We start from the raw sequence: 72,089 nt of genomic DNA on the forward strand, positions 1-72,089 counted from the left end.
CAGGGTCATGATCCCATTTACCAAAATCTCCAGCCACCACATATTATCAACACGGATCATTTAGGAGGTTCATTTGCCAAATCAAAGGGCCCTCCACTTTTCAAAAGCATTTCCGGTGCCCTGTGTCTGCTGACCCTCCTTGTCCACCTGGTCCATTCACACAGAGGGTGTTTGACATGACAGCAGGGGCCCCTGAAGGACAGTCAGCACACCAGATGATGGAGAGTGGGGAGAAAGCATCCCAACTGTCTTCCGTGTTTATGTTTTTCTATCAACTTTTAAAATAAGTCAATTTCGGGGAGGGCTGTTTTATAACAGGGTATATTAGTACAGTAAGTTGTATGTGCATATCACATATAATAAACATGTCATTTCTAAATGAATAAATGTGCATGCTCCAGGGCACACCCCCACAAAGCTTGGAGGCAAGGGGTAGACAAGAGTTCTGCTATGGCTGAAAACGGGCCTGGGCTGTGCTCCTAGCATGAGTCAGGCCTTGGCAGGCTTTCAGCCCTGCGTGGGCTGGCAAAGCACACTATGTGGGCACGAGTTAAGTTATTCCTCGCAGGCACAGCTGGGTGGTGCAAAGAGAAAGTGAGTGATTGGGACACATTTGTGCCCGTGAATGCCAGCCACACAAAGTGTCAGGGCACCTGGCTGAGCATTTCAGGAGAGAAAGGGGGTAGTGTTCAGAGAAGGCCAGGTAAAGACTTGCACAGAATCAATGACAATCACAGCAAAATTTGCTATCATGCATTCAACACCTGCTATTTGCCAGCTTCTATGCTGAGTATTACAGACAAATGATTACATTTAAACTTGGTGAGGTAGGCACTGTTAGTGGGGGTTTCCCTGGTGGCTCAGATGGTCAAGATTATCTGCCTGCAGTGCAGGAGACCTGGGTTCAATCACTGGGTCAGGAAGATCCCCTGGAGAAGAAAATGGCAACCTACTCCAGTATGTTTGCCTGGAGAATCCCATGGACAGAGGAGCCTGGGGGCTACAGTCCATAGTGTGGCAAAGAGTTGGACACGACTGAGCAACAAACACTTTAAGGTAGTTATTATCCCCTATTTTATAAAGGAGGAAAGAGAGGCTCAGAGAGGCAGAGTGACTTGCCTGTGGATACAGGAAGACTCTGATTTTTAGAGGTATCAATTTTTAAATGCAACAAGATTCCAATAAAACACCATCATTTAAGTTTGAACACACTAGAACCATACACTAACAATAACATTTGCTTCTCTTTGTTGAACACTTCCTCTACATCAAGAACCTTCTACCAGTGCCTTCTTTAACCTCTGAAAGACCGGGTAGGAGTTGCCACACCTGGCCTTCCTCCTCGCTGCAGGGAATCCAGGGCTCAGCAGCAGATGAGGTGGGGACCGGCTGAGCCCAAGTGCTGAGGCCCTGCCTGAAGGGGGCGCCCTCTCTCAGTTCAGTTCAGTTCAGTCTCTCAGTCGTGTCCCACTGTTTGCGACCCCATGGACTGCAGCACGCCAGGCCTCCCTGTCCAGCATCAACTCCCGGAGTTTACTCAAACTCACGTCCATTGCAGGGAAGGCAATGGCAACCCACTCCAGTACTCTTGCCTGGAAAATCCCATGGACGGAGGGGCCTGGTGGGCTGCAGTCCATGGGGTTGCTAAGAGTCGGACACGACTGAGCTTATATTTTCACTTTGTCTGAGGGCACCGAGATGCTTTGTCTCCTGTGCCAGGCTGGGACGTGCATGTTGCTATTGTCCCATCTTACAGTCCCAAGGGATGCAAACCCAGGCCCAAGGTCACTCGTGGCTTGGAAGCAGGACAGTGCTTCCTCTTAGTTCTCCGAAGCGGGCCGGCCAGGGGCAGCCTTCCGGCTGTCACTCTGAGCTGACCTCGGTGTGCGGGAAGGAGGGAGGTGGGAGAAGGAGGGGAGGGGAGAGGGCGGAGACTGGGGTCTCTCTACCCAGTCCTCCTGAGTTCTGGGCAGGAGAGCCATCGGACCCGGCAGGGCCTCTTTCCCCTGCTCAAGCCGGGAGGCAGCTTTCTCGGGGCCCAGGATGCAGAAGTGGGGCCTATGGACTGTGGCCGTCTTGACCCTTCTCTCTGTGCAGGCCTTTCCGCAGACGGACATCAACATCAGCCCAGGTGAGTACTGGGGCCAGGGCAGGGAGCAGGTGGAGAGGAGGACATCTGCAAATACTTGAGTTGTCACTGAGGCCTCACTGACTAGGCTGCAGGCCTGCCTGACCCAAGGAATATTGGGGGGCCAAGCCGAGCTTCCTGACAGCCCCCCTCGAGCTCCTCTCCCTCCAGCCGATGGACATTGTCCTAGGGCCAGACCCAAAGAGACCTGGTGAAAAAGCCCAGCATTGCATCTTGAAAACTGTGTGACCTGGCACAAGTTTCTTGACCTCTCTGAGCCTCGGTTGCCTTTAGAAAACAGTGGTCACAATGGCCCCTTCTGGGGCTACTGTGCAAGGAAGATGAGATAATGTGAGGAAAATGCCTGACACTATAAGAAGATCTAAAAATGATGTTTTTGTTAGGGATTTGGCATCTGAGCTGCCCACCCTCACCTTGGCTGTGATAGCTGTTCCCAGGGAGCTTTCAGACTTGCTGCTGTGCCATAGCGTTGGTAACACAGGAGGACACAGGGGTCCCTCTAGTGACCTCCCTGGCGCCTGGCCTAGTGACACTCAGCTCTGCAAATTTTCTGGATCCCCTGGAATTGGGACCCATCAGACACAGGCATGTGGCCTCCCAGTGTCCCACTTGAAGGACACTGGGCTTCAACTCAATAGGGAGGTCAGGGTGCTGACTCTGGGGTAGGAAGAGTCCTGAGTCCTTTAATCCCTTCAAGGCAGAGGATCTTGCCTGTCACCTCTACCAGGAGGGTGCTTTCCAAACATTGTTTTAAAACTATTAATAATACCAATAACAACAACTGATACTTGTGTAGCCCTCCCTATATGCCAGGCACTGTTTTAAGCACTTTTTATATATGGAATTATTTAATCCTCACAATAACTCTATGGCATAGATACTATTTCTGTCCTATTAAAATAGAACTAATACTGTAATAAAACATCCGTAAGATCCCCATAAGACCATATTACTGAGCTGTTACAGTGTTGGGGTGAAACTAAATAGAAGGGTGATGGGATTACCAGATAGATACCTGATGTCCAGGTAAACTTGAATTTTAGGTAAACAATAAATCACTTTTTAATATGTCTCAAATATTGCATGGGACATATCTTATGCTAAAAATTACTTGTTTATCTGAAATTCAAATTCTACTGGGCATTTTTTAATCTAGCAACCCTAGTGATGAAGGATGTAAAGCGTGGTCAGTTCATTTGGGCAAGCATCAGGGGCTCTGGTCTGCCATAAACTCTCTGAGTGTTTGTATTAGTCAGCTCAGGCTGCCATAACGAAATACCACAGACTGGGTGGCTTCAACTACAAGAAGCATTCTGGAAGCTTCGTGTCTGAGATCAAGATGCCACCTGATCTGTTACCTCGAGAGGGCCTTCTTCCTGGCTTGCAAGTGGCCACATGGTAGAGAGACAGAGAGTGCTCTAGTCTCTCTTCCTCTTCTTATAAGGCCACTAATCCCATCATGGGGACCCCAGGACTCTATCTAACCTTCATCATCTTCCAAAGGCTCCACCTGCAAACACCATCACACTGCGGGTTGGGGCTTTGACATGGGAATTTGGGAGGGCATGCAGACATTCAGTCCATAATGGTGTCTTTGCATCCTTGTTCTTGTGCCTCAACTTTCTCATCTGAGCAATGGGTGAACAGGAGGGAAATTGGACAGAATATCTTCAAAGGATATTTGTGTGTTCCAAGATCTTGCCTTTCTGCCCAGCAGTAAATGCAAAGGCCTGAGGCTGAGTCTGAGAGTGGGAGCAACTAGGGAAGTCCTCTCTCACTAGTTTGCCCGTGGGACCTTTCTCAGAGCTTCAAGTTTCCTCCTCTGGAAAGTGGAGATAATAATGGTTTTAGAGAATCTTCAAGGAGATCATGCAAGTGAAGAACTTAGCACATAGTAAGCACTTGAAAAATGGCTTTTACCTTATTACTTCTGCCACTGTGGTTGTTGATGTTATGATAGAATTGGCCAAAAGACACAGTTTTCTGCTGTGACAGAAATGCCTTCAAAAAGGCACTTCCAGACATCTAGCCCCATGCCTCAGTCCCATTGTACTGATAGGGAGACTGAGATCCCTGCCAACCCAGCAACTTTGGAGACCTCAGAGTTAGAGTTGGAAGGATGGGTCCCAGAAGTCCACTCAGCCTGATCCTTCCACATTACAGTTGTACATACTGAGGCCTATGGAAGCCAAATAATCTGGCCAAGGTCATCATCCATCCAGCCCAGCGGAAAGCCCAATTCAAGCCTGAGTGGACAAATCCACTAGAGCAAAGTGATTTTGGAAGAGAATGTGTGAGCTAAGTGTTTGGGTGTGTAAGTGTGAGTGTGTGTGTGTGTTGATGTGGGACTAGAGAGCACTTAGCTGGGGTCTTGGTGAACCCATGCAGACCATGAAGGTGGGCACACAGCCAAAACCCGTCCTTAATGAGAGTGGGCCTGGTTCGTCTTCTTCTCCTGCACCCCTAACCTTTAGGTGTAAAATTCCCCCTTAATCCCACTGCTCTGGATCTTTCATGAACATGCAAATATATGCAAATTGTACAACTCAGCCATACCCCTAGATCTGCTTTGGAAACAAACCTTTAGACCAGTGGTCCCCAATCTTTTTGGCACCAGGGACCAGTTTCCTGGAAGACAGTTTTCCCATGGACTAGTGGTGAGGCAGCGTTGGGGAGGGGTAGGATGGTTCCCATAAGGGGCGCGCAAACTTAGATCCTTCACAGACAGAGTTGGGTTTGTGCTTATATAAGGATCTAATGTCGCCGCTGATCTGACCGGAGGTGGAGCTCAAGTGGTGTGAGTGATGGGGAGCGGCTGTAAATAGATGAAGCTTTGCTCACTCACCCACCGCTCACCTACTGCTGTGCAGCCTGGTTCTTAACAAGCCACAGGCTGGTTCTGGTCCATAGTCTAGGGGTTGGGGACCCCTGCTCCCTGCTTTAGACAATTCTGAGAGACTTGGGAGGATTTAGCCAGACTAGATCCTTTTCCTAAAACCTTTCTCAGAACCTGGCTTTGATCACCTTATGTGGATTCACAAATAATAAGTGCTTAAAAGAGGGCCTGCTGCTGCTGCTAAGTCACTTCAGTTGTGTCCGACTCTGTGCGACCCCATAGACGGGAGCCCACCAGGCTCCCCCGTCCCTGGGATTCTCCAGGCAAGAACACTGGAGTGGCTTGCCATTTCCTTCTCCAATGCATGAAAGTGAAAAGTGAAAGTGAAGTCACTCAGTTGTGTCCGACTCTGAGCAACCCCATGAACTGCAGCCTACCAGGCTCCTCTGTCCATGGGATTTTCCAGGTAATTTTACTGGAGTGGGGTTCCATTGCCTTCTCCAAAAAGAGGGCCTGGCACCTGGTAAAGTCTACCAAAACATTTGCTATTATGATTCTTCAACCATAACCATCAAAATCTTCCTTTCCTTGGCTCATGAGCCAAGAACTTTTCCCAGCAAAGGAAATTCTAACAAAGTGTTTTGATGCTCAGAGCCTGCTCCTACAGGGCTGCAGGGTTGGGGAGGGAGAATCAGTTATGTTCTGTAGCCTCTTCCTCTCCCCACCAAAAAGCTGGCACTGTGGAATAGTGTTTGGGTGTGTAAGTGTGAGTGTGTGTGCTGATGTGGAACTAGAGAGCGCTTAGCTGGGGTCTTGGTGAGCCTGTGCAGACCATGAAGGTGGGCACACAGCCAAAACACAGTCCTTATTGACAGTGGGCCTGGTTCGTCTTCTTTTCCTGCACCAGGAATATTCCCAGCTCCAGGAATATTCCAGGGCTGAGGCTGTTTCTGCTGTAATAATATCTCATGTTTACTAGAATGCCTACGATGAGTCAGACACTGGCTTACCTGTGAAGTAGACACTATCATCATGCCCATTTTACAGAGAAGAAAACTGAGGCACAAAGAGTTGAGTTTCTAAGTAGAGTAATCTAACTCCAGAGTCTAAGCTCTGAGGCTGGCACACAGAGGCTTGGGCAACAGAGAGTCCCTGCTTCCCAGAGTACATCCCTCTGCACCCTCTAGCCTGGACCATAGAGTTGGATCCTAGAGTGCCCCCCGACCTGGACATGCTAGCCTATTCCCTGTCCCCCGTCTATGGTCACAGAGCCCTCTACACACTTCTAGAATGTCCCTTAGCATGTAAGGACTCATGGCGAGGTGTGCCATGTGTTCCTGCCTCGAGACTGTGACTTGAGGGCACAGACCTCAAGCCAAATAAGCACCCAGGAAATGAATTATTTGCTTGATTATGATGCTCTTAGTCAGCTCAGGCTGCTATCACAAAATATTGGGCTGGCCAAAAAGTTCATTCATGTTTTTCCATAAGACATTTTGGAAAAACCCAAAGGAACTTTTTGGCAACCTAGTACCATAGACTGGGAGGCTTAACACTCCAGAATTTATTTCTCACAGTTCTAAAGTCTGGGAACTCTGAAACTGAGGTGCTGACCAATTCAGTTCCTGGTGAGAGCTCTTCTCCTATCTTGCAAATGGCCACAGAGAGGAGAGCTCTGTCTCTTCTCTTCTCATAAGGGCACTAACCCCATCACAGGGGTCCACCCTTATGACATCTTATGACCCTAATTTCTTCCTGGAGGCCTCCATCTCCAAATACCATCACATTAGGGGGTAGGATTTCAACATATGAACCTGAGGGTCGGGTGCAAACATTCAATCCATTACACTGTTAAATTTGGTGTTTAATATGTTTGTCTTACAAATGAGAAAACAAGACCAAAAAAAGATATTTCCTGTAGGCACTGGAGTGCTTCAGACCTGAGTTTCATCCTGACACTGCTACTTTTTAGCAGTGGGGGCTTAACCTCTTTGAGCCTCAGTTTCTGCATCTGTAAAGGGAGGATGATACAGATACCCACCCCCAGTTTGGTCTCAACAGGTATACTTAGCATGCAATGAATGGCCACCCTTATGAGCAAAATAAAAAACCACCCAGTGCTGTCTCCTCTGTATCATATGGCCACAAGAGCAGCCCTGGAGAAAGGAAAGCAATGCTCAGGCATGAGAGGCCTGGGGCCAGTAGTTCTGCACACCACAGCCAGGACTCAGTGGGAAGGCCCCCTAGGGGTGGGGTGTATGGACCAGGGAGGTGCTGAAGGTGACTGAGCTCTCCCAAGGGCCAGCTTCCCAGACACTGGGAGACACTTCTGACCCCCTGGGACATCTGGGGCCCAGTAGTGATGTGGAGGGGGGCAAATGTAGCCCCCAGAGCCCCCTTCTCTCCCGGCTGGCTCCCAAGGCTGATCTGGGTAGCAGGCAGCAGGGTAGTGTGTTTGTGGGAGGCTGGATTGGGGCCAGGGGAGCGAACAGCCAGATAGTGTGGGAAGGTGACAATTTATTCTTTTAAAAAAGAGAGCTTAAAAAAATGAGCCCCAAACTCTGCTGGCGTGTCCTCTTTCCTTAACAAGCTCAAAGCTTCCAAAAGCTTTGACTCCCACCCCAGCTGGGAGACCTTGGGGGCCTTCGGTGCTGCTAATTGAGGTAAAATACCATGTAGTTTGGCCTCTTGGTTTCCAGAGCAACAAGCCTCTTTGTGCATCCCGCCCCCACATCCAACCCCCTCCCCCCCACCCCATCACCTCCAGCTTCATCCCTCTCTCAAATTCCCAGCCAGGCTGAATCATTTGCAATTCTCCAAATGCCCCCTTCTCTCTCATACCTCTGGGCCTTTGCACATACTATGCCCTCCACTTGGAACTCTTCTGACTCTTCCTCATCCTTCAGGTCTCAGTAGGGGTCTCACATCACCCCCTCCAGGAAGCTCTCTGGGTTTCTAAATCTGGGTTATGTACCACTTTCAGGTGATCCTGTATCCTGTATAATGGGTGTTATACACCCTGCATTTTCCCCATCCAGGAAGGGGACTCACTCTGGTGTCATTGTAATCACCAGTGGGCACCATGCAGGCAGGGTGGGGATGACACCCAGTTCAACTCGGGAGAGAAAAGGGGCAAACAATTGACAAATTTCTGAAATTATTTGGAGCTGCTCCCTCAAGTTTTTGCCTGTACAACACAAAGCCATATTGCTGCTGCTGCTGCTGCTAAGTCGCTTCAGTTGTGTCCAACTCTGTGATCCCATAGATGGCAGCCCACCAGGCTCCCCCATCCCTGGGATTCTCCAGGCAAGAACACTGGAGTGGCTTACCATTTCCTTCTCCAATGCATGAAAGTGAAAAGTGAAAGTGAAGTCGCTCAGTCGTGTCCGACTCTTAGCGACCTCATGGACTGCAGCCCACCAGGCTCCTCCATCCATGGGATTTTCCAGGCAAGAGTACTGGAGTGGGGTGCCATTGCCTTCTCTGAAAGCCATATTAACTATGTATTAATGACATTTTATTTCTGTGTTTATTTTTCTTAAGGTCAGTCTCCATAGAGTGTAAGATCCATGAGGCCAGAGGTTACCTCTATATAATATGCCACAGTATATCCAGTACATACCAACTACTGAGACCAAATAGGTGCTCAAATAAGACTTTCTGAACAAATAAGGGAATGAATGAATGACCAGACCATCAGGCTTGAGACAGGGCAATAGGCTTCAATATAGCAGGAATCTCTAAATTAGGTCTGGAGCCATGCAGGTCTTCCACTTGGGTGCTGTGTGATCTCAGGCAAGTCATTCAAACTCTGTGCTTTGGTTTCTTCATCTATAAAGGTGGGAGGTGGGGGGGGGGTGGGAATCATGATACCTACCTTATAAGATGTGGGAAGATGAAATGAATTGTTATGCACAAAATACCTGACACATCGCGTGGCTCAGGTGGAAGCTCAGTAGGGTGGGCCCTGGTCATTATGTTGCCATCACTCCCTGTCAAGCTGTAAAGCTATAGACATCTCTTTACAAAGGAGACACAGCTTAGCCAAGGCTACTTTGAGCTGCAGGTTGATGAAAGTCCTCTGAAACCCTTCTAATGATTGTTTCTAAAATCCCAGAGGTAAAGGAAGTGGGGGGGTGGGCAGAGCGGTGGGATGCCAGGCAGGGTGGAGTTCATTACCATTCCAGTGCAGGCAAGCGGCTCATTTGTGTCTCCCAGGTCCTCCCAATTAAAGGCCTGTGCCTGCCCAGGTGGAAAGGGGATTAATTGAGCAGTGACCTGTCACAGCCCCATTTTCTGGTAGGTTTCACCCCAGGCATCCATAACCACCACTTGCTCAGTGGAGAAAATCAAAGGGACCAGGAGTGGGGAGGAGGGCGGGAAGGTGGGGGCTGAGGCTCTCCATTGCTAACAGCTCCCTGGTGAGGCGGATACCCCTTGTCCAGCAGCCACTGTGCTAAACAATATGGAAAACTGGGGTCAGTCAGTGCCCTCAGTGCTCAGCTGGAAAAGTCCAGGCACACCATCCTAGAGTCAAGATAGACCAGTTTGGAGGCATCAGGACACATGGGTGGTGCCCATACCCTTCTCACCACTGCCCGCCCCCCCAAAGGGACAGTTGACCCAAAGGAGCAGTGTTTGATTCCCTGGCATGCGTTTAGTCATCCAAAACTAGTTACCTCCTATGTGCCAAGCACCAGGGAGAGGGATGACCACAGAAGACCTTGAGCAGGGAGAGGCCAGACTGAACAAGAATTGATGGGGACATGTGAACGGTGGGTGCAGGGGCTCTAGGGGCTCTCAGAGAAACTCCTACCTCGTCTTCCCTAAAGAAGCCACCGCACAGCCAAGACTCAAGGAAGAAACTCAGATCGGCTGAAGACAGGCCAAGGCAAGTATCTGCAGAGCTGAACACACAAGAGCTGAAGCAAATCTGGAACATGTTGTGAGGGATGGGATAAGCTGCAGGGGTAGGAGGGAGCGCTGTTCCCAAAGGCGACGGGCACTCCTGGAGGGTGTCTATGAGGACCAGCTCAGGGTGTTGGAAGGATCTCTCTGGATCTACAAGGTGAGATGAGGCAGAAAGAACAGCCAAGAGACAATTGAGGAAGTTTCTGTGAGAGACTATGGGGAAGGAAGAATGTGGAAGGGAGAGACACAGACAGAGAGAAGGAGGGAAGGAGAAGGAGGAGGGAGGAAGACAGGAAAGAAGGAAGGAAGGAAGAAAAAGGAGAGAGAGAAAGGAATTGGAGAGGTACTGGGAGGTGGAATAAACAAGACTTAAAAACTGATTGGATACGAGGAAAGGGAAAGAGAAGAGGTAAAGATGATTTGGGGAAGATATCCAACAATGCCAGACAGTTCTGGCCAGTTCCAGCCAATTGTTGTCAGTTTGTCTAATCAAAAGTGTGTGTGTATAGGACTTGCCTGGGAGTCCAGTGGTTAAGACTCCTTGCTTCCGCTGAGGAGGCAAGGGTTCAATGCCTGGTCAGGAACTAAGATCCTACATGCCACGCAGTGAGGCCAAAAATAATAGGGGGAGACTCTGTGTGTGTGTGTGTGTGTGTGTGTGTGTGTGTGTATGTGTATACACATCACCATGCATTTTTCTAGAGAAAGAAAGGAACAATTGCTTTAATCAAGATAGTGATAGTATTTGATATCAAAGATAGTTGATATCAAATAAAACACAAGGGTAGAGTGAATATATAGGGTTTCCTAGGCTGGATCTGGGAACAGGTAAAGAAAAAACTGGTGAAATCTGAATAAAACCTGTAGTTTAGTGAAGAGTGCATGCGTGTTAAGTTGCTTCAGTCGCATCTGACTCTGTCACCCCAGGGACTGTAGTCCGCCAGGTTCCTCTGTCCCTGGAATTCTCCAGGCAAGAGTACTGGAGCCGGTGGCCAGTGCCCTCCTCCAAGGGCTCCGCTCCACCCAGGGGTCGAACCCTAGTCTCTTATGTCTCCTGCATTGGCAGCCAGGTTCTTTACCACTAGCACCACCTGGGAAGAGTACGTATCTATACTAATTTCTTAGTTGTGACAAATGTACCTTGGAAATGTTAAGATGGTAACATTAGGAGAAACTGAATGAAGTATATTCAAGGGCTCTGTATACCATTTTTGCAACTTATCTGTAAAGCTAAATTTATTCCAAAATTAAAAGTTGTGGGTTTTTTTTTTAATGAAGGAAAAGAAAAGAGAGGACAATGAGGGTGGAAACTTCCAGATCAGACCTTATGGTAAATTGGACAGCAGAAAATGGCTCCACTATAGACATCTAGATATGCGGATAAACTTTACAAACATCCACTGAAAAGTAAGCTGGGCTTCCAGGAAAGTGTTTGGGGTGCCCAGGGGCAGGAAACGAAAGAAAGAAACCAAAGCACTGGGCACATGCGCAGCAGCACTCCGGGTGCGGAGTCAGCCTTCCTAATACCTAGGCTAGGGTTTTACATCCACCCAGGGCGGAGGGATGACGGCTGAGCCATTTAAAGCAGAACATTGAGAGAGGCATCCCCTCATAGGGCAGACAGAAGGTAAAAAGTTCCACCTTCTGGGGAAGATTACACCGGATGCTGCTGCTGCTGCTGCTAAGTCGCTTCAGTCGTGTCCGACTCTGTGCGACCCCATAGACGGCAGCCCACCAGGCTCCCCCGTTCCTGGGATTCTCCAGGCAAGAACACTGGAGTGGGTTGCCATTTCCTTCTCCAATGCATGAAAGTGAAAAGTGAGAGGGAAGTCTCTCAGTCATGTCCAACTCTTAGCGACCCCATGGACTGCAGCCTACCAGGCTCCTCTGTCCGTGGGATTCGCCAAGCAAGAGTACTGGAGTGGGTCCCATAGCGGGCAATCCTGCCGTGGGAGAGATGACAAAGAAGTTTGTCTGCTTTATCTCAGACTCGGGATGAAAAGCAAGGCTTGCCCTCTGCACCATCCTTCCATGAAGTCTGTACTGTTAAATTTAACCACAGTATTCTGGCCGCGGGGCTTTTAAGCCACGGGTTTGTGACAGTTTTACATTTTAACTCTAAAATTAGAGAACGAACCCGAACTCTACTTCTAATTGAACTCTACTTCTAACCAGTTTTCTGGTGCATTTCTGTTGAAGAAACTACAGATGGGCTGAGGAGTGTGAACATTTGCTGTGATGTTTTGTGTTGTGGCTCCGTGGGGTTATTTTACATTTTGGAATTCGGCTTTCCATCTAGGGCAGGAATTCTGTTGACGTTTTGTTGTTGGTTTTGGGTTTTTTTTAATGTTTGTTTATTTATTTGACTGCCCCAGCTCTTAGTTGCAGCACGAAAGGTCTTTGCTCTTGTTTGCGTCATGCAGGATATTTAGTTGCGGCAAGTAGGGATTGAACCCAGGCTTCCTGTATTGGGAGTGTGGACCACCCCTGGACCACCAGGAAGTCCCCCTATTGACATTTCGGGTGAGAAAATGCTTTGTTTTGGGGGCTGTCCTGGGCATTGTAGGATGTTTAGCAGCATTTCTGGCCTCTACCCATTGGATACCAATAGGCCCACCACCAAGAATGTCTCTGGGCATTGCTTCCTGTCCCCTGGGAATTGAAATCACCCTGGTTGAGAACCACTGCTCCAGGAGATCAAATAAGGGGTGGGGGTTGGGGGCTGGGATGTGCCGCTTTCAGATTTAGAACTGGGACAGTCCTGGGCAAACTGGGATGGTTATATCCTTTACTTCCATCTCTAGTATGAATACTTAGGATGTAAAATAATTGTAGGGTGGGTGAGAGTGGGGAAAGTCATTTAGCATCAGCAAATATCGTCTTGGGCCAGTTGTTCCAGCCAGCTCCTGCACAGACATGGCCAAGTGCTCACCAGTGTGTGTCCTTGGTTATAAGTGATGGGTGAATAGCAGATGGAAATGACTTGCTGCTTCTCATTCATGCAACAGGGCTGCTGCCGCTGCTGCTAAAGGGGGAAGTGCTCCAAAAGGTAGCCCCTGAGAGAGGCTGATTCAGCTGCCTCTCTCTGTGAGGAAGGCACTGGCAAAGTCCCCACAGGGAGCTCAGCAACATCCAGCCTCACAAGGGGTCCTTCAGCCCTCTCAGCATCGAGGCAATGTCCTTCTAGACCAGTGCTCTCAACTGAGAAGGGAGGAGACCGAGGTCCAGAGAGGAGCAGGGAAGAGCCAGGGGTACTGAGCCCACTAAGTCCATAACTCCCTTTGCATATAAGGGAGGGTTAAGAGAGCAGATTTTGGATCAGCTGACCCCAGTTTGGATACTGGCACTCTTTGAAAGACGATTGGCCAGGACTGGCGGGGGAGGGGTGGGACAAGCCAGGATTGACCAGTACAGCAGCCTGGGATGAGGGGAGGGCTGGTTCTGGTCAAACAGAAAAGCCCAGTGGTTTTCATCAGGGACAGATAGCCCCCAGCTGAAAGCTGCCGCTCAGTCATGTCCACCTCTTTGCGACCCCATGGACTATAGCCCATCAGGCTCCTCCATCCATGGGATTTTCCAGGCAAGAATACTGGAGTGGGTTGCCATTTCCTTCTCCAGGGGATCTTCCTGACCCAGGGATTGAACTTGGGTCTCCTGAATTGCGGGCATACTCTTTACTGTCTGAGCCACCAGGGAAACTCAGCTCTGTTGATTAAAGCAACTGTCCGTTTCCTTCCCCGAAAAATTCATAGAGTTGTACGTGTACATATACTGCTTGTGCTCACGAGCCTCAGTCGTGTCCAACTCTCTGTGACCCCACGGACTGTAGCCCACCAGGCTCCTCTGTCCTTGGGATTTCCCAGGCAAGACTACTGGATTGGCTTGCCATTTCCTTCTCGGGGGGATCTTCCCCACCCAGGGATCAAACCTGCATCTCCTGCATTGGCAGGCGAGTTCTTTACCACTGAGCCACCAGGGAAGCCCCAGCAAATCTTTGGCACATCATAAATGCTCAGTAAACGAAGTCCATTACTTCCTTATTCATGAGCCCAGCCCACTAACAGAGTGGTTTTGAAGGCAAAGATCCACACCCTGGGCACCTCAAGAGGTGCCAGCCTGACCGCTGAGAAGGAAAGGAAGGTGCCAGCATTATATGGCATTGAGACGCAGAGCTGGGGCTGGGACCCAGGCTTCTGGGCCCCAGTCTAACAATTTCACCACTGCCTAGTACCTGCTCTCACAGATGAGCCACACATCCAAGTTCCAGGCAGATTCTCAGCATGCCTTTCTCCCCGGCTTGGTCTTCTTCAATCGTGGCTCCCCAGAGGGGCTGAGACTTTGGAGAACTTTACTGTCCCCTTTCAGAATTAAGAACACATCCTGAACCCCAGTAGTCATAGGCTAAATATATAAATAGTCTTGGCTGCTGTTTGTCATTAAACATGTAGGGAAATATCCACTTTCGCCAAAGAGCCCAGAATTGCAGATTGAAATAAGATACCATTTTTTTGCCTATAAAATTTGCAAAGAGTGCCATTAAAGTGGGAACAGTGCCGGCAAGGGCGCAATGAGGTGGGCATTCTCAGACATCACCGTGGGAGTAGAAATTGCTTTCAGGAGGCAATTTAGCAAATTGTATCAAAGCCTTAAAAATCTCTCCCCAGAAAATCAGAAATGTTGCAAAAGCTTTGTAGACAAGGCTGTTCATCTCAGCACTTTGTCTAATTGTTTCTTTTAAAAAGAGGAAACAATCTAATTAGACCAAAATAGGGGAATGATTAAATAAACTTGGGGGGGGGGGGGTTGGACACTCAGGGGAGTATTCAAGAGCTGTTTGAAACAATGTTTACAGAAATTTATAATGATATGAGGGAAAATGTTTATACTCTAATTTTTAGAAATCAGAATACAGATAGGGGTTTATGGACAATATAATCACAATTGCATTTTAAAAAATCACTGCCTTCAACATGACAAGAAGAAAAACACTCTAAGGCAGTAACGTTTTCCAAGGATTCTATCAGATCAGATCAGTCGCTCAGTCGTGTCCGACTCTTTGCGACCCCAAGAATCACAGCACGCCAGGCCTCCCTGTCCATCACCAACTCCCGGAGTTCACCCAGACTCACATCCATCGAGTCAGTGATGCCATCCAGCCATCTCATCCTCTGTTGTCCCCTTCTCCTCCTGCCCCCAATCCCTCCCAGCATCAGAGTCTTTTCCAATGAGTCAACTCTTTGCATGAGGTGGCCAAAGTACTGGAGTTTCAGCTTTAGCATCATTCCTTCCAAAAAAATCCCAGGGCTGATTTCCTGCAGAATGGACTGGTTGGATGTCCTTGCAGTCCAAGGGACTCTCAAGAGTCTTCTCCAACACCACAGTTCAAAACCATCAATTCTTCAGCACTCAGCCTTCTTCACAGTCCAACTCTCACATCCATACATGACCACAGGAAAAACCATAGCCTTGACTAGACGAACCTTTGTTGGCAAAGTAATGTCTCTGCTTTTGAATATGCTATCTAGGTTGGTCATAACTTTCCTTCCAAGGAGTAAGTGTCTTTTAATTTCATGGCTGCAGTCACCATCTGCAGTGATTTTGGAGCCCATAAAAATAAAGTCTGACACTGTTTCCACTGTTTCCCCATCTATTTCCCATAAAGTGATGGGACCGGATGCCATGATCTTTGTTTTCTGAATGTTAAGCTTTAAGCCAACTTTTTCACTCTCCACTTTCACTTTCATCAAGGGGCTTTTTAGTTCTTCTTCACTTTCTGCCATAAGGGTGGTGTCATCTGCATATCTGAGGTTATTGATATTTCTCCCGGCAATCTTGATTCTATAATGAGTACATATTGCCTTTATTATTTTGTAAATTTTATGCCTGTGTTAATCATACTGGGATCACTTTTTACTTTTATACTTTAAAAGATGTCATAAGCCATAGCATCAATGTTTGCATGGCCAGCCTTCTTCCCAGTCCGTTTTCTCTCTGTCCCCAGCCATGCCAGAGCTGCCCCAGGCTTCCCTGTGCCCACTGTTCTGGATGGAGTTCAAAGGCCACTGCTACAGATTTTTCCCTCTCAATAAGACCTGGGCTGAGGCTGACTTCTACTGCTCGGAGTTCTCCATCGGCAGGAAGTCTGCCAAACTGGCCTCCATCCACAGGTGAGTGGACTCCTCTGTCCTTTGTAGCCCAGTCAAGCACCCCCTTGGAAAGGTATGTAGAGAATGGTGTCTTCCACTGGTATTTCTCTTTGGTAATTTCAGCTGTTACTGTCATTGAAACTGGCCTTGGCAGTAGAGGACAAAGCATTTAGCAAGGGTTGCAAACAGCAGGCTGGAAAGTCCGTTTTTATAAGTGCCAAACTTATGCCATGCCTTTTTCAGTATCACAGCGGGGTTGAACCAATGAAACAATCCATATAACATACATGTAAATAGCATAACATAAAGCATAATAACTGATGTTTATTTCCTAAGATTTGGGCTTTCCAGGAGGCACTAGTGGTAAAGAACCTGCCTGCCAAAGCAGGAGACACAAGAGATCCAGGTTTGATCCCTGGGTTGAGAAGATCCCCTGGCACCCCACTCCAGCATTCTTGCCTGGAGAATCCCATGGACAGAGGAGCCTGGCAGGCTACAGTCCATGGGGTTGCAAAGAGTCAGACGCAACTGAAGTGACTTAGCATGCATGCTAAGCATCAAGTGCCTGTAAACCATATTAGGTTGGTACCCTCATGTCACAGATAGGAACCTAAGGCTCCAAGAAGGTATCTTGCTATGAAATCGTGGAGCCAGGATTTGAACCTGAGCAGCTGGGTTCCATAGCCCACCCACCAAGCCTCCTTCAACATTCCTCCATGCCTCCCAAGCCCCAGCCACACTGACCATCTTGACATTCTCCAGTGTGGTCTAGCCCATTTACTCCTGCATATTTGCACATTCTGTTACCCCCACTGGGAACTCCCATCCCTGTCTTCTCCAGGTAGACTCTTCCTTAACCTTCCAGACTCAGCTCTGCCATCTCTGCACTGAAGTCACCCCAGACTTGGTAGCAACTGACTACGCACATCCACCTGCCCAGGAGCCCTTTCTTCATCACTTTCATGACTTCTTTTCACATATGACTTCCTTGCTGATTTGTGGGTTCTTTGAAGACAGATGTGATGCGTTCCATTGCCACAGCTACAAATTTACAATCTTGCCTGATTTTCCAAGAATCTCCAAGCCTTGAAATTAGAACCCTGGTTGATTCTTTAGGCTTGCCGAATTTTGTTACAAACAGGGAAGGGGTCCTCAATCTTAGTTTAAAAAAAAAAAAAAAAACACCTCTTGAATACTCACATTGATTCATCTAGCAGTGTATCCACTATATCCTTGGTGGTGCTGAAGAATATAGTGAGGCAATCAACATCTGACCAGGAAAACAGAAACCTCTATGAACATTTAACATGGAGTTTCATATATTCGCAAGTGATAGACTCTGAGAACTTAAAGACAAAGTAGTTTTTCTAAAGATTCACACCAGCAGGAAGCTAGCTCTACCCCTAACTGGAGGGCAGTTCAGTCCTATGCGAGCTGGAGCTGCAGAAACCAGGCAGCCCCTGACAGCACCTTCCCAGGCAGAGAGGGAACGAATCACCCTGGCTTCTCTCTCCCTCCCAGCTTCCATCAGTGCCTCCCCTTGCATGGAGGGCAGCTGATGTGGAAGCCTGAGCAAGGCAGTGTTCAGAGTCAAATCTCCTGTGATACAGAGTCCAGCGCAGTGTATGACTGGCATGTATAAAGATGGATAAAATCAATTCCCAAAAACTCAGTCCATGGGGTCGCGAAGAGTCGGACATGACTGAGCGACTTCACTTTCACTTTTCACTTTCATGCATTGGAGAAGGAAATGGCAACCCACTCCAGTGTTCTTGCCTGGAGAATCCCAGGGACGGGGGAGCCTGGTGGGCTGCTGTCTATGGAGTCGCACAGAGTCGGACACGACTGAAGCGACTTAGCAGCAGTAGCAGCAGAGGAAAATTAAATATATGTAATAAAGAGGAAATTTAAAGGTGATTCCACATGATTTCCCTCTGGTCCACAGGAAGGACAGCCCAGCCTGCCCCATGGAGCCCTTGGTTTAATAGGCACTAGGATTCCAGGTAGATTTGGGGTTTTCCAACAGCCCCTGACTCAAATTCTGTTCTTTTCTGCCTCAACTTGCCTCCTTTCTCTCTTCTCAACGCCTGACATCCTTCTTTTTTTTCTCTTGTATAAATGTTCCCCAAATGTTATGCTAGCATGTCCTCTCTTATACAGGTAGTTTTCCACTCTGGCATATGATACTTTGTTGAAAACATGTAGAAAAGTTGAATTTGCACAACACATTCATCTGTTATAAACCAAGTTCAGTTCCCATAAAGCTAGACAATATTATAAAATCTCTAATTACATCTTGTCTCTGAGACACAATCCAATTCTCTAATTCTGGCATTTTTTTTCATGCTTTGTAATTTTGTTCTTTTCCTTCACAATTAAACACACAATCAATTTATGTTCATGGAGCATCTAATTAAAGTTTAAGTTTCTCATCCTTTCAGCTTACCTAATAATTTCCATTTTTGCTTCAAGTGACAGTTGAATTGAATTAAGTTCATTTGATTTTCGCTCCTTATTACTTAACAGTAGCACCTCGGGCATTTCTATCTCCCAGTTATTTTGACCACATATGAGGAAAATACAATCAAATATTGAAATTGTTTTCCAAGCAGGTGCCATTGAACAAAAGTGGCTGTCATTTCAGTCACTCAGTTGTGTCTGACTCTTTGTGACCCCATGAACCACAGCACGCCAGGCCTCCTGTCCATCACCAACTCCTGGAGTTTACCCAAACTCATGTCCATTGAGTCGGTGATGCCATCCAACCATCTCATCCTCTGTCATCCCCTTCTCCTCCTGCCTTCAATCTTTCCCAACATCAGGGTCTTTTCAAATGAATTAGCTCTTCACATCAGGTGGCCAAAATGTTGGAGTTTCAGCTTCAACATCAGTCCTTGCAATGAACACCCAGGACAGATTTCCTTTAGGATGGACTGGTTGAATCTCTTTGCAGTCCAAGGGACTCTCAAGAATCTTCTCCAACACCACAGTTCAAAAGCATCAATTTTTTGGCGCTCAGCTTTCCTTATAGTCCAACTCTCACATCCATACATGACTACTGGAAAAACCACAGCCTTGACTAGACGGACCTTTGTTGACAAAGTAATGTCTCTGCTTTTGAATATTCTGTCTAGGTTGGTCATAACTTTGCTTCCAAGGAGTAAGCGTCTTTTAATTTCATGGCTGCAATCACCATCTACAGTGATTTTGGAGCCCCCCAAAATAGTCTGACACTGTTTCCACTGTTTCCCCATCTATTTCCCATGAAGTGATGGGACCGGACACCATGATCTTCGTTTTCTGAATGTTGAGCTCTAAGCCAACTTTTTCACTCTCCTCTTTCACTTTCATCAAGAGGCTCTTTAGTTCTTCTTCACCTTCTGCTGTAAGGGTGGTGTCATCTGCATATCTGAGGTTATTGATATTTCTCCTGGCAATCTTGATTCCAGCTTGTGCTTTGTCCAGCCCAGTGTTGGATCCGTCCAGCCAGCCCAGGTGGATCTAGTGCCATTTTAATGGCAGGGCAGCCATTCCCCTAGATGGCCGCTTACCGTGCATGTTCAGCAGTTAATCTAGGACACTGTGAACTGTGCATGAGAGGGGAACATGGGGATGCCAGTGCTTCGCTGGATAGGACGAACAGCAAAGACACATTGGACTGAAGAATACTTTGTCCCCCCCCACCAAATCATACCACTCTAATGTTAGACAAAACATGTGGTCTTGGAACATCAACACTCAACAGAGATTGGTGATGGTGTGAGATAAGATGCCATATAGAAATAAGGTGTGAGATTGGTCCATGTGGTCCTCGCAGCCCATTTGGAGAGAAGAGACCTTGAGAAATGGCCTCCCAGGTGGCACTAGTGGTAAAGAAGCCGCCTGCCAATGCAGGGGACATAAGAGGCACGGGTTCGATCCCTGCTTTGGGAAGATCCCCTGGAGGAAGGCATGACAACCCACTCCAGTATTCTTGCCTGGAGAATCCTATGGACTGAAGAGCCTGGCAGGTCCACAGTGTCACAAAGAGTCAGACAGGACTGGAGTGACTTAGCATGCACACACAACCTCAAGAAGCAGAAAACTAAGCCAACCAGCCCAGCCTGGGGAGCATGGAAACTTTCTGCTACAGGTGTTCAAGGATTATACAGAGGGTGCTCACAGAATGTTTCCTGGAAGAACTAGTCCTGAATCAGGATCTTGAAGGTTTGGGAAGCTTAGGGGATGGGGACAGCAGATGTTATAAAGGAGGAAATTAAGAGGGCTTTAGAGTTAGGCGGCCATAGGCTAGTCCCCACTCCACCACTTCCTACCTGGTGATCTTACCCAATCACATAAACTCTCCGAGTCAGAATCCTCAGTTGGGAAACATCAATAGTTACACTGAGCTTTTAAGATTGAGGATTTTAGAGGAGATAATGGATCTGAAGTTCTTGCACAAGCACTCAGGTAATACAATGCTTCATAGTGAGAGTTGTTAATTATTTTTATTAATTGTAATTATGGGCTACCCTGGTGGCTCAGAAACAAAAGCAATGCGGGAGACCCGGGTTCGATCCCTGGGTCGGGAAGATCCCCTGGAGAAGGACATGGCAACCCCACTCCAGTATTCCTGCCTGGAGAATCCCATGGACGGAGGAGCCTGGTGGGCTATATATATAGTCCATGGGGTCACAGAGAGTCGGACACAACTGAGTGACTTCACTTTCACTTAATCATGGGTGTATCAAGAGGTCAGCACTTACTTAGTGTGCCCACATCAGATCTTCTTTCTGAGGGCAAGTAAGCCTTGCCTCACCTGCCATCTTTCCTCTCCACTGCTTCTAATAATATCTATCTTGGTCCATTTAGGCTGCTGTTACAAAAATATCACAGACCGGGTTGCTGATAAACAACAGAAATGTGTTTCTCACAGTTCTGGAGCCCAAGATCAGAGCGCCTTGTGCTGTCAAGTTCTGGTGAGGGCTCACTCCCCAATTTGCAGATGGTCATCTTCACGCTGCAAGCTCACAAGGCAGAAGGGGCAAGGATGCTCTCTAGGGCCTCTTTTATAAGGGCACTAATCCCATTCATGAGGGCTTCACCCTCATGAACTAATCATGTCCCAAGGGCCCCACCTCTTAATACAGTGACATCAGGAGTTAGCATTTCAATATATGAGTTTGGAGGAGGGGCACATTCGATTTATAACAATTTTGATTAGCAACTACTAGTATGAGACTGCCTAGAACACTGTGTTGAGAAAGATTCTGAGAACTAGAATTCTGAGTGCTTCTGGGATGGATTTCCACAAACACATAATTAAGGAGAGTTATTATGTGTGCTTAGGGCTTCCTTTATAGCTCAGTCAGTAAAGAGTCTGCCTGCAATGCAGGAGACCTGGGTTTAATTCCTGGGTCAGGAAGATCCCCTGGAGAAGGAAATGGCAACCCACTCCAGTATTCTTGCCTGGAGAATCCCATGGACAGAGGAGCCTGGCAGGCTACAGTCTATGGGGTTGCAAGATTCAGACATGACTAAGCACACACAGCACAGCATTATGTGTGCTTTGACTTGCTACCAACACCTTAAGCAAAATGAAATTGATGGGCAGGTGTTCTAGACAAGGTGGCAGCCTATAGAGAGTGGTCACTTAGAAGAAGCCATTAGGAGCAGATGTAATCTGTTGCAACGTAAAGGATACCTCAACATAATCCTGTTTTGAAAGGAGTCATGGATTGAGTGTTTTTTTAGTCAGCACAGACTACTTCCAGGGTCCTCCACCAATTTCTTTTGTTAGGTAAATTACTTTATAAGCTCTTTGAAATAGGAGGTGAGAATTTCACCAATGCTTTCTGCTGTGTTTTAAATGTTTTGGTCCCTACAAGATTCATATGTTGAAATTCTAATGCCCCATGTGATGGTGTTAGAAAGTGGGGCCTTTGGGAGATGCTTAAGCTCTGAGGGTGATGCCCTCATGAATAGGATTAGTGCCTTTATAAAAAGAAGCTCCACAGAGCTCCCCTGTCCCCTGCTGCCATGTGAGGGCACAGCAAGAAGTATGCACCCAGAAGGTCCACTCACCTGGCCATGCTGGCACCCTGATCTTGCATTTCCCAGCCTCCAGAACTGTGAGAAATAAATTCCTATAGTTTATAAACCACCCAGACCATGGTATTTTGTTGTAGCAGCCTGAATGGCCTAAGACACCTGTTGAAGAGGGTGGATAGTTAATTGCAGGATTTGGTTTTGCTGAGTCGACTATGCAAGTTCAAGCTTCTAGCTGAATTTTTCAGCAAACCCAAAGATTTTGAAGACGTTCTGTGAGAAAAAGAATTAGGAGAGAGGAGGCTATGTAAGGACTGGCACTGTATGGGGGGCTTTTGAGAAAGAGCAAGAACATTCAGTGGAGATTTTTGTTATTTGGTATGTGCAATACAATGTCAACTCCTTTTTTTGTCTCTTCAATATAATCCACCTTATTTACTAGTGTTTTTGAGATAGACTTAAATTTATAGGCTGAATAACAGTGCTGAGTCCTGCTTTGCACTAGCATGGAAAAAACGCAGAAATGCCCCTGACAGGACAGCCCACGTGGGTGCCCTAGTTAAAAAAGAAAAAGGAGAAAAGCCAGATTGCATCACATCCTCTATTTACTTTGATCCAGGAGGGTTAACAAAGGCTGCTGTCAATTTGCAACTCAATCCTGCGCCAAGAGGCAACGAGTAACATGCACCTGGGTTTCTTACCTTTGCAGCTGGGAGGAGAATGTCTTTGTGTACGACCTTGTGAACAGCTGTGTTCCTGGGATCCCAGCTGACATCTGGACAGGGCTTCATGATCACAGGCAGGTGAGGAAGTGCTGGCCATCAGGCCCTCTTGGGAGCTCCAGCCAAGATTCCACTTTGATTTAACCAGCTTTTCATGTGGAACCTACGTGCCTGGTCCCTGCCACATGCCCTGCATACAGAGAAATCAGACACCAAGACACCCCAGTTAGAATACGATAAGCGTTGTGAAAGAGAGGAGGATGGAAACGTATCAGATGGGCAGTGATGGGCTACATTTAGGTTTGGATTCTCAAAAAAACAGACACAAAAACTTGATTAGATGGGTAAGAGCCTTTTGAGGGAAAATATCTGCAAAGGAGAAAAAGAAGACAGGTATGTGGCAGGAGGGAAAACCTTCAGCCCATGATGAGCCCTGTGAAAGGAGATGGGGGAGGGCGGGATGGGGAGAGCCTCAGATTGCAGAACACTCTGGAAAGTCTTGGCTAAGCCAATGGGATGTCCCCTGGCAGAGGATGCCCATCCCAGGACTCCCACTTGGGCAGGAGTGGGCCAGCACTAATACCTGTGATCATGAAGGAAGCATGTTCTCCCTGTGAATGCAGTGCTGGGTCCAAGGAGCTGTCACTCAGTCATGCTCCCCCAACAGGTCCTCCTGAAGGAGCTCTGAGCAGGGCACATCTACAGCTGCCGCAGCCTCCCTAAATAAGAAACATTTAAGCTAATGTCCAGTGGACAAATAGGAGTCAGTCAGAGGAAGAACATTCCAGGCAGAGAGCACAGCATGGGCAAAGGTCTTGAGGTGGGAGAGTCACAGCACAATCAAGGACACTAAAGACCAGTGTGTCTGGGAGGCAGTGGGGCAGGAGTAGGTGGAATGATGATGGGAGAACAAGGCCAAAGAGGGCTGGCTTGGGCCAGCTCACATACCTGGCACTATCACAGCAGACTCCCCCTGGAGATTTTGTCTGCTGACTTACCCCGGGCAAGCTGCATCCTGAGCATCTCTCCTATATGTACACCTCCAAACCTGCCTCGGAGCACTGCAGGGAATAGGATTCCACTTCCAGCACCTGTTCTACCATTTAGTTTATGGTAGCTGACTCTGGTGGAGAAGGCAATGGCAACCCACTCCAGTACTCTTGCCTGGAAAAGCCCATGGACAGAGGAGCCTGGTGGGCTGCAGTCCATGGGGTCGCTAAGAGTTGGACACGACTGGGCGACTTCACTTTCACTTTTCACTTTCATGCATTGGAGAAGGAAATGGCAAGCCACTCCAGTGTTCTTGCCTGGAGAATCCCAGGGACGGGGGAGCCTGGTGGGCTGCGGTCTGTGGGGTCGCACAGAGTCGGACATGACTGAAGCGACTAAGCAGCAGCAGCAGCAGCAGCTGACTCTGGCAGAGAAGGCAATGGCACCCCACTCCAGTACTCTTGCCTGAAAAATCCCATGGATGGAGGAGCCTGGTAGGCTGCAGTCCATGGGGTCGCTAAGAGTTGGACACGACTGGGCGACTTCACTTTCACTTTTCACTTCCACTTTTCACTTTCATGCACTGGAGGAGGAAATGGCAAGCCACTCCAGTGTTCTTGCCTGGAGAATCCCAGGGACGGGGGAGCCTGGTGGGCTGCTGTCTATGGAGTCGCACAGAGTTGGACATGACTGAAGCGACTTAGCAGCAGCAGCAGCAGCAGCAGACTCTGGGGCCTTCCCAGGTGGCGCTAGTGGTAAAGAACCCACCTGCCAATGCAGGAGATGTAAGAGACATGGGTTCAATCCCTGGATTGGGAAGATCCCCTGGAGGAGGGCATGGCCACCCACTCCAGTATTATTGCCTGGAGAATCCCATGGACAGAGGAGCCTGGTGAGTTACAGTCCATAGCGTCACAAAGAGTCAGACACGACTGAAGCAGCTTAGCACACACACACAGGTGACTTTGAGAGAATTTTTTTTTTTTACATCTCTGGGCTTCAGTTTTCTCAGCTATGAAATGGAGTGATAATAACAGTGCCTGGTTGTACAAAGTAAATGGGCCAATATATGTCAAAGATTTAGCCTGTGCTTGACACAAGCTCTCTTGACACAAGAGCTCATTTAGGGTGGTCGAACTTGCTATCAGTGAGCAGAAGTAACAATAGTGGCCAGGCTCAGTAAAGATAGTTTAACAATCAGTAGAATTGACCTGGCAAGAACTTGTATAGAAGTTGTAAATTAAAAAAAGAACCAAAATGTCCCATTATAATAGTAATTTTAAAGTTGGCTTATGAATACAGTTAGAGTTAAGGAACTTGTATTACAAGACTTAAGAATAATAACAAGTGAGACAGTAAAAGGACTTGCTTTTATATTTTTCTTTTCAGTCCTAGGCACTACATGCAAGGCACTAGTTAAGTCTCTTAGTGCTTTTAACCTCATTCAGTTCTCATAATAATTCTCTGAGGGAGATATTCAGTCCATTTTACAGGTGTGGAAACTGAGGCTCAGAGAAGTTAAGTAAGTTGGCTAGATTGCAGCGTTAGGAAGTGAGAGGAGCTGGAATCCCAGGCTCTGGTCTCTCTCCCAGAAGGTGTGTGCAATTTCCATCATACAACGTGGCTTCCATAATCACTGATGCGTCAGGAGAGACTCTTCTAAAAACTTAAATAAATGGAGAAATGACTTTTGTTCCGGGGCATTGCAAAGAAGTCATTCTTTCCACAGTTAATTTGCACATTTATTGCAACACCAATCAGATTCCCAACAGGACTTTTCTTGTAATTGGTCAGAGTGGTTCCACAGCAGGCAAGAAAAATACACACTGTTTGGACAGATAGAAAAAATGATGAAGGATGATTTCCATTCACTGGTAGAAAAAAATTTTTAATGTAATAGTTAGGGTCTTGAGCGGAGAAGGCAATGGCGCCCCACTCCAGTACTCTTGCCTGGAAAATCCATGGATGGAGGAGCCTGGTAGGCTGCAGTCCATGGGGTCGATAAGAGTCGGACACGACTGAGAGACTTCCCTTTCACTTTTCACTTTCATGCATTGGAGAAGGAAATGGCAACCCACTCCAGTGTTCTTGCCTGGAGAATCCCAGGGACGGGGGAGCCTGGTAGGCTACTGTCTATGGGGTCACACAGAGTCGGCCACGACTGAAGTGACTTAGCATAGCATAGCATAGGGTCTTGAGTACTGGAGTCAGATAACCCGGGTTTAAATCCTGGCACTAATGCTTTATTAACTATGTGAATTTGGGTAGACTAAGTCCCAGTTTTTTCATCTGTAAAATGGAGATGACAATTTCTGCTTTGCAGGATGGTGAGGACAAAATGCCCACCTGTCATGATATATAATAAGCCCTCAACAAACAACAGCTAGTAATATTACCAGCCAGAGCTGGAACCAAACTCAGGCTTGACTGCTCATTGTTCAAAAGACAGTGTTTGATGCCAGTCAGAATGGCTGCAATCCAAAAGTCTACAAGCAATAAATGCTGGAGAAGTGTGGAGAAAAGGGAACCCTCTTACACTGTTGGTGGGAATGCAAACTAGTACAGCCACTATGGAGAACATTATGGAGATTCCTTAAAAAACTGGAAATAGAACTGCCTTATGATCCAGCAATCCCACTGCTGGGCATACACACTGAGGAAACTAGAATTGAAAGAGACACGTGTACCCCAATGTTCATCGAAGCACTGTTTATAATAGCCAGGACATGGAAGCAACCTAGATGTCCATCAGCAGATGAATGGATAAGAAAGCTGTGGTACATATACACAATGGAATATTACTCAGCCATTAAAAAGAATACATTTGAATCAGTTCTAATAAGGTGGATGAAACTGGAGCCTATTATACAGAGTGAAGTAAGCCAGAAAGAAAAACACCAATACAGTATACTAACTCATATATATGGAATTTAGAAAGATGGTAACAATAACCCTGTATATGAGACAGCAAAAGAGACACTGATGTATAGAACAGTCTTTTGGACTCTGTGGGAGAGGGAGAGGGTGGGATGATTTGGGAGAATGGCATTGAAATATGTATAATATCATATATGAAACGAGTCGCCAGTCCAGGTTCGATGCACGATACAGGATGCTTGGGGCTGGTGCACTGGGACGACCCAGAGGGATGGTATGGGAAGGGAGGATGGAGGAGGGTTCAGGATGGGGAACATGTGTATACCTGTGGTGGATTCATTTCGATATTTGCAAAACCAATACAATATTGTAAAGTTTAAAAATAAAATAAAATTTAAAAAAAAATTGAAACCCTGAAAATAAAAAAAAGGACAGTGTTGGAGAGACAGGGTTGGTGGGATAAGAAAGATGCTGTATTTTGAAAACCTGGGGAGATGGCGGATGGGTCCCCCAAACTGTCTCCCAGTTGCTGGTTAGGAGGCAAAGGTTTCAAAGGGGAGTTTCAGGAGTGCACAGGCAGGGGGCTGCATGCAGAACAGCACAAGCAGCTCCCACAGTCATCATGAAACTTGTCACGCAGTGGTCAGATCAGCATCATCTTGATCCTTCAACTCCAGGATCAGTTTGTCCTCGTTTCCTTGAAGCCAGTTCTGGGTACTGTGCTAGCCATAGATCCAGTACTGCACAGGATGGAGAAGCTTGTCAGAGTTTCAGTCTGGTCATCATGCAGTCAGCTTTTCCCCTCTTGTGCCAATTACAGTAGTTGCAAAACAACTCAGGAATGTGCATTGGACATTGTCATCTATATCTTCAGGGAGGAACTAAAGATTCTGTGATTCCAGTGTCCTAATCATTAACTGTTTGAACCCTGCTTTTCTGTGACTCACGAGAGGCCTGGGAGACTACAGCTTTTCTACAAGCAAGAGGCAGGGGACATGGAGGGGCTTTTGTGCCCACATGGTTTCACCATTACCAGTTATGGTGGTAATAATAGTATATCAGATAAAAGTGAGGGCTTCTGCACTGTTAGGTATGAAGGCATTAGATGTTACTCCAAGCTGGACGTGGCCTGAATGCCTGATCTTTCTCTCCTTGGCTTGCTTCCTTGCCTCTGGATGCGACCCCCCCAGGAAGGGAAGTTTGAATGGACAGACGGCTCACCCTATGACTACAGCTACTGGGATGGGAGCCAGCCGGATGACGGCGTCCATGCAGACCCAGAAGAGGAGGACTGCGTGCAGATATGGTACCGGCCCACCAGCGGTGGGTGCCCCTGAGACCAGGGTTCTTGCTGTTCTTGCTGGGAGGCACCAGGGGTGGTCAAGGCACTGTGAGTTAAACACCTTGGAGAGTGGCCAGAGGTCCCTTGTGGGTGTTAGGGACATGGCCATTCTCTGTGGTGGATGCATTTTAAATAATATTTAATGGCATGCTGTTGACATGCAAACTGTGATTTGGATGAAAAGACATTAGAGACAGAAGCATGAAAAGAAAGAAAGCAAGAAACTTGCACAGAGACCAAAGGATGGTGCTTTTATGTCAGCTCACCAACGCACTAAATGTGGCTTGCGCTCATGGACATTAGAACAAACAGAAGCCAGGAAGAGGGCGCAGGCTCAGTAGTGAAAAGAGTGCCCAGTCAGGCTGAAGTCCCGGCCATGTTGCGTTCTAACTCTGTGTCCTTGAGGCAATAGCTTATTCTCTCTGAGATTCGCTTTCCTTGTCTATAAAATGTATTTAATCATCGGTCCTACCCCCAGGGCTCTTCTGAGCACTGAAGGAGATACAGCTGATACGCCCAGTGGCAAGAGCATAGACTGTGGGGTTGAATGTCCTTGTCTGAACCCCAGCTCCACCGCTTATAAATTGGGTAGCCAACTTCTTGGTGCCTCAGATTCTTCATCCATAAAATGGGGCTGCTGCTGCTAAGTCGCTTCAGTCGTGTCCGACTTTGTGCGACCCCATAGACGGCAGCCCACCAGGCTCCCCCGTCCCTGGGGTTCTCCGGGCTAGTGACACCTAATTCACAGGGTTGATGGGAAGGAAAAAGAAGATAAGGGACATAAAGCGACTACAGTGGTTTGCATGTGCTGTTAGCAGTCATCACCATCATCGTGAACATCGTCACTGCTCATACGAATTCGAGAAATAAAAATTATTAATATTTCCACTTTATAGATGAAGAAACTGAGGCTCAGAGAAATTAAGTGATTTGTTTGAGTTTTCACAGCAAGCAACTTGTGGAGCTGGGTTTCGATATCTACTCCAGATCCATACACTGAACTGCTCCTTTTTCTTCTTCTGATTAGGGGAGGGAGGCATGGAACAGCAAATTGCTCTTCTGGGAGCCGTCTGGGAGCCTGGGAGTCAGAGCTGGGTCAAGCCTCTGAGTGAGGCTTGTCCTGCCTCTCCACAATACCAAATCAACACTAGCCCTATTAGGAGAAAGTAAGGCTGGACAGCAGCCGCATCAAGCATCAGCAAGAAAGGGTTGCCAGTGTAGACACCAGGCTTATTGGAGAGGACTTTTACTTTGGTGGGATGGTGGGGTCACTTTTACTGTGGTAGGTGTACCTTCACACAGAGTCTCTGCTTTTTCTGCCACAGCTCTGAGGTCATGGAATGATAACACCTGCAACCGGAAGTTCCCTTTTGTCTGCAAGATCGCAGCTCTGACTATTCACTGATCCATTCTCACCCTCACGGCACGAGCCCAACTCCAGCATGGACTTGTAGCTGTACCTGATGTAAAGTCGACGCTCAATAAATGTCCAACACACAGTGGAGACAAATATCCCAGACAGAGATTTTCTACAAGCAAATCTTAAGATACAATGTAATCAGTTGGTCACCAGTGACAGGAAACCCAACTCAGACTGGCCTGATACATGAAGGATGGTCGATTTATTGGTACAAGTAATAAAAGCCCAGGGGTTGTTCTAGATTCAGAGTTGAATCTCACTGCCCTGACTTCGGGCACACGCCCATTCTTTTTTTTTTTTTTTAATTTTTAATTTAATAATTTTAAAACATGTGTTCCCTATCCTGAACCCTCCTCCCTCCTCCCTCCCCATACCATCCCTCTGGGTCGTCCCAGTGCACCAGCCCCAAGCATCCAGCATCGTGCATTGAACCTGGACTGGCATCTCGTTTCATACATGACATTTCACATGTTTCAATGCCATTCTCCCAAATCTTCCCACCCTCTCCCTCTCCCACAGAGTCCATAAGCCTGTTCTATACATCAGTGTCTCTTTTGCTGTCTCGTATACAGGGTTATCGTTACCATCTTTCTAAATTCCATATATATGCGTTAGTATACTGTATTGGTGTTTTTCCTTCTGGCTTACTTCACTCTGTATAATAGGCTCCAGTTTCATCCACCTCATTAGAACTGATTCAAATGTATTCTTTTTAATGGCTGAGTAATACTCCATTGTGTATATGTACCACAGCTTTCTTATCCATTCATCTGCTGATGGACATCTAGGTTGCTTCCATGTCCTGGCTATTATAAACAGTGCTGCGATGAACATTGGGGTACACGTGTCTCTTTCCCTTCTGGTTTCCTCAGTGTGTATGCCCAGCAGTGGGATTGCTGGATCATAAGGCAGTTCTATTTCCAGTTTTTTAAGGAATCTCCATACTGTTCTCCATAGTGGCTGTACTAGTTTGCATTCCCACCAACAGTGTAAGAGGGTTCCCTTTTCTCCACACCCTCTCCAGCATTTATTATTTGTAGACTTTTGGGTCGCAGCCATTCTGACTGGTGTGAAATGATATCTCATAATGGTTTTGATTTGCATTTCTCTGATAATGAGTGATGTTGAGCATCTTTTCATGTGTTTGTTAGCCATCTGTATGTCTTCTTTGGAGAAATGTCTATTTAGATCTTTGGCCCATTTTTTGATTGGGTCATTTATTTTTCTGGAGTTGAGCTGAAGGAGTTGCTTGTATATTTTTGAGATTAGTTGTTTGTCGGTTGCTTCATTTGCTATTATTTTCTCCCATTCTGAAGGCTGTCTTTTCACTTTGCTAATAGTTTCCTTTGATGTGCAGAAGCTTTTAAGTTTAATTAGGTCCCATTTGTTTATTTTTGCTTTTATTTCCAATATTCTGGGAGGTGGGTCATAGAGGATCCTACTGTGATGTATGTCAGAGAGTGTTTTGCCTATGTTCTCCTCTAGGACACGCCCATTCTTGAAGCAGTCTCTTTGGCACATGCTGGTTGGCTAGACTCTGCTTGGATGCACATGGCTGAGGCAGAGGGGTCAATATTGTCTAATCCACATGAGCCCAAATAGGAAGGTGGTTCCCCAAAGAAAATGAAAATATCACCAGACTCATACATTGCTGCTGGGAATGTAAAATGGAGAAACCATTCTGGAAGACAGTTCAGCACTTCCTTAAAAAATTAAACACAGAATTGCCACATGGGCCCAGCAATTCCAATTCTCAGCATGTACGCAACAAAATTGAAAACAGGTTTTCAAATGTGAATGGCCATAGTATTACTCACAGTAATACACGCATTACTCACAGTAGCCCCAAAAGTGGAAACATTATTGAGGAGAGCACCCAGATGACCCGATCCCCACTGTCAAGGTCCCAACCAGCTGTAGCACAACAGCTGGTAGCTATTGGCTATAGCATAACATGCTCCCTTGGTAGGGAGCTCAGGATCTTCCCAACCCAGGAATCAAACCCACGTCTCCTGCATTGCAGGTGGATCTTTTACTGTCTGAGCCACCAGGAAAGCCCAAGAATACTGGAGTGGGTAGCCTTTCCCTTCTCCAGGGGAACATCCCAACCTAGGCATCAACCCGGGGTCTCCTGCATTGCAGGCAGATTCTTTACCAGCTGAGCCACCAGGGAAGCCCCAGCCTTTGAAGTTTGGACACTCTGAGGCTCAGGCTTCATCTGCCTCCTGCCACAAAAGATGAGAACTTCTTTGTCTGCAACCAAAGGGGCTCTTGACTTTCATTCCTGACCAAGCGCCTGATACTTGTCCTAGCTGTTTACTTTCTGTAGAAAATCAGTCTTTTAGCAATAGCCACAATCTAGTGATGCTTATAAGTACTCTTCTGTGTCCATCACTACCCGATACTGTGCTCCTGCTAGTGTGTCCCTTCCCCATACACCTTCCCAGTTCACTCCATGGAAGTCTGAACAGTTGGACACTACCTCACACCAGGGACTGTCATTCCGCCCACCTCCACTGAGCCTGGGGGTAAGCCATGGGGCAAATAGTGGCCATCAAAGTGGACCACATAGAGCTGAAATGGCCAGACCTTTAGCCCGATATTCCACTCAGTCACTGATGTGGTGGTGGTGGTGGTGGTTTAGTCACTAAGTCGTGTCCGACTCTTTGCGACCCCGTAGGCTGTAGCCTGACAGGCTCCTCTGTCCATGAGATTTCCAAGGCAAGAATCACTGATGTGGGCTCCCTGGAAAGGATGTGACTTCGATTAAGGCAGGTCTCTGCAGCTGAGGCTGACCCTGTGGGAGCTGACAGCTGGAGGCCCCTCCACCCACTTCCTTGAAGCAGCAGAGCTGGGTGATACATCTCCGTGTTACCAGATCTGGAACATAAAAGACATCGGTTCACAATCAAAAAATGGGCAGAAGACCTATATAGATATTTCTCCAAAGAAGTCATACAGATGGCCAATAGGCACATGAAAAGATGCTCAATACTGCTAATTATCAGAGCAATGCAACCAAAATCACAATGGGTATCACCTCACGGTGGTCAGAATGGTCATCATTAAAAAGTCTACAAATAATAAGTGTTAGATAGAGGATGGAGACAAGGGAACCCTCCTACACTCTTGGTGGGAATGTAAACTGGTGTAGCCAGTATGGAAAACACTAGAGTTTCCTTAAAAAAACTAAAAATAAGAGTTGCATATGATTCAGCAATCCCGCTCCTGAGCATATATCCAAACAAAACTATAATTCAAAAAGATACATGCATCCTTATGTTCATAGTGGCACTATTTACAATAGTCAACACAGAAATAATCTAAATGCCCATCGATAGATGAATGGATAAAGAAGATGTGTTATATATATATAATATAATATATAAAACTGCTCGGCCATAAAAGAGAATGAAATAATGTCATTTGCAGCAACATGGATGTACCTAGAGATTATTATAATAAGTGAAGTAAACTAGACAGAGAAAAACAAGTATCATATGATATTACTTATATGTGGGATCTAAAATATAAATGAACTTATTTACAGCACAGAAGCAGGCTCATAGACATAGAAAACAAATCTATGACTACCAAAGAGGAAAGGTGGAGGGAAGGATAAATTAGGAGTCTGGGATTAGCAGATACAAGCTACTATACATAAAATAAATAAACAGCAAGGTCCTACCATATAGCACAGGGAACGGTATTCAATATCCTATAAGGAACTATAATGGAAAAGAATATGAAAAAGAATATAGATTCTTATATATATATATGTAACTGAATCAGTTTGCTGTACACCAGAAACTGACACAGCATTGTAAATCAGCTACAATTCAATCAAAACAAATTTTCAAAAAGAGATTGTTTCAGGGATTTCCCTGGTGGTCCGGTGGCTAAGACTCCGTGCTCCCAATGCAAGGGGCCCTGGTCAGGGAACTAGATCCCGCATGCCACAGCTAAGGCCCGGCTCACCCAAATAAGCAAATTAATTAAAATAAATTTAAAGATAATAATCAGGGTGTTTTCTTAAAAAAAAAAAAGATATTGGTTCAAATCTCACCAGTGCCACTTACTTTGTGACCTCTTGAAAGTGGCCTTAACCTCTCTGATTCGGTTTTCTCCTTTGTAATATGGAGATGTAGACCCTTCCAGCTTTGACTAATTCATCAGGCAGCTTTGGGAAATGAAGAGTTCTCCATAGGGGACTTTTCCAGCAAACTAAATCTCATTCTTAAAACAACTGTATCTACTTATTCCACTTTGGGTAGAAATCTTTCTAAACCGTGTTACACATTTTCCTGCTTCCTTTAAGCAGAAGATACTCAAGAAGATTAGTCTTTTCTTGATGACTTTGGGTCATGTGGGCTGCATCAACTTCAGATATTTTTGTCTCCTTTCGTCCTATCTGGGTGTCACTGTGCTAGTCTCTGACAGCCCACAGAGTCCCTCATCTTTTCTAGGTTGTTGCCACTGAGATGCTGTGGGCTGGGAAGCCAGGCAACCAAGCCTGAGAATAATTTGAAGGAGGAGAGAGAGAGGACTTGCCTTAGACTGCAAGGCTGTCTAGGACGCCTCCACCTTCTCTCCTTCACTGGGGGGTCAGACTTGCATCCAAGTCTGATGACTTTACCAGCCTTGGCTTCCTTCCTGCTTTTTTTTTTTCCCCACACAGGCATTTCCTCTAAGAAAATCCTTGTACACTTAATTTATCTTGGCACCTGCTTCTCAAAGGACCCAGAGTAATACATATAGTTTAGTCAGATGGCCCTCCCAAAAGTCTGCACTAAGTTATACTCCACCCATGGTGTACAAGAGCCCCTCTTCCCCTGCATTTTTGCCAACACGTTGGTCCCACCTTCAAGTTGAACCACCAATGAGCGGGTGGACACTCCTTCAACTCCCTCGACAGCCCTCAGGGGCACGCTATTGGCAAGGGCATCACTGAGACTGTTTTAATGGCTGGTGACAGAAAACTCAACCCAAACGGTCCTAAACACAAAAGAACTTTCATTTACTCATATGCTTGAAAAGTCCAGAGTCATCTGCCTTCGGGCTCGGCTTGATCCAGGAGTTTAAATGATATCACCAAAGGCAATGTCTCCCTGCTCTGCCTCCATGCTGTTGGCTTGATCCTGAAGCTGCATTCTCTCCCCTTGGGGAAGCAAAAATGGCCAGTGTAACTCTCGATCTTACACCCTTCAAGAGAAGGAGGGGTGTTTATTTTACAGAAGCCCTAGCAGTCACCTCTTCTTGTCTCATTGGCTGGACCAGGTTACTTGGCCAACTTTTAACCAATCACTCTGGCCGGGAGATTGGCTCATTGGAAAAGACGCTGATGCTGGGAAAGGTTGAAGGCAAAAGGAGAAGGAGGTGGCAATGGATGAGATGGTTAGATAGCATCTCTGACTCAATGGACATGAATTTGAACAGACTCTGGGAGATAGTGAAGAACAGGGAAGCCTAGCATGCTTGCTGCAGTCCATTGGGTCACAACGAGTTGGAGATGATTTAGCAGCTGAACAACAACAACAAACAACCGGCCAGGAAAAGAGCCTGATTGCTTTAGCCAATCAGGTCTATGCAATCAAGCTGAAGGAAGATGACTTCCCCAAAGGAACTGGAGGTGCTGTTTTATCAAAAGAGAGTTAATATTGAAAGTCATTTTGAAAAAAAAAAAAAACTATTACAAAAAGGCAGCGAGGAACCAGCTCTAAATTTCACACTGGAGGGAATGCTGAAAACATGGAGGGCTAACCGCAACCTCAGGGCAGTCTTCTCAGAGACGGGCAGGACCAGCCTCTTGCTGCCATCAGGAGTCCTTGGAGGGAGTATTTTTCTCCTGTTCTCAGTTTATAAGTTGTTTATCTGTATAGCTACAAAAGAATCAGGAGATGTATCAACTGTCAAAATAAACACACTTGGGGGCATAGTGTAGTGGTTTGCCCAATTTGAAAGATAATAATAATAATAAAAATTTTAAAAACCAGGGAAGTCAGCCTTCTGTTATTTGGAAGAAAATTTCAGAGCCAACAGCCCACCATCCATCTTTTTAAGAAGGCTCCGACCAGCTGGGGGTTTTCTTGAGGAAGCCGTATCTTCCCTCCCCAATCCTCACAAATACACAAATGTTAACAGAAGATTCCAGTGCTTTCCCTTCCAACCCAGGTTTAGCCAAACAGCACTTCCTCCTAGCATCTCCTGAGGGCCAGGTACCTTGGCCATGGAAACTCATTTATTTCTTTCAACAACTTCACAGGGGCTCTCTGCCTGTCATGGAAAGTGAGAAAGTGAGCTCAGAGTCAGACTTATGGCTCAAATCCCAGTGGCGCCACTTGCAAGGTGTAACCTTGGACAGGCTCCTCCAGCCTTCCACACTGCCAGTTAGGAATGCTGATGCTCCCCGTAAGGTTGTGAGAGTGGAGTGAGAGATTCCGTGTTTGCACGTGATAGACACTCAGAAAGTGTTCACTCTCATTATTACCGTAGTTGAGGTGTCCTGCTTCATCAGTGAGGACAAAGAAAGAGCATTTAGCTTTCAAGCTGGATGACTTTGCCCCAGCATCTTGAGAATGTCTGTGTTGCCACAGCCCCTTCCTTCTGTAATACTCTGTGATCTCTAAGGGATGTTCATCGAATTGATTATCTCTTCAAAGAAAGAAATCTGTCCACCCCCATGAGCTGCCCCGGAATCCTGGTTCTCTTGACACTTGTTGATATCACTGCTGTAACACAGGGGTCCTGAGCTGTCCACCTTCCCCTCTGCCACCTGTGGGGGCCTGGGCACACGACTCTGCTGACACCTGGTGTCAAGGCAGCTGCCTGCTCATCTCGACAGAGCCTTCTGGGCAGGCACTTTCCACAACGAGCGAGACTGTGAGCACTCAGCCCCCGTGGGCCCCACTCAGTCCGGTTCTCTTCTCCCTGAACCTCAACCACAAGTGGCACGGACTTGGCTCCACATTTCAGTGAGGGACCCCTGCGGTGGCGGCTGGATCCTCAGCATTGACCACCCCTGTGCCGGGGTGCACCTCCTCTCCCTCAGTTTGCAGGCCCCATGAGCTGAACTGCCTTCTCACTTAATCCTAAGACTCACCCTCATAGACCTCCATAAGCTGGGATGGGCAACTTGGGAAACTTCTTTTTTCCTATACAGAGGGAGCCTGAAGTCCTAAATCAGAATGGCCAGATAGCCTAGCATGTAAGGAAGCATTCAGTTTCATAGTGGGAGGGGAGGTTTTCCTCTTTCTCCTATTGGATGGGATAAAACAAGCATATAGAGACCAGTTACAAGCTAAGTTCCAAGATACTTAACAATAATAGCAATTAAACTGGAAGGTCTGTCAGTAACTTACTTTTTCTTTTTAAGACTGAGTTCAAATTTACCCCAATAATAGCAACAGTCACTCTTTGCTCACCTTCTGATGTGCATTCCCAAGAGGAAAAGGAAGGGCTAGAGTAAGGGCAGAGTGAGTGCAAGCCGCTCAGTCCGGTCCGACTCTTTGTGACCCCCTGGACTATACAGTCCATGGGATTCTCCAGACCAGAACACTGGAGTGAGTAGTCTTTCCCTTCTCCAGGGGATCTTCCCAACCCAGGGATTGAACCCAGGTCTCCTCATTGCAGGCAGATTCTTTACCAGCTGAGCCACCAGGGAAGCCCAGTGAGGGCAGAGGGTCCTGGCTATTATGTGTAATGCTGCATGTCTAGAGAATGTGTAATGAAATGTGAACATCTTCCATCATTGATGGCATAGTAGTATGGCGGATAAACAAGGTTAAAACCCATTGCCCTAAATAAAATAAGGATCAGTTAAATAAGCTATGATATGTGCTCAGTGGAATGCTATGCAGCCTTTATGTACGGATATGAAACATGTTTTAGGTGTATTATTGAGTGATAAAAGTTGCAAGAAAAAGCATAAAATATTATATCATTTATATACCTAGATTATCCCCCACAGAATTATACTTCATATTTCTGCAGACACATATATCAGAAAATGCATAATTAAAAGTCTGGACAGACACAAAACTGACAAAATTGGGAACTTCAGAGATAGGAGTGATGGTCCCAAGGGAGAGTTTTAATTTTATCCATAATGTTTTCTTTTTTACAATGATCACATGTTTGTGTATTATGAGTTTAAAATATGTAGCTACTTTGAATATAAAATAAATTTCAGCCCATTCTCTCTGAAACCTTTAGGACTAGATTGGACTTGGCGACAGTGATTGGGACAAACACGGGTATGTTCAATATACTTATTGCCAAGATGCTTTCAAGAAGGCAAAACCAATTTCCACCCCAGTCAGTGGAAAGATGACAAAAATAATAATATTCATCGCTGTTACTGGTTTCAATCAATAGTTCTTTGACAACTACTGAGGGTGAGCATTTTTTCACCGTGCTCTTGGGCATCTTAAACTAAGGGAAGGGGTGCCTTTTTTCCACCTCCTCCTCCCTGGGAAATGCCCAGCTCCCACAGCCCAGGGACTATTTAATTAACACCTGCTCCCAGGGAAGCAAACAAGAACCAGGCACTCAGTGAACTTTTCCTCTGCAGGAACCTATACTTTCCCCACACCCACTGGAGTCATTGCTACTCCTCTTACAATAGAAAGACTCCAACAGTAACATTGCCCTGTCAGAGCCAAGTCTTCTAGGGAGCACTGGTCCATATTAATGATACCATATATCCGCAGGGGCGAGTCCCCAGCTGCACTGAAATCATGGATGCAGGACAGAGATGGTGAGAAACCCTGCGGGAGTCCTCGGAGGCTCTGGGTGCACTGTTCTCCTCCACGTGGGCCCTGGCAACTTGATGTTTGCTGTACCCAAGCCCCGCTGTGCATCAACACCACCAGTGTCATTAACTCATTATCTTTCATCCATGCAGGCCTGCCCACTGCCAGCCCCAGCCATGGGCCTCGTGAAGGAGGATGTTGTTGCAAAAAGAGCCTCATAATGATAGAGTAGGGAAAACTGTAGGCATGAGACTTTCTCTTAGGAACAGACCTGTCTTTATTTAGGACAACATCTTGATAAATCACTTGGGACGAGAGCCAAGGCAACAAAAGAGATGCTCAAACTCCTCCACATTCAAGTGAATTGGAAATGTATGGCGAGCATCTGTCAAACCTATTTAACTCATTAATGAAGGGATCAGCAGGATGGCAAAACAGGTTCCAAGAGGATAAAAGAAACTAACACACACACACACCCCACCATATATACACCAACATCCACACACACATTTAGTGCAAAAAGAGAATGCTGAATCAGGGTCCAAGTTAAATATGAAACTAATTAATGACCTACAGGGAAATAAAATCTTTAGGCCAAGAATCAACAAACTATAACCTGCTGATCAAATCACACCAATCACCTGTTTTTGTATGCCCACAAGCTAAGAACTTTTTTTTTTTACATTTTACAACAGTTAGAAAAATAAAGAACAATATTTCATAACATGTGAAAATGACATGAAATTTAAATTTCAATGTCTGTAAATATAATTTTATTGGAACTCAGGCAAGCTTGTTCACGGCAGAGTTCAGTAGTTGGGGCAGAGACTATATAGTCCACAAAGCCTAGAATGTTTATCCTCTGAGGCTTTACAAGAAAAGCTTACCGACAGGATAATAACATGTCAATACTTGGGGATTCTGTTCTCTGCGGGACAAAAGCCATTTGCACCTTCACAGGACAAAAGTTATTTGCACCTTAATCAATTTTCTACACGTTAACATCTAACTTTATCAAATCTGAACCTAATCAATAGCAAAGTCAAACAAAGCAACATCCCCTGGAGAGTCATGTGCAACCACCATGTTCAGTCACGATGGTCATGTCCAACTCTCTGCAACCCCATGGACTGGAGCCCACCAGGCTCCTCTGTCCATGGAGTTCTCCAGGCAAGAATATTGGAATGGGTTGCCATTTCCTGTTTCAGGGGATCTTCCCAACCCAGGGATCGAACCTGGTTCTCCTACATCTTTACCACTGAGCTACCTGGGAAGCCCTAAAACATGTGCCCAATGTGGGGCTCAAACCCATGACCCTGAAATTAAGAGTGTCATTCTCTACCAACTGAGTTATCTAGGTTGAGTCACCTGGGAAACCTCCTAGAGAGTCAGATAACCTTTAATCAGACTGTTTTCATTTGATTCTGAAAAGTTATATAGTCATCTTTATACTTTATTTCAAGCTTTTGGGTATTTGTTCTTAATACTTAGAAAACAAAGATCATTAAGTTATACAAACACAGTGATCTGAAATGATCAACAATGCTTCCTTCTAGAGAGTTTCAGAACTGAAGATCTGAAAGATACTCATGAAACAAGGTGACTTCTCACTCTGAGCAGACAGAGGACAATCAGAACTGCTGGAAATAGGACAGACTGGGGGAAAGGCTGGCATGCTGAGCTACTCTGAAGGTTGATATATGTCAGCCTAAAAGAACAGGGAGTAGGGGAGGGTTGCAGGGGAGGGGACAGAGAGGGGCAAAGCCCCAAATGATAGCAAGATGGCTTTGGAGTATGTTGGGGGTTGGGTATGTGCTCAGTCTTTCAGTCATATTCGACTCTTTGCAACCCTATGGACTGTAGCCCACCAGGTTCCTCTGTTCATGGGATTCTCCAGGCAAGAATACTGGAGTAGGTTGCCATTTCCTTCTACAGGGGATCTTTCCAATCCAGGGATCGAATCCATGTCTCCTGCAGCTCCTGCATTGACAGGCAGGTTCTTTACCTCTGAGCCACCTGGGAAGCCCAGGGATTGGGTAGCATTTCATTATTGTTGGTTAGGTATATTGATTATTATAGAGACTGTCCTAGACTTAGTAGCTGCTCTCCAGTAGCTCAGGGACAGTTCACACTCCCCACTATTTATTCCCAGCCACAGACTGCATGTATTTAGTGGCCCACCCTCCATGCCAGCGCTGCCAGCACCACTGGAGTATGCCAGAAATAAATCTGGGTGGGTTTCTTTTTCAGAAAGATTTATGTGTATTTGAGCTGGACTGGAAGAAACACAAGCTGGAATCAAGATTGCCAGGAGAAATATCAATAACCTCAGATATGCAGATGACACCACCCTTATGGCAGAAAATGAAGAGGAACTAAAAAGCCTCTTGATGAAAGTGAAAGTGGAGAGTGAAAAAGTTGGCTTAAAGCTCAACATTCAGAAAACGAAGATCATGGCATGTGGTCCCATCACTTCATGGGAAATAGATGGCGAAACATTGGAAACAGTGTCAGACTTTATTTTGGGGGGCTCCAAAATCACTGCAGATGGTGACTGCAGCCATGAAATTAAAAGACGCTTACTCCTTGGAAGGAAAGTCATGACCAACCTAGATAGTATATTCAAAAGCAGAGACATTACTTTGCCAACAAAGGTCCGTCTAGTCAAGGCTATGGTTTTTCCACTGGTTGTGTATGGATGTGAGAGTTAGACTGTGAAGAAAGCTGAGCGCTGAAGAATTGATGCTTTTGAACTGTGGTGTTGGAGAAGACTCTTGAGAGTCCCTAGGACTGCAAGGAGATCCAACCAGTTCATTCTGAAGGAGATCAGCCCTGGGATTTCTTTGGAAGGAATGATGCTAAAGCTGAAACTCCAGTACTTTGGCCACCTCATGCGAAGAGTTGATTCATTGGAAAAGACTCTGATGCTGGGAGGGATTGGGGGCAGGAGGAAAAGGGGACGACAGAGGATGAGATGGCTGGATGGCATCACTGACTCAATGGACATGAGTCTGAGTGAACTCCAGGAGTTGGTGATGGACAGGGAGGCCTGGCGTGCTGCTATTCATGGGGTCGCAAAGAGTCAGACACGACTGAGTGACTGAACTGAACTGAACTGAACTGAGCTATAATTGATACACTGTCTTAATTCAGGCTGCTGTGACAGAACATCATAGACTGGGTGGCTTATAAACAAAAGAAATTTATTTCCCAATGTTCTGAAGGCTGTAAGGATCAAGGCACTGGCAGATTTAGTGTCGCGAGGGCCCACATCCTAATCGGATGACTGACTTTTCTTGATGTGTCCTCAAGTGGTAGAGAAGGCAAGGAAGCTGTCTGTGGTCTCTTTTATAAGGATGCTAATCCCATTCACGAGGGCTTCATTCTCATGACCTAATCACCTGCTGAAGACTCTACCTCCAAATACCATTACATTGAGATATTGATGGATTAGGTTTCAACATATGAATCTAAAGAGGGCACAAACATTTGGGTTTCCCTGGTGCTCAGTGATAATGAATCTGCCTGCCAATGCAGAAGATGTGGGTTCAATCCTTGGGTGGGGAAGATTCTCTGGAAAAGGAATTAGCAACCCACTCCAGTATTCTTGCCCAGGAAATCCCATGGACAGAGGAGCCTGGTGGGCTACAGTCCATGGGGTCATTAAAGAGTTGGACACAACTTAGCCACTAAACAACAGCAATAAACATTCAGTAGATAGAACACATCAGACCAGAAAAATCCTTAACAAAATTCTAGCAATCAGAATCCAACAATACATTAAAAAGATCATACACCATGACCAAGTGGGCTTTATCTCAGGCATGCAAGGATTCTTCAATATCTGCAAATCAATCAATGTAATACACCACATTAACAAATTTAAAAATAAAAATCATATGATTATCTCAATAGATGCAGAGAAAGCCTTTGACAAAATTCAATATCCATTTATGATAAAAACTCTCCAGAAAGCAGGAATAGAAGGAACATACCTCAACATAATAAAAGCTATATATGACAAACCCACAGCAAACATTATCCTCAATGGTGAAAAATTGAAAGCATTTCCTCTAAAGTCAGGAACAAGACAAGGGTGCCCACTTTCACCATTACTATTCAACATAGTTTTGGAAGTTTTGGCCACAGCAATCAGAGCAGAAAAAGAAATAAAAGGAATCCAAATTGGAAAAGAAGAAGTAAAACTCTCACTGTTTGCAAATGACATGATCCTCTACATATAAAACCCTAAAGATGCCACCAGAAAATTACTAGAACTAATCAATGAATATAGTAAAGTTGCAGGACATTAAATCAACACACAGAAATCCCTTGCATTCCTATACACTAATAATGAGAAAATAGAAAGAGAAATTAAGGAAACAATTCCATTCACCATTGCAACAGAAAGAATAAAATACTTAGGAATATACCTACCTAAAGAAACTAAAGACCTATATATAGAAAACTATAAAACACTGGTGAAAGAAATCAGAGGACACTAATAGATGGAGAAATATACCATGTTTATGGATCGGAAGAATCAATATAGTGAAAATGAGTATACTACCCAAAGCAATCTATAGATTCAATGCAATCCCTATCAAGCTACCAAGCTTCTTCACAGAGCTAGAACAAATAATTTCACAATTTGTATGGAAATACAAAAAACCTCGAATAGCCAAAGCTATGTTGAGAAAGAAGAATGGAACTGGAGGAATCAACCTGCCTGACTTCAGGCTCTACTACAAAGCCACAGTCATCAAGACAGTATGGTACTATCTTGTATGGTACACAAAGACAGAAATACAGATCAATGGAACAAAATAGAAAGCCCAGAGATAAATTCACGCACATATGGACACCTTATCTTTGACAAAGGAGGCAAGAATATACAATGGATTAAAGACAATCTCTTTAACAAGTGGTGCTGGGAAAACTGGTCAACCACTTGTAAAAGGATGAAACTAGAGCACTTTCTAACACCATACACAAAAATAAACTCAAAATGGATTAAAGATCTCAACGTAAGACCAGAAACTATAAAACTCTTAGAGGAGAACATAGGCAAAACACTCTCCAACATACATCACAGCAGGATCCTCTATGACCCACCTCCCAGAATATTGGAAATAAAAGCAAAAATAAACAAATGGGACCTAATTAAACTTAAAAGCTTCTGCACAACAAAGGAAACTATCAGCAAGGTGAAAAGACAGCCTTCAGAATGGGAGAAAATAATAGCAAATGAAGCAACTGACAAACAACTAATCTCAAAAATATACAGGCAACTCCTACAGCTCAATTCCAGAAAAATAAATGACCCAATCAAAAAATGGGCCAAAGAACTAAATAGACATTTCTCCAAAGAAGACATACAGATGGCTAACAAACACATGAAAGATGCTCAACATCACTCATTATCAGAGAAATGCAAATCAAAACCACTATGAGGTACCATTTCACGCCAGTCAGAATGGCTACGATCCAAAAGTCTACAAGCAATAAATGCTGGAGAGGGTGTGGAGAAAAGGGAACCCTCTTACACTGTTGGTGGGAATGCAAAGTAGTACAGCCACTGTGGAGAACAGTGTGGAGATTCCTTAAAAAACTGGAAATAGAACTGCCTTATGACCCAGCAATCCCACTGCTGGGCATACACACTGAGGAAACCAGAATTAAAAGAGACACGTGTACCCCAGTGTTCATCGCAGCACTGTTTATAATAGCCAGGACATGGAAGCAACCTAGATGTCCATCAGCAGATGAATGGATAAGAAAGCTGTGGTACATATACACAATGGAGTATTACTCAGCCATTAAAAAGAATACATTTGAATCAGTTCTAATGAGGTGGATGAAACTGGAGCCTATTATACAGAGTGAAGTAAGCCAGAAAGAAAAACACCAATACAGTATACTAATGCATATATATGGAATTTAGAAAGATGGTAACAATAACCCTGTATGCGAGACAGCAAAAGAGACACAGGTGTATAGAACAGTCTTTTGGACTCTGTGGGAGAGGGAGAGGGTGGGATGATTTGGGAGAATGGCATTGAAATATGTATAAAATCATATATGAAACGAGTCGCCAGTCCAGGTTTGATGCATGATACTGGATGCTTGGGGCTGGTGCACTGGGACGACCCAGAAGGATGGTATGGGGAGGGAGGAGGGAGGAGGGTTCAGGATGGAGAACACATGTATACCTGTGACAGATTCATTTTGAAATATGGCAAAACCAATACAATATTGTAAAGTTAAATAAAAAAAAAAAACAAAAAACACTACCACCAGGGAACGAAGATCCTGCATGCCTCGTGGCCAAAAACCCAAAACATAAAGCAAAAACAATATTATAAAAGATTAAATAAAGACTTAAAATGGTCCATAAAAATAAATAAATAAAAAAATAAAGTGTATACTTCAATGGCTTTTAGAGCATTCACAGATTTGTGCAACTATCACCATAATCACTTTTAGAATACTTTACCCTCAAAATGAAATCCCTTAGCCATCACCCTCCAGCACCCCAGCTCTAAGCCAAGTGGTTTTTTTTTAATTGTATGTGAGTCAGAAGCTTAAACATGTCAAAATATCACGGAGACGCTGCCCACGCATGGATCTCACAATTTGCTTCCAACATTGAAAATTTATCCCACTGGAATGTTCATGCAAACCCCAGATATTTCTTCTGCTTCCAGCTTCCACTCCCCCAACCACCCCCGGTCTTGCTCCTAGATACCTTTCTGAGATGAGTGGCAGGAGGATGAAGTCACCGTATGGTGCCATCACTCTCCCCACTTTTTCCCCCCTGTATCCTATTAGTATAGAAACATCTAAGGGGCATGACGGTTTGGGGGATTTATGACATAGACGTAGACCTGCTGACATAAATATGTCAGAATTTGGCACTTGAGAAACATTAACACCTGTTCACAGAGGGATGGGTAAGAGTCATTATCATCTACCACCTACTCAACACCCCAGACCAGCACCAAGGAGGTACGATTTCTGAGCATCCAAGAATTCGTGCTTTCTTAGGTCACGATCCTAAAAGCAGGACGTAAAGCAAGGATGTTTGTGAGAGTGACTTATGGACGGAGTGCTCGCAGGAAGACTTGTATGGGAGGAAGAGAAGCAGGATAGGGTTGGGGAGAAATTAACCAAGAGGTTAAAGCCTGGCCCCAGCCTGACCCCATGGATAGCTCCAGACGGAAGCTTCTTTGAGGTAAGGAACTGGGCCTCCATAAACCCACACCAGCCAGCCATTGGCTATAGCTCCTTAGTGAGGGAGAGCCTAACTCCCAGGCAACTCCAGGGAGCTAAGGCAGCTCCAGTTACCCATGGCAATTTTTGGAGAAGGTTTTCCACATGAACCATTAGCAGCAAGAATATAATAGCAAAAGCCATTAGCAGCTAAAGTCCCTTGGACTGCAAGGAGATCAAACCAGTCAATCCTAAAGGAAATTAACCACGAATAGTCACTGGAAGGACTAACATTGAAGCTGAAGCCCTAATACTTTGGCCACCTGATGCGAAGAGCCAACTTATTGGAAATGACCCTGATGCTGGGGAAAATTGAAGGCAGGAGGAGAAAGGGAAGACAGGGGATGAGATGGTTGGATGGCATCACCAACTGGATGGACATGAGTTTGAGCAAACTCTGGGAGATAGTGAAGGACAGGGAAGCCTGGAGTGCTGCAGTCCATGGGGTTGCAAAGAGTCGGACACGACTGAGTGACTGAACTACATTAGCAGCAACACCTGCAGAGGCTGGATAATGGGTCTACTGAACAGGTGGAAAGGCTCCTAGGGGATGCAATGGGGCCTGAGGAGCATCTACGCCCTGCATCTGCTCCGCCAGTTTTCTAGTTATCCCATACACACGCAGCTCCTAAGGGAGCTGAATACAGAACAAACAAGAGCAGAACGGAAGTCAAAGTACCCCTTGATTATGAGCTGGACCAATAACCCCTGGCAGAGCTCTAATGGAACTGGGCTGGGAGCCTTCTTTCTCTCCTGATGTCCAAAGCCAGCCTTCCTAGGCATTCCTGTTACTACTGCTGCATAAAAAAACCCTCTGAAACTTAATTTTTAAAAAACAACGATCATTTATTTTCTAAGTGGGCACAGTTCGTTTCTTCCCCATGAGGCATCAGCAGGAGTGGTTTGACTGGGGGCTGGAGGCTCTTTAAGGTGGCTCACTCACGTGGCTGGAAAGCTGGTACTGGCTTTCAGCTGGGCTCGCAGCCAGTACTAAGATTGTATGTCAGTTCCACTCAGTGGGAGGGTCTCCACTGGCCATTTGGACTTTCTCACAGCATGATGGCTGGATTCCAAGAACAAACATCCTAAAAGACAGGAAATAAAAGCTTCAGATCTCTTGAGGCTTAGACCTGGAAACTGACACTGTTTCTGTCACATTCTTTGCATTAGGTAGTCAAGGGAAGATGACATACATCCCATCTTCTGATGAGAGAAGTGACAAACAATCTTGGGACCATATTTTAAATGGCCATGTGAGGTGAGCATGCATAAGGAGTGATGTGTGTTAGTGTTAGTTACTCAGTCATGTCTGACTCTTTGCAACCCTGTAGCCTGCCAGGCTCCTCTGTCCATGGAATTCTCCAAGCAAGACTACTGGAGTGGGTAGCGATTCCCTTCTCCAGGGGATATTCCCTACCCAGGGCTCAAACCCAGGTCTCCTGCATTGCAGGCAGACTCTTTACCGTCTTAGCCACCAAGAAGGAGTGATGGCTGGGCCCTAAGAGAAGCCTGGCTCTGTTTACCAATCCCACATGGACTAGAGAGAAGGCATATTCACATCACTGTCCATGATGGTTAACTTTATGTGTCAATTTGATACCCAGACATTTGGTCGAACATTAGTCTGGGTGTCTCTGGATGAGATTAACATTTGAATCAATAGACTGAGTAAAGCAGGTGGCCCTCCCTTATGTGGGAGGGCCTCAGCCAACTCCTTGAGGGCCTGAACAGAACAAAAAGACTAATCCTCCCCGAGTAAGAGAGAATTCTTCCTATCTGACTGTCTTTGAGCTGGGACATTGGTTTTTTATCTGCCTTTGGACTCAGACTGAAACATCAGCTCTTCCTGGATCTGCAGCTTGCAACTCACCCTCCAAATCTTGGGGTCTCTGTAATCATGTGAGCCAATTCCTTATAATAAACAGATAGGTTGAGAGAGAGATAGGTACATACATGCCTACACACATACATACAAATTGCTTCTCTTTCTCTAGAGAAGCCTGAATAACATACCTCTACTATGTGGGTGGGCCTCATTCAATCAGTTGGCAATTTCCTCCAAGGAAGAGAGAATGGGCTGCCTTTGGACTTGAACTGCAACATCAACTGCTTTTCCCAGGGTCTCCCGTCTGCCAGCCTTAACTGCAGGTTTTGGACTTGCCAGCCTCCACAGTCAGATAAGCCAGTTCCTTAAAAACAACAAGAAAAAACCCCTCATTCATTCATTCATTTCACTCACATCCTGTGGTTCTATTGCTCTGGAGAAAGAACCCTGATCACACCTTTCAATGAACAGTGACTGTGGCCACTAGAAATGGACGCCTTGTTATCTGTATCAGTGACAGTTCATCTTTGAGAAGTAGAAACAGGAAGGAAGACAGCAAAGAATCAGGCAAAGGGGTTAAATGTCCACCCTCTTCAAAGGAGAGGACCACAGGGAGTCATGTCGGGCCCTTCAGAGGTCCTGCAGAGCCCCCGCTGGCCAGCAGGGCTGCTCACCATCGCTGAGTGTGGGTCTTTCTTGTTCTCCCATACAGAAGCCCATCTGGCTATGACAGAGCAAAACACAGAAGCACAGAAAGAGGTAGATGGACTGGGTTTCCATAGCCTCGCCTTTGGGACTGTGGGCCTGGCAAGGTAAGAGAAAGCCCCAGAGCATAGCAGAAGGAGCCCAGGCTGGGAGTCAGAAAGAACCTGTTCTCACCAGCTTCCACCGCTTTACTAGTTCTGCATATTTTGCCTATTGCTCAAGCTTCTATCTATTCTCCAATAATAAGGAGACAATGATACTTCCCCTGCCTACATCCTGCCTACATCCGGACTTGAGTGTAAATACTAAATGAGTTAACAGAGGTCTGGGAATCTGCACACCAGTCAGGGCTTTAGAGAAGTAAAGCCACCAGAGATGTGTATCGTAAGGGATTAACATTAGGGATCTGAGAGCCGGGCACACAGTCCAGCTACAAGAGGCTGCTGTTTGTGTGTCTTGTGCTGGAACCTGTTTCCACAGGGCGAGCAGGCAGGAAAGGACCGTGGATGTGAAGGGGAGGAGGGCAAGGACCAATGGGAACCTGCGAGGCTGGAGCCCCGAGGACAGGTGGGATCATGGAGGTCTCCCTTGGCCTCGGTGTTTGTGGTAGTGGGGGCGCGGTCCTGCAGGAGCAGCCGCAACTCTTCATCACACAGTTTAACAAATGTGAGCTAGGAGGAGGAGATTTGAAAAAGGGAACAGCAAATGAGTGATAGCTGTGAAGACTCCAACCCACACCCCACACCCCACCTCCTTCCCCACTGCATAGGGAGAAGACACCCCACATCCTGTCACATCTTCCACAAGTGTCTCCATGCTCAGCCAACCAGGATCTCTGCTGGAAAGGGAGTTCTGAGAAAGGCCATCTCATTGCAGATAACTTGACACAGTACAAATCCACCACAATTTGTCAGCTCCAAATTACTGGCCCAGTGAAAGCGGAAAACACCAAATCACTTCTTCCCAGCAGAGCTAATTTAGCCAGAAGCATATTAGAGCCACCAAACAGCTTTGTACAGTGGAGGTGATGGCACCATCCTGAAAATTAGACACATGTGACTTTTACTTACTCTCCAAGTTAAGCTTCAACAGTACCTGAACCAAGAACTTATAGATGTTCAAGATGGATTTAGAAAAGGCAGAGGAACCAGAGAACAAATTATCAACCTCCATTGCATCATAGAAAAAGCAAGAGAATTCCAGAAAAACATAGACTTCTGCTTCATTGACTACACTAAAGCCTTTGACTGTGTGGATCACAACAAACTGTGGAAAATCCATAAAGAATGGGAATACCAGACCATCTTACCTGCCTCCTGAGAAATCTGTATGCAGCTCAAGAAGCAATAGTTAGAACCAGACATGGAACAATCAACTGGCTCCAACTTTGAAAAGGAGTTTGTCAAAGCTGTATATTGTCACCCTGCTTGTTTAACTTATGTGCAGACTACATCATGCAAAATGCTGGGCTGGATGAAGCATAATCTGGAATCAAGATTGCTAGGAGAAATAGCAGTAACCTCAGATAAGCAGATAACACCACCCTTATGGCAGAAAGCAAAGAGAAACTAAAGAGCCTCTTGATGAAGGTGAAAGAGGAGAGTGAAAAACCTGGCTTAAAACTCAACATTCAAAAAATGAAGATCATGGAATCTGGTCCCATTACTCCATAGCAAATAGATGGGGAAACAATGGAAACAGTGACAGACTTTATTTCTTGGGCTCCAAAAATCACTGCAGATGGTGACTGCAGCCATGAAATTAAAAGATGCTTGCTTCTTGGAAGAAAAGCTATGACCAATCTAGACAGCACATTAAAAAGCAGATATTACTTTGCCAACAAAGATCCATCTAGTCAAAGCTATGGTTTTTCCTGTAGTCATATATGGATGTGAGAGTTGGACTATTAAGAAAGCTGAGTGCCAAAGAATTGATGTTTTTGAGCTGTGGTGTTGGAGAAGACTCTTGAGGGTCTCTTGGACTGCAAGGAGATCAAACAGTTCAATCCTAAAGAAATCAGTCCTAAATATTCTTTGAAAGGACTAATGCTGAAGCTGAAATGTCAATACTTTGGCCACCTGATGTGAAGAGCTGACTCATTGGAAAAGACCCTGATGCTGGGAAAGATTGAAGGCAGGAGGAGAAGGGGGATGACAGAAGATGAGACAGTTGGGGGGGCATCGCTGACTCAATGGACATGAATTTGAGCGGGAGTTGATGGACAGAGAAGCCTGGTGTGCTGCAATCCGTGAGGTTGCAAAGAGTCGGACATGACTGAACAACTGAACTGACTGATGTTTACTTTTCCCTGTACAATTGCTGAAGCCCTTTGAAAAACCCAGGTCCTACTTCCTTCACTTCTACTAAAAATAATTGAGAATTTTATTCACCCACAAAGAGGAATGAAATAGTGATACATGTTACAACATAAATGAACCTGGAAAACATTATGCTTAATCCCCATCATGTGTCATGAGGGAAATACAAATTAAAACAATAATGAGATATCACTACCTACTTAATTTGTTTTTGTTCAATCACTCAATCATGTCCAACTCTTTGTGACCCCATGGACTGCAGCACACCAGGTTTTCCTGTCCTTCACCATCTCCCTGAGTTTACTCAAACTCATGTCCATCAAGTTGGTGATGCCATCCAACCATCTCATCCTCTGTCATCCCCCTTCTCCTCCTGCCTTCAATCTTTCCCAGCATCAGGGTCTTTTCCAATGAGTCAGCTCTTCACATCAGGTGGCCAAAGTATTGAAGTTTCAGCTTCAGCATCAGTCCTTCCAATGAATATTCAGGACTGATTTCCTTTGGGATTGACTGGTTTGATCTCCTTGCAGTCCAAGGGACCCTCAAGAGTCTTCTCCAACACCACAGCTCAAAAGCATCAATTCTTTGGTGCTCAGCCTTCTTTATGGCCCAACTCTCACATCCATACATGACTACTGGAAAAACCATAGCTTTGGCTAGATGGACCTTTGTCGGCCAAGTAATGTCTCTGCTTTTTAATGTGCTGTCTAGGTTTGTCATAGTTTTTCTTCAAAGGAGGAAGAATCTTTTAATTTTGTGGCTGCAGTCACCATCTTCAGTGATTTTGGAGCCCCAGAAAATAAAGTCTGTCACTGTTTCCATTGTTTTCCCATCTATTTGCCATGAAGTGATGGGACCAAATGCCATGAGTTTTCCAAATTTGCTGGCATATAGAGTGCAGCACTTTCACAGCATCATCTTTTAGGATCTGAAATAGCTCAGCTGGAATTCCATCACCTCCACTAGCTTTGTTCATAGTGATGCTTCCTAAGGCCCACTTGACTTTGCATTCCAGGATGTCTGGCTCTAGGTGAGTGAGCACACCTTCATGATTATCTGGGTCATGAAGATCTTTTTTGTACAGTTCTTCTGTGTATTCTTGCCACCTCTTCTTAATATTTTCTGCTTCTGTTAGGACCCTACCATTTCTGTCCTTTATTGAGCCCATCTTTGCATGAAATGTTCCCTTGGTGTCTCTAATTTTTTTAAGAGATCTCTAGTCTTTCCCATCCTATTGTTTTCCTCTATTTCTTTGCATTGTTCTTAGGAAGGCTTTCTTATCTCTTCTTGCTATTTTTTGGCACTCTGCATTCAGATGGGTATATCTTTCCTTTTCTCCTCTGCCTTTTGCCTGTCTTCTTTTCTCAGGTATTTGTAAGGCCTCCTCAGACAGCCATTTTGCCTTTTTGCATTTCTTTTCCTTGAGGGTGCTTTTGATCACTGCCTCCTGTACGATGTCACAAACCTCCGTTCATAGTTCTTGAGGCACTCTATCACATCTAAACCCTTGAATCTATTTGTTACTTCCATTGTATAATCATATGGGATTTGATTTAGGAAATACCTGAATGGCCTAGTGTTTTTCCCTACTTTCTTCAATTTAAGTCTGAATTTTGCAATAAGGAGTTCATGATCTGAGACTCTGTCAGCTCCTGGTCTTATTTTTGCTGACTGTCTAGAGCTTCTCCATCTTCGACTGTAAAGAATATAATCAATCTGATTTCAGTATTGACCATCTGGTGATGTCCATGTGTAGAACTGTCTCTTGTGTTGTTGGAAGAGGGTGTTTGCTATGACCAGTGCATTCTCTTGGCAAAACTCTGTTAGCCTTTGCCTTACTTTATTTTGTACACCAAGGCCAAACTTGCCTATCACTCCAAGTATCTCTTGACTTCCTACTTTTGCATTCCAATCCCCTATGAGGAAAAGGACATCTTTTGTTAGTGTTAGTTCTAGAATATCTTGTAGGTCTTTATAGAACCATAGAACTTCAGGTTCTTCAGCATTAGTGGTTGGGACATAGAGTTGGATTACTGTGATACAAAGTGAGTTGCCTTGGAAACGAACACAGATCATTCTGTCGTTTTTGAGATTGCATCTAAGGACTGCATTTCAGATTCTTTTGTTGACTATGAGGGCTATTCCATTTTTTCTAAGGGATTGTTGCCCACAGTAGTAGATATAATGGTCATCTGAATTAAATTCGCCCATTCCAGTCCTTTTTAGCTCACTGTTTCCTAAAACATGGATGTTCACTCTTGCCACACTTAATAGAATGGCCAAAATCCAGAGTCCTGAGAACACTAACTGTGGTGAGGGTGTGGAGCAACAGGATCTCTCTTTCCCTGCTGGTGGGAATGCAGACACTTTGGAAAGTGGTTTGTCAGGTTCTTACAAAACTAAACTTACTCTTTCCAGGTAATTCAGCAATTGCACTCCTTGGTATTTGCCCAACAGAGCTGAAAACTTATGTCCACACAAAAACCTGCACATGTATGTTTATAGCAACTTTATTTATAATTGTCCAAATTTGGAGACAACCAAGATGACCTTCAATAGGTGAATGGAAAAATCAACCATGGTCCTTCAAGACAATGGAATATAGTTCAGCATTGAAAATAAATGAGCAAGGACTTCCCTAGTGGTCCAGTGGTTAAGAATCCACCTTACAGTGCAGGGCATGAAGGTTACATCCCTGATTTGGGAAAATGCCCCATGCCACGAGGCAACTAATCTCAAAACTACTGAGGCTGAGAGCTCTGGAGCCCAGGTGCCACAAATAAATAGCTCACAGTTCAGTTCAGTTCAGTTCAGTCGCTCAGTCGTGTCTGATTCTTTGTGACCCCATGGACTGCAGCACACCAGGCTTCCCTGTCCATCACCAACTCCCGAAGCTTGCTCAAACTCATGTCCATCGAGTCGCTGGTGCCATCCAACCATATCATCCTCTCTGTTGTCCCCTTCTCCTCCTCCTTTCAGTCTTTCCCAACATCAGGGTCTTTTCCAATGAGTCAGCTCTTCACATCAGGTGGCCAAAGTATTGGAGTTTTAGTTTTAGCATCAGTCCTTCCAATGAATATTCAGGACTGATTTCCTTTAGGATGGACTCGTTGGATCTCCTTGCAGTCCAAGGGACTCTCAAGAGTCTTCTCCAACAACACAGTTCAAAAGCATCAATTCTTCGGTGCTCAACTTTCTTCTCAACTCTCACATCCATACATGACACTGGAAAAACCATAGCTTTGACTAGAGGGACCTTGGTCAGCAAAGTAATGTCTCTGCTTTTAATATGCTGTCTAGGTTGCCGTGGAGTGAAGAGGAACTAAAAAGCCTCTTGATGAAAGTGAAAGTGGAGAGTGAAAAAGTTGGCTTAAAGCTCAACATTCAGAAAACGAAGATCATGGCATCTGGTCCCATCACTTCATGGGAAATAGATGGGGAAACAGTGGAAACAGTGTCAGACTTTATTTTTTGGGGCTCCAAAATCACTGCAGATGGTGATTGCAGCCATGAAATTAAAAGACACTTACTCCTTGGAAGGAAAATTATGACCAACCTAGATAGCATATTCAAAAGCAGAGACATTACTTTGCCAACAAAGGTCCGTCTAGTCAAGGCTATGGTTTTTCCAGTGGTCATGTATGGATGTGAGAGTTGGACCGTGAAGAAAGCTGAGCACCGAAGAATTGATGCTTTTGAACTGTGGTATTGGAGAAGACTCTTGAGAGTCCCTTGGACTGCAAGGAGATCCAACCAGTCCATCCTAAAGGAGATCAGTCCTGGATGTTCATTGGAAGGACTGATGCTGAAGCTGAAACTCCAATACTTTGGCCACCTGATGTGAAGAGTTGACTTACTGGAAAAGACCCTGATGCTGGGAGGGATTGGGGGCAGGAGGAGAAGGGGACGGCAGAGGATGAGATGGCTGGATGGCATCAGTGACTTGATGGACATGAGTTTGAGTAAACTCAGGGAGTTGGTGATGGACAGGGAGGCCTGGCGTGCTGTGATTCATGGAGTTGCAAAGAGTCAGACACGACTGAGTGACTGAACTGAACTGAACCGAACTGATGGGACTGGATGCCATGATCCTTGTTTTTTGATTGCTGAGTTTTAAGCCAACTTTTTCACTCTCCTCTTTCACTTTCATCAAGAGGCTCTTTAGTTCCTCTTCACCTAAAACTTCTCCAAAAAAAAGAAGTCTTAGAAAAAAAGAACTATAGAGAATAGTTAACCAGAGAATCAATAAATACTCCTGAGCTTGACTGAGATGTGGAATTCATTTTATTAGTGTTTAAAGTTGTAGAATAAAATTAATTTTGTTAAAAAAAAGTATAGACTTTAAAATTTTTGAAGAACATTATGCTAAGTGAAATCATGACATAGAAGGACAAGTATTATATGATTCTTCTTCTGTGAGGTACCTAGAACAGGCAAATTCATAGGGGCAGAAAGTGGATTAGAGAGCATCACAGACTGGGGGGTGGGGTTGGGTGGGGATGGGGAGTTCATGTTTAATGGGTGCAGGATTTCCGTTTGGGATGATGACAAAGATCTGGAAATGGATAGTGGTGACCGTGGCACAGCATTGCTAATTGCTAACCACTGAACTGCACCCTTAAACACCATTAATGTTACATAGTATGTTATATATATTTTGCCACAATTTTAGAAGTACATGATTGGTACCTGCTTGTTCTTGGGAAAGCACCTTTCCCTCCCACGGTGTCTGACTTGAACTGGAGCCCGAATCCAGAGGATTTGCACAGAGAAAAAAGAACTAGTTGCTAGGCATCCAGGCTGGGTTTCCCAACCCTGCCTCCTACACGCGGATGCTAATGATCCAGCTGGGCAGATGGAGGGCCATTTTTACCCTGGTCCCAACAGAACCTTCTCACCAAATAAAAATATCCCTGCCCAGAGAGCCTCCTGTCAACTGGGCAGGTTAATTCCAGCCCCAAAGAAAGGGATATCCCTGCTGGTTGTGACACTCACTACCATCGATTCCAGGGAGTGGAGGAGGCATCACCCTCTGAGCCCCGTGTACATGCTCAGTCGTGCCCGACTCTGCAACCCCATGGACTATAGTCTGGCAGGCTCCTCTGTCTTTGGGATTTCCCACACAAGAATACTGGAGTTAGTTGCCATTTCCTTCTCCAGGGAATCTTCCTGACCCACATCTCCTGCAATGGCAAGCAGATTATATACTGTTGAGCCACCTGGAAAGGAGAAAGGTGATAACCCACTAAATTATTTCTCACTCCCACCCACTAGTGAGTGGCAAACTGAAGTTTGAAAAGTCACTTTACTAAGCTATAGTACATCTTCAACATTTAACAACTTACTGAGGGACTTTTCTGATAGTCCAGTGGTTAAGACTCTGTGCTTCCAATGCAGGGGTCATGGGTTCAATCCCTGATCAGGGAACTAAGATCTCACAGGCCATAAAATAAAAATTAGAAAAAAAAAAAAAAAAACAGGTGCTAAACTTACTTGGAGATCTTAAGAGAAACGAGACAGGCTCCAAGCTTTAGAGAGTTTACATTCTAGGCCAGTAGGGACATGTAGGAAATGACTCATATTATTTCAGCATCTGTAATGAACTAAGCTCTTTGCCAGGCACGTATACACCTGATGTCACTGATTTTCAGAACAAGTCTGTCAATGAGGCCAGTGCCTCTCAGACTCAAAAGTGCCTCTGAATTACTGGGGGATCTTATTAAAATGCACATCCCACTGCAGGAGGTCTGGAGAGGGCCTGAAACTCTGCATTTCTAACGAGAACCCTGGGGATGCCTATGTCTCTGGTCCTGGGACCATACTTTGAGCAGCAAGAAGTCCTTTGTTTTTAAACTACTGATTGAGTTCTCCTGACATGCCTGGCACCATGCTCCGCACTTGGCATGTGGTAAACAAGCCACATCTTGAATGCAGAGCTCTCTGGTTCCAAATCTCACGCTCAAAGCTGAGGAAGGATGGGGTGGGGGGTGGATCACGCTCAAGATGCAGGAATGGAAACAACAGTAGGTGGGGCTGGGAGGGAAGGCAGGGGCCAGGATGAAGGACTCCTGGGGAATGTTACGGCAGCCTGGCAATCATGGAGGGTGTGGTTGGTGCAGACTGGCTGGTGGTCAGGGTAGGTTTCTGTTGGTCCCTCTGGATTCCTTGTAGCTAAGAAGCCTCTGACTCATACAGCAGGCTGCCTCCAACACACACCCTGTGAGGCAGCACATCCCCCAGTAACGGCGGACTATTCGCTCTACAGAAAATGAGTCCTTAGGGGTAGACTTGCCAAACAGCACAGCGGGTCCAGCCCACAAAGGGCTCTGTAGCCTGTCAGTCTAGATACTGGCCCCTCAGCGGTACGCTCTGCTTGACAATCCAAGCCACTGTGGCTCTGAGATGTTCAAATATTTATTCCACTCACACTTAAGCCATTTGTTTTGTATGATTTCTAGAGCTGGAGGGTTTCCAACCCCAGGGAAAAACTTAGACCCGTGCTGACCGCAGAGAGATTCAATGCCTTTCAACAGACACAGATGAATGCCAGTCTTGTCCCATGCCCTTGGTTGGCGGGAGCACAGGGATTTGAAACCTGAAAAAGATGTCCCAAGGTGGTCCTCCAAGCTGCAAGGACCCTCACTGCTCAAAAGTGTGTCTTAGAGAAAAAGGCATGGCTAGTAATCATAGGAAATGATGCCCAGATTCCATGAAGGAAGCAAACTATCAGCAAAATGCAGTGTTTCATCTTTCACACAAGCCAAAAGGTAAACAATGGGAAAGATTTGGTGCTGGCGACGTGTGAAATGGACCTCCCCAGATACTATTGGGTGGGTTCATCCATAAGGTTTTTGTGGAGGCAATCTGTCAGTTTCAATCAAGAGTTGTGATGTGTTGGATGGCCCCGACTCAGCCATTTGCTTCCAAGAGCCCAGCATGAAGGAAAGAGGCAAACAGAGGAACTGACATAAAAAGTGAGAAGTCTGGGTTCTGAGTACATGTAATCCCAGGATTTGGGTTATACGTCGTGAAGGAACTGGCAGCCTCTCTAGTTGTGGCATGTCAGCTCCAGAGCTCACGGGCTCAATAGTTTTGAGATTAGTGGCCCCATGGCACATGGCATATTCCTGAACCAGAAATCGAACTTCACTCTAAGGTAGCCTAGAGTTCTATAGCAGGGCATGGGACAGAACTAAAGAAATGTTGTTCTTTGTTTTTTCAACCTCCTCTGGTGCCTGACAGGCTGCTGTGGTTCTGAAAACATGGGGTTCATTACAGCCAGCTTCCACTCTCGAGGAGCTTACAATCCAGTTAACAGGCAAACAGTAGACCGAGTGCTGCAGGGGAGAGACCGCCCCAGGAGCTGGTGCTCATCGAGGCACCTGTGTGCCAGGCACTTGACTTGCATTATCTCAGCAGCCTTCCAAGTACACAGTGGGCTGTTATCATCCCCATTTTACAGATAAAAAAACTGAGTCCTGGACAACTTACATAGCTAGCCCAAAGTCTCATGACTAGTAAATTGGCAGAGTGAAGATTCTCACTCAAGGCTGGCTGACTCCAAAACCAGAGCCTTCCACGTCGTAGCATCATTGTCTTCCTGCGCTACTTCATTAAGGCGCCCAAATTCCTTTCTTTTATTTATTTGTTTTGGCTGGGCTGGGTCTTCATTGCTGTGTAAAAGCTTCCTCTAGCTGCGGCAAGCAGGGGCTACTCTTCCTCACGTTGCTTGGGCTTCTCATTGGGTGACTTCTCTTGTCACAAAGCTCAGGTTCCAGAGCGTGGGCTCAGTAGTCGTGGCACACAGGCTTGGTTGCCCCACGGCGTGTGGATGGAATCCTGCATTGGCAGGCGGATTCTTTACCACTGGACCACCAGGGAAGCCTTGGTGCCCAAATTCTGATAAGTCCCTGGGAGCGGCCGTGGGGAGCCACTGCCCAGGGACAGGGCTGTCTCAATTTTATATATTTAACAGGCACCTCTAATTGGATTCCTGACTTAATTTGTACATCCCTCAAAATGCAAAGCCACCTGAAGAGAGAGCAAGCTTGTGTGTAGAGGAGACACCGACAGAACAGTTTAAGTGTCAATCCTCTCTGTTTTTTGTATTTATTTGGCTGTGTCGAGTCTTAGTTGCAGCATGAGGAATGGTCGCTGCATCATGCAAGATCTTTTGGTGTGACACGTGAGCTCTGTAGTTGTGGCACTTGGGTTCTAGAGCTTGTGGGCTCAGTAATCTTGAGGTTAGTTGCCCTGTGGCATGTGGCATCTTCCCAAACCAGGGATCAAACCCTCATCCCTTGCATTGTGAGGTGGTTTCTTAACCACTGGGCCACCAGGGAAGTCCTCAGTCATCTCTTCAGATGATGAGAAGATGACATTAAACTCTGGAGCTAGACTGGCCAGGTCTGAATCTCAGCTCTCACATTTGCCAACTGGCTGACCTTGGGCCAGTTACTTAATGTCTCCAGGCCTCAGTCACCTACAAATAGGATGTTTTGATAAATTTAATCAGTTAATATTTGTGAACAGTATCTGGCATGTGGTGAATGCTATTTGTTAAAGTCTCAGTAGCCAGTTGGGAAATCCATGTTTATTTTCTTACGTTTACGTGGGAAATATATCTATTTAGAAAAAAATTTGTATTTCTTTAGATAAAATGCCGTGATGTTTTGGAATGAGACCACACTATGCCCTTTCCCCAGAAAGTGAAAAAGTGAAAGTGTTAGTTGCTCAGTTGTGTCCGTCTCTGCAACTCCATGGACTGTAGCCTGCCAGGCTCCTCTGTCCATGGAATTCTCCAGGCAGGAATACTAGAGTGGGTAGCCATTCCCTTCTCCAGGGGATCTTCCCAACCCAGGGACTGAACCTAGGTCTCCTGCATTGCAGGCAGATTCTTTACCATCTGAGCCACCAGAGACAGGCTCAAATAACAAAACCTGTCTCTCTAAGGTACCTTCCAAGGTGCAGGATCTTATCCATGGAGGAGGCTGTTTTGTTTAGTATCATCATATGTGTTTGGATGCGCAACTTGATGGAGAAAATAAAATGCTCTCCATACTAAAGGGATGGCGAGTTTGAACAGAAATCCAAGAGGAGCAGACAGCAAGGCCAGGAGCAGGGTGTGGAAAGCGGAGGGAAGTGTGTGTTTGGAGGTTTCCCCGATGAAGACCTCGGGATGTAGCACCCATTGTGAACATCTAGGGGATACAACGTGGTTGTTTTACATGACCCCTCTTCCATGTGACCCCACAACTCCTCGGTGGAGTCCATCATCTCCATATTCTTGGTGTGATCAGATCTCTGTAGAACTCTGGTGTAGGGCTTGTGTTCTGACTCAGAGCCGGGGTGGAGGAAGCCCAGTGAGCTGGGGGAAGCTAACACCTGGGTCCTCACCAGGTAAGGTGCTTACTCCGTGTCGTGCCCCTGTGAAAAGGCTGAAGAGGCAGGGAGATGATGTGGCTTCTGCACTCAGGGAGCGGCCCGTCCTGCAGACACAACTGCAGGTGTTCGTGGTGTGTCCCATCTTCCCGTCACTGTGGTTGGTTCAAGGGAAGGCTAATCAGTTGGTTCTCCAAGATTTTACCAGGAGAGAGAAGCTCTGTCTCGCCTCTGGAATACCAAGCTGAGGTGGTGGCAGGCTGGCATGGTCTGTGGCCCCTGCCTTACTGAACGGGAGCTACCCTCTCCTCTCACGTCCATTCCTTTGGGCTCCGTTGATGGGCTGGTGGCATCACCTAAGCCAATCAGGGGCTGTCTCTGGATATTTCAACTTAGGACAGGAAGGATCAAGGCTCAGTACCCCACGGAGCAGGGAGGATGAGATGTGAGTGGAGGGAGGTAACAGGAGCCGCGCTGAGGAGCTCATCTGTGTGAGGAAGATCTGGGAAGATGAAGCCAGCAAGAGAGAAGTGGTGAGGAGGAAAGGAGGGATGGAGGGAAAGAGAGAGGCCTGGGAGCATTGGAGTCCCTGAAATCCAATGTCCAAGACCCAGAGAGACCCTTGCCTTTCCCCACACATATGTGACAATCTAGACCAGTCTTTACAGCCTGGGTCAGACCTAATGGCTCTACTCTATTGTATAAAAACTCTCAGTAGCGCCCCATGAGCCACCTGATAAAAACATGCCTGCCTCAGCCTGATATTCCAAGCTCTCTAGAATCTGGCCTTAACCCACCCCACGAACCTTACCTCCTCTTCTTGCTTGTCCAACTGGCCAACTGGATGTTCCTTAAAAATGTCTCCTGGACTTCCTTGGTAGTACACTGGGTAAGAATCCACCTGCCAATGCAGGGGACATGGGTTCGATCCCTGGTCCAGGAAGATCACACATGCCTTGGAGCAACCAAGCCCCTGTATCACAGCTACTGAAGCCAGCACGCCTCAGAGCCCATGCTCCACCACAAAAGAAGCCACTGCAGTGAGAAACCCATGCACCGCAACTAGCGAGTAGCCCCGACTTGCCGCAACTAGAGAAAGCTCAAGCACAGCAATGAAGACTCAACCAACAAAAATAACTCCTACCCTCCAGCTCTTGTGCTTTTATTCCTAGCGTTGCTTATCTGGATTAGTCTCTCTTCCCATCACTTCTGCCAGTGGACACCGGTGGTGCTAGCCCTGGGACCGTTTGGTACAGCCCCTCTACTTCCTCTCGGGAAGTCCTTTCCCCCATTTGTGGTGCCGCCTCTCAGTCACGTGATACAAATAAGCCAATCGGATGCTTTCTCCGGAGACAGGCTCTTCAGAAGAGGAACGTACCACCGCCAACAGCAAGATGGTTTGAACTGACAAGTCTCGGTTGTTCCAACTAAGGATCTACATGCATCCCCTCTCCTTTTAAAAATAATTCTTTAGACATTCTTCTGTCTTTCTGACAAATTGCTTTTCTCTAATGTTAGCTGGAATCCTACAAAGAACCCTGATTGACATGGTATTTGTCAAAATTCTACCCGGTCTCCAAAAGCCAGTTCAAACAGCCCCCAGAACAGATACCGCCCTTCAGAATTGGGCGTGGCGATTATTTTCTCTCTCCTCTTCTTTTTCTCTTTCTCTCATTCCCCCTTTCCATTACCCTCTCCTCCAGTTACTCACAGACTCCCATCTTGGAAGCTGCAGCAGGAAGTTCTGATTGCCTACCCAATATCATTTCACCCCCCTGTTCCTTCTAAAGAAAAAACTGATTATGTTGGGAGAAATGACACGCCTGGCTAAATTACATTTCCTGGACTCCCTTTTAGAGAGAATGCTGGCCAATGAGAAGTTGTTAGATAGCATTTCTGGTAAAACTCCCTAAAAGGGAGTCTGACTCAGATGAAGGTCATGCTTTTGCTCTTGTCTCTTTCTTCCTTTCTGCTAATTGGCACATGGAGAGGAGAGGAGCGATCACTTGTGACCATGAGACAACCTTGAGATTGAAAGGCCCATGCTAACGATGGTGGGGCAGAAAGCCAAAGGAACCTGAATCTCTGCTGACATTCCCAAGGTGTCATACCAACCCTGGACACCTGCCTCTGGAATTTTTTCTTGTAAGAGACAATGCTTTATCCTTTTTAAAAATTAATTAATTAATTTGGCTGTGTCAAGTCTAGTTGCAGTGCTCAGGATCTTTTGTTGCAGCCCACAGGCTTCTCTGTGGTTGTGGTGCATGGGTTTTAGAGCACGTGGGCTCTCCAGTTGAGGCACAAGGGCTCAGTAGTTGCAGCACCTCAGCTCAGTTGCCCCACAGCATGTGAGATCCCCAGCCGGGGATTGAACCCATGTCCCCTGCATTGAAAGGCAAATTCTCAACAACTGGACTACCAGGGAATTCCCCAGGGTTTTATCTTTGTGGTGGTGGTTTAGTTGCTAAGTCGTGTCCAACTCTTGGGATGCCCGCCAGGCTTCTCTGTCCATGAGATTTCCCAGGCAAGAATACTAGAGTGGGTTGCCATTTCCTTTTCCAAGGGATCTTCCTGACCCAGGGATCCAACCCACTTCTCCTACATTGCAGACAGGTTCTTTACCAGCTGAGCCATCAGGGAAGCCTTGTCTTTGTAAGCCACCATTAATTGGATTTGCTGTTTTGTGCTGCTGAACCTCACCCTGAAACAGAAGGTCAGTCAAGGCTACATTCAGGAGACTAATCAGCCTAGAACCAGTATAGAACCAGTATCTGCACCATCGTTACCCAGAGTCACATTGAAAAGACAGAGAAGGAAACACTAGTGTGGAACTCGGGCACCTACTCCCAGGTCTCTCTTTTATATAAGAAAGTGTTTATGACCTTGCTGTCCCCATTCTGACCATCACTAGGTTCTTCACTATCCTTTCCCCATCAAGGCGTGATCACCATCAGCACCCTTCATCTTTTACAACTTCCTACAACCCTCACATCTTCTCCCAGCAGAAAAGTTCATCTGACCTCCTCCACCATCATCCAAACAAAACCAGCCTGTACATTATCAGTATTTTTGAGTATATATTATGTGCCAGGCATCATGCTGAGCATTTGCTATTTATCATCTTATTTTGATGCATCCAGCCCCTAGCCAGTCTTTCCTCATGAGAAAGCTGAGGTCCACTGTCTCACAGGTAGAACTTGAATTCAGGTCCACTTGCCTCTTAACTACCACCTTCTGTCTATGAGGAGGAAATAAATGAAAACTATTGACTAGTATATGGCAGAGAGGACTAACTTCCCCCCAGCATCTGCTGTCTCTTTTTTCTACAGCTGTGGCTCTCCAGCAGGGACCATTTTGTCTCCAAGGGGACACTAGGCAATGACTGAGGTTTTGGGTCATCACGACTTGGAGGAGGGGTACTCCTGGCTTCTAGTGGGTAGAGTTCAGGGACATTGCCGACCATCCTATAATGCACAGGACAGCCCCCACAACACAGAATTATTTGCCTCAAAATGTCAGTTGTGCTGAGATTGAAACACCCAATTCTATAGGAATAGAGCCCGGATTTTTAGCTGGGCACAGGGCTGCCAGGATAATGACCACATGGGACTAAGTTCTGGCCAATGGGATGTGAACAACTTCTGTCCCGGGCCCTTAAAAAGGGGGCAGTGCACCCTCCCTTTCCTCTTCTCCTGCCTCCTAATGTCTAGACTTTGGACATGGCCATCCTGGAACTTACAGATGGGGACGGCGCCCCTGGGGTGGCAGACAAAGATGGGAGCACTCTACACCCCTGGTGACTCTGGAGAATGAGCCAACACACCGGCTGGGACTTTTGCCTGTGAGAGAAAGACAAACTGTCATCGAGTTAGAGCCACAGTTATTTCGAGTCTTGGTTACAGCTGTCAGATCCTTGTGCAACCAGCTCAGTGTGATATGCCCCTCCCCTTCCTGCGATCAGAGAACTACTGGACCTGGAAAATACCCTCTGGAGAGGCCGAGCATCTGCTCTGTTTTGGTAGCAGACCCTGAAGGACAGGAAAGCACTTTTAAATGCAGTGTCATCACAGCCTCATGGCATTTACTCTGTCAATCCACGCCCGCAGACCGTCTCCATCTGAAGACATTCATTCATCAAATTCCCAGGCTTTGACTCAGCTGCACTAGTCTTTGCTTTAGGGCCTCAAGTGGTCTCCTCATGCACAAAAACAATCTTCTGAATACAGAACAGGTGTGTATTTCTGAAATTTAACAGTCATCCTGGGGAGAAGGAGAGGAGACTGTAGGTGCCGAGGCTCTGCCCATGGGCTGGCTGAGCACATAGCTACTCCTCTGTTCTCCCATCAGGCGGTGGCAGGAGCCGTGATTGATCACCCAGATGCCATTATGATCTCCACTGAGTCGTGTCATCCACTGTTTCTTGCAGCCCAGAGGACACGTGACATGTATTTCGGACACAGTTGAGCACTCTCAGAAATGCTGGAAGAAACACTGGCCTGAATATTAAGACATCTGATTTCTTAGTCCTGAACCAGCCTTTAAGCTGTGTGATTTGCTTTTGTTTGTCACTGACAACACGAAAATCAGCTTCAGCAAAAGAGCAGGGGATTTTTTAGCTCATGTAACTGACAAAGTGCAAAATCAAGACGTGGCTGGATCCAGGGACCATACTCACCATGCTTCCAGCTCCTCCAACTTGATGCTTTAACATCTGTCCTGCACTCCTGTGCTGGACACACTTTGCTCCAGACGATTCGATATTCTGCCCAAGTCCTAAGTCTCCTTGCCTTGACCTCCTGCCTTCTTTCATCACCCACCCTCCTGAGGAAGAGTCCTTCTCCTTGGACACACTTTTCAAATACGAACCAACCAATCCAGAGTCTACACATCTAACCACCTCCATTATTGAGCTTTCACACCCTGGGCCACTGTACACCTGCCCTAATGACCCCAGAGCCAGGAGCCGAGAAACCGAGGACACCGCATGCTCCAGAGCTCACTGAAATTATTCACACTAGCCAATCAAAAGTCTGTTTACCCAGATTCTCCCTTCCTTCCTGCAGAAACCACAATACAGGCCCTCACCCACAACTCCCTGCTCCTTCTGCCGAATGACTGACCCTGGTGCTTCCCCTGTGTCCCCCCATCGTGTGACATGTACTTCTTCTCTTGGGATGTGTGAGCATAATAAACTGTCTTTTGGGGGGCTGCACTAGGTCTTCATTGCAGCATGTGGTCTTTCTCCAGTTGCAGAGCATGGGCTCTAGAGCACGCGGGCTCAGTAGTTGTGGCACTATCTTCTTAATGGCAGCCAAGAAGGTTTTCCTTCACCTCTGCCTCATCTAAAGCACATCCATTCTGTGGGTCTCTCTCCTTGCACACTAATGGTAAAGAACCTGCCTGCCAATGCAGGAGATGTAAGAGATGCCAGTTTGATCCTTGTGTCGGAAAGATCCCCTGGAGGAGGGCATGGCAACCCACTCCAGTATTCTTGCCTGGAAAATCCCATGGACAGAGGAGCCTGGCAGGCTACGGTCCATAGGGTCACAAAGAGTTGGACACGACTGAGCCACTTAGCATGCACGCAGACGCACTCTCCTAACATCCTTTTCTTTTTCTTTGCAGTATTTGCCACAATTTGTACTTAATCTGTTTATTTGTTCCTTACTTTTCCTACTAGAGTGTAAGTTCCATAAGGGCAGGGTCTATGTTTTATTTTGCTCACCACCAGGTCACACCATCACAGTGTCTGGCACACGGTAGACACTGACTATATGCTGGTTGGATAGATGAGTGCACGTTAATGTGCTAAAGGCTCTGAGAAGTCCTGCAATAAAAAACCTTGTTAAACTCTCATTAACCTGCTGTTTCCCTAATCTATTTGATCCTGGACCTCTTTTTTGTGTGTTATAATGAATATGTAAAGTGAAAATGAAAGTCACTCAGTCATGTCCTACTCTTTGGAACCCCATGGACTATATAGTCCATGGAACTCTCCAGGCCAGAATACTGGAGTGGATAGCCATTCCCTTGTCTAGGGGATCTTCCCAACCCAGGGATTGAACCCAGGTCTCCTGCATTGCAGGTGGATTCTTTACTAGTTGAGCCACCAGGGAAGCCCTACGATAAATATAATCTCTATGAATATTCTAAGAAGTATGTTCTTTGGAAAATAGTCTATAGGTGCCTATTTACATACTAGCAGGAAATGCATTCACCATCAGTTAGCTTTCCTTTGTGTAGCAAACCTTTGTGTAAATAGCTACCTGGAACCAGAAACACTAAAGCAAAGTAGTTTTTAGGGACTTCAAATGCCTAACTTGGAGGTGTTAGGGAAATTAAATAAATAGTCTTGTTTAGGCTTCAGAGACAAAGCAAAGCAGGCCTCTGACCTTGCTTCTAACCTGCCTGGACACTGCCCTGACTGGGAGTGACTGCCTGCTGTGAGTGCAAGACTTGCACCACCAAAGATAAGATGGGGGAGGAATCTTGAGATTGTTGACACCCTGGAGGGGCCTGGCCAACCAAGCCCCAGGTTTAGCAACACTCTAAGTTTTACAAGACAAAACAAACAGCATTAACATGAAACCAGGCTTGCAATTTGGTCACAGATTCATGATGAAATCAGTTTGCCTCCTGGGATTATAATCGGGAGCCCCCAAACTGCAATCTTTAAAGTCTCACCCACAGAGTGGACACACTGCTTGGGACCTTTTCCCAGTTGGGACTCCAGATGTGTGTGTCGAGGGACTTCCCAGCATTGTTTGAGTCTGGATGTTGGTCAAAACCCAATTTGGTGATGTATCCTCTGCTTTCTCTTTTCTTTTAATGTTAGTATATTGAAAGTAAGCCAGATAATTCTGTAATAAATATTTGTATTATTTATTTGTATAGAACAAGTGCCTTATTTTGTTAATAAATCCTTTGAACCTGAGAGGGAAGTAAAAACTTTTGACAAAACAAGAGAAACCACTGGCTTTGTGGCATACTGAAAAGCAACATTATAACCAGTATTTCTCCACCCTGCTTGTGTGTTAGAACCACTGGGGAAATCCCAATGTTTCAAGAAAAAAAAGTAATAAAATCCCAGTGCTGCACCCAGACCAAGTAAACTAGAATCCTTGGTGTGAGGTTCGGGCATCAGTGTTTTTGTTTTTTTTTTTTTCCCCCAACTTCTCAGGGGATTTATAGGGGCAACCAGGTTGAGAACCATTAAAAGGCAATCTAGAAAGAACCCAGGAAGGGTAGACATTTTGTGAGTCTGCAGACTAGCTTCCACTTCTTCCTTAATCTTCTTCCTCCTCTCAAGATGCAAGTTATAGTGAATTTTCTTGTGCTCTGAGTCATCAGTTAATACAAGTTATTTTATTATAACACTATTAAGATTGCTATTATTTCAGAGAGGAGAATGTTAGGACTGAAAAGGTTTTAAAATGTCACTGACTCCATCCCTTGTCTCATGATCCAATGCAAGAAGCAAACTATGAGCCATTGGCCAAATCTGGCCCACCACTTGGTTTTGTAAATAAAGTTTTATTGGTACATGCCCATGCCCATTTGTTTACGGGTTGTCTATGGCTGTGTCCCCACCATGACAGCAGACTTGAGTAACTGTGGCAGAGACCACCCTCCCCACAAAGCCTAAAATAGTGGCTTATCTGGACTTTGACAGAGAAAATTGGCTGATGCCTGCTCTAGTGTAAACCAGAAATGGTCATCACTCCCTCTAAATTGCAAGAAAAGGCTGCTCAAACTTCCAGTGCCATCTGTTTGATGGAATTCACACAGGCAACTAGTTTAATAAGCCACTTTGTGCCTCAGGATCCCTATCTGAAAAATGTGTATAAGTGTCTTTCTTTGAAGTGCTGCCATGGGGCTTCAAGATTACACTCTTGCACATAAGACACCTAAGGAAGAAACTGGCACTCAGCAGAGACCTGCTGCTTGGGGAAGCAGAGCCTGAGGCTGTGCCAGTTTGCGTGGGATTCAGTCCCAGTTTGTTCCACTGGATTCTCATAGCCTCTCAGTTTGCGTGCAAGCTACCTCGGGGCCAGCTCCTGGGGAAGGAAATTCCTGCTTCTTCATCAAGCCATTCCTAAATTGCCCTCGACTGAATCTGAGGCACAAGCACTGTGTTTGGTGTCCTAGAAGCTCCTCCACCCCTTCCAGGGACCCCCTCCCTCTGAGGGTGAGACAGCCAAGTCCTCTCAGTCACCGCGTTGTGGTGTTGCTGTTCAGCCGCTCAGTCGTGTCCGACTCTTTGGGACCCCATGAACTGTAGCACACCAGGCTTCTCTGTCTTTCACTATCTCCCAGAGTTTGCTCAAACTCATGTCCACTGAGTCAGTGATGCCATCCAACCATCTCATCCTCTGTCACTCCCTTCTCTTACCCTCAACCTCTCCCAGCATCAGGGTCTAAGCCAATGAATCAGCTCTTCGCATCAGGTGGCCAAGGTATTGGAGCTTCAGCTTCAGCATCAGTCCTTCTGATGAATATTCAGGGCTGATTTCCTTTAGGATTGACTGGTTTGATCTCCTTGCTGCCCAAGGGACTCTCAAGAGTCTTCTCCAGCACCACAGTTCAAAAGCGTCAATTCTTAAGGAAATTAAATGGACAGTCTTCTTTAAGCTTCAGAAAAAGCAGAGCAGGACTCTGACCTTGCTTCTAACCTGCCTGGGCACTGCCCTGACTGTGACTGTTGCAGGAAGGCGGACCCCTTCCGGGGCCCGAAACTGGGCTCTTGTCTAACACTCGGAAATGAATTGTCCGAGGAGACACATGTGCTGACAAAGCAAGAGATTTTATTGGGAAAGGGCCCCCGGGTGGAGAGCAGTAGGGTAAGGGAACCCAGGAGAACTTCTCTGCCCCGTGGCTCGCGGTCTTGGGTTTTATGGTGATGGGATTAGTTTCCGGGTGGTCTTTGGCCAATCATTCTAATTCAAAGTCTTTCCTGGTGGTGCACGCATTGCTCAGCCAAGATGGATGCTAGCGAGAGGGATTCGGGGAAGTGGATGGGCAACCAGTGTCTCCTTTCAACCTTTCCCGAACTCTTCTGGTTGGTGGTGGCTTATTAGTTCCGTATTCCTTATCAGGATCTCCTGTCATAAAACAACTCACGCAAATGGTTACTATGGTGCCTGGCCAGGGTGGGCGGTTTCAATCAGTGTGCTTCCCCTAACATGACTGCTGTGACTGCAAGAAGATAGGGGACAAATCTTGAAATTGTTGAGCCCCTGCATGGCCCCTGGTCAACCAAGCCCCAGGCTTAATAGCATTCCAAGTTTTACAAGACAAAACAAACAGTATTACCATGAAACCAGGGCTTCAATTTGCTGACAGATTGATGATGGTATCAGTTTCCATCCTGGGATTATAAGTGAGAACCCCAGAACTGCAATTTTTGAAGTCTCACCCATGGACGCACAGCCTGGGACCTTTTCTGGGACTCCAGATGTGCTGTGTCACGGGACTTCCCAGCACTGTTTGAGTCTGGATGTTGGTCAAAACCCAACTTGGTGATGTATCCTCTACTGTTTCTATTGAAAATAAGCTAGATAATTCTCTAATAAATATTAGTATTATTTATTTGTATAGAATGAGTGGCTTATTTTGTTAACAAATCCTTTGAACCTGAGATGAAAGTGAAAACTTTCTGCAAAACACACATCTAAGTCCAGATGAATGGACATAGAGGGTTCCGAGGTCATAAGACTCAAGGCCTTGCCTCGGACTTACCATGTGTGCACATGCAAATCTTGGCAAATGGAGATGGATTAGTTAGGTTTTGGGGCCAACAATCGCTGCCTGAAAGAAGCAAAAACTTAGGGAAAGTATTCAGAATATCTCACAGGAAGGAATGAAAAATGGGAGAACCAGGACTTGAAAAGGACAGGAACAGGCTCAGTGAGGTAGACAGGATTCTAAGGATGATCCTCAGTGGATCCTCATCCTTGTATAATCTCCCACCGACCTTTTAAATGTGGGTGGGATCTGTGGATTTGATGAGATAGCACATGGATGCTGACATTAGTTATTTGGCAAAATTGATTTTTGCAGATGTAATTAAGGCTACTAATCTGTACTCTGGGTTCATAAAAAGGGAGATTTTCCAGGTGGGCCTAATCTAATCACATGAGCTCTTTGAAAGCAGAGTTTTCTCTGGCTGGTAGCGGAAATCAGAGAGACTCCCTCCCAGTGCAAGAAATATTTGGAGCACCACTGCTGGCTTCAGAGAAGGAGGGGTGCTCAGAAGTAAGCATGGCCCCAGCTAATGGCCAGCAGGAGGCCAGGGTACAGACACAGGGCACTGGATTATCCCACACACCTGAATGCGCTTCACCAGGGCCTCCAGAAAAAACCCAGCCCAGCCGGCACCTTGATTTCAACCTTGTGAGACTCTAAGCAGTGAATCCAGCCAAGCCTGCCTGACTCCTCTGATCTGCAGAAACATGAGATAATAAATAGATGTTGATTTGTCTTTGTTTTTTGTTCATAATGATTTTCCTGCCATCTTTGATGTAACTTAAAATTTATATTATTATTACACATTTATCACAGTATTTTAAAACACAGTTTGAAAAAACAGAGTACCAATTTTCTATGCTGCATGACAAATGACCACAATTGTCGTGGCCTAAGTCAAAACAAACGTGTTATCTCACAGCTCCTGTGGTTCAGAAGGCCACACCTGGCTGAGTCTCACCTGGCTGAAGTCAAGGTCCCACCTGAGGCTCGGGCCCTCTTCCAAGCTTTATTGGTTGTTGACAGAGCTTGTAGCTGTAGGTCTGAGGCCCTCAGCTCCTGGAGGCTCCCACTGCTCTCTAACACATGGCCGTCTCCACACATGGCAGCTGGCTTCTTCAGGGTCAACTGGCTAACACCAGTGAGGCTTGAATTTCTTGACCTGTCTCTGACCACTAGACCCAGATTCTAAGGGTTCCTGTAATTAATTCAGACCCACTCAGGATGATATCCCTTTTGATTAACTTAAAGTCAACAGATTTAGGGACCTCAATTATTGATACATTGACAAAATCCTTTCACCTTTGCCATTACAATGGAACTGAATCAGTGATGGCCTAAATATTCTCAAGGTACACCCACACTCAAGGGGAGGGGGGTTGTACCGGGAATGTACACCAGGGGGCGCCAGTGCCAAATTTATTGAGCCTTTGGTATATACCGGGAGCTTCCCTGGGGACTCAGACGGTAAAAACGGCTGCTTGCAGTGCGGGAGACGGGGGTTCGATCCCTGGGTGGGGAAGATCCCCTGGAGAAGGAAATGACAACCCACTTCAGTACTCTTGCCTGGAAAATTCCATGGGTGGAGGAGCCTCGTAGGCTAAGGTCCATGGGGTCGCAAAGAGTCGGACACGACTGAGCGACTTCACTTTCACCTTTCCCTTTACTATATACCAGTCTCTCTGCTGCTGCTGCCGCCAAGTCACTTCAGTCGTGTCCGACTCCGTGCGACCCCATAGACGGCCTCCGACCAGGCTCCTCTGTCCCCGGGATTCTCCAGGCAAGAACACTGGAGTGGGCTGCCATTTCCTTCTCCAATGCATGAAAGTGAAAAGTGAAAGTGAAGTCACTCAGTCGTGTCCGACTCTGTGCGATCCCATCGACTGCAGGCTACCAGGCTCCTCCGCCCATGGGATTTTCCAGGCAAGAGTACTGGAGTGGGGTGCCACTGCCTTCTCCTCTACAAACTGCTTTATTGTACTCATTTAATCCACACATCAGTCCCGTGAAGGAGGGGCTATTTCTGTCCCCATTGTATACCTGAGCAAGACGGGGCACCAAGTGGTTAAGAGACTGGGGTCACACAGGTAAGTGAGGGGCAGAGCAAGGGTTCGGGCCCCCATATGGGCCTCTCCTAGTTCTCTCTGTGTGTCTGTTTGTGTCTCTCTATGCTCATATGCATGTCTGTGTGTGTCCTTTTCTTTGTGTGTGTTTCTCCCCCTCTCTCTTTCTTACACTTACACACACACACACACACACACACACACACACACACACATACCCCACCTCTCCTCAGGCCTTTCCTCCCCCCACCTTTTGGTGAATATTTGCTTTCAGAGAGTAGTTTGGAAGGATGTGAAGGTATGAGGATGTTTAACTAGAAAAAGGGCTAGGGAGCTTGTAAAGCCAGATCTTATCAATTGCTCCCGATTACTGAGCACACACAGTGTTCCAGATGTCGTGCTAAGCTAAGCGCGTTATGTGCATCATTGCAGTCATCCTTCCAGCAAGCCCAGTTGCTAGTATATCCATTTGACTGACAAGGAAAGGGAGGCTCAGAGAGCTTCAGCTGTTTGCCCGCGGTTACACAGTAAGTGACCAGATCAGGATGCCCATGTCACATCAGCCCAACCAGCTGCTAGCTTTCCCCTGCTCCCTACCTCCCTTCCGCTGC

The 72,089-nt window shown here is 46.0% G+C and overlaps 1 protein-coding gene across 1 annotated transcript; it reads left to right on the top strand.

Annotated features, from left to right (window-relative positions):
- Positions 1-2,043: 2,043 nt before the first annotated feature.
- On the top strand, positions 2,044-29,512 carry CLEC19A (C-type lectin domain containing 19A). The gene is made up of 5 exons (XM_027528186.1): positions 2,044-2,131; positions 15,898-16,063; positions 22,779-22,872; positions 27,849-27,981; positions 29,326-29,512. Exons 1-5 carry the CDS (start codon positions 2,044-2,046, stop codon positions 29,403-29,405), a joined length of 561 nt encoding a protein of 186 aa, XP_027383987.1. The 3' UTR covers positions 29,406-29,512.
- The last annotated feature ends 42,577 nt before the right edge of the window (positions 29,513-72,089 follow it).

This window comes from Bos indicus x Bos taurus, chromosome 25 (genome assembly GCF_003369695.1).
Source record: "Bos indicus x Bos taurus breed Angus x Brahman F1 hybrid chromosome 25, Bos_hybrid_MaternalHap_v2.0, whole genome shotgun sequence".
Classification (NCBI taxonomy): Eukaryota; Metazoa; Chordata; class Mammalia; order Artiodactyla; family Bovidae; genus Bos; species Bos indicus x Bos taurus.

Excerpts from the sequence above, each read along its gene's own strand:
- CLEC19A (XM_027528186.1), top strand. The coding sequence starts at position 2,044 with ATGCAGAAGTGGGGCCTATGGACTGTGGCCGTCTTGACCCTTCTCTCT. Across the intron at positions 16,064-22,778 it reads AAACTGGCCTCCATCCACAG|CTGGGAGGAGAATGTCTTTG; the intron begins GTGAGTGGACTC and ends TTACCTTTGCAG. Across the intron at positions 27,982-29,325 it reads ATGGTACCGGCCCACCAGCG|CTCTGAGGTCATGGAATGAT; the intron begins GTGGGTGCCCCT and ends TTTCTGCCACAG.